At 45.1% G+C, this 72,089-nt stretch overlaps 2 protein-coding genes and 2 long non-coding RNA genes across 6 annotated transcripts in view; 1 reads left to right on the top strand and 3 right to left on the bottom strand.

The window, feature by feature from the left end:
- LOC123135154 (disease resistance protein RGA5) overlaps nt 1–1,589 on the bottom strand; it is a 5,659-nt gene extending 4,070 nt beyond the window's left edge. For both annotated transcript variants that reach the window (XM_044554250.1, XM_044554249.1), the window contains exon 1: nt 706–1,589. In XM_044554250.1, coding sequence (XP_044410185.1) covers nt 706–1,541 — 836 coding nt within the window. In that variant the 5' untranslated portion in view covers nt 1,542–1,589. The remainder of the gene's footprint in view (nt 1–705) is intronic.
- A 27,005-nt stretch (nt 1,590–28,594) lies between these two features.
- LOC123135155 (uncharacterized) lies at nt 28,595–31,880 on the top strand. 2 transcript variants are annotated; one of them, XR_006465833.1, is made up of 7 exons: nt 28,595–29,797; nt 29,883–30,263; nt 30,345–30,518; nt 30,587–30,948; nt 31,032–31,256; nt 31,342–31,468; nt 31,701–31,880. It is a non-coding gene; the product is annotated as an uncharacterized lncRNA (long non-coding RNA). The 2 variants fall into 2 exon arrangements; XR_006465832.1 differs by having other exon boundaries at nt 28,596–29,797; nt 31,352–31,468.
- A 13,053-nt stretch (nt 31,881–44,933) lies between these two features.
- Nucleotides 44,934–52,746, bottom strand: LOC123139966 (disease resistance protein RGA5-like). Its single transcript, XM_044559689.1, has 2 exons — nt 51,761–52,746; nt 44,934–47,006 (listed from the first exon to the last, which is right to left on the bottom strand). Exons 1-2 carry the CDS (start codon nt 52,336–52,338, stop codon nt 45,035–45,037), a joined length of 2,550 nt encoding a protein of 849 aa, XP_044415624.1. The 5' UTR covers nt 52,339–52,746; the 3' UTR covers nt 44,934–45,034.
- A 3,331-nt stretch (nt 52,747–56,077) lies between these two features.
- Nucleotides 56,078–57,656, bottom strand: LOC123139967 (uncharacterized). Its single transcript, XR_006469711.1, has 2 exons — nt 57,063–57,656; nt 56,078–56,605 (listed from the first exon to the last, which is right to left on the bottom strand). It is a non-coding gene; the product is annotated as an uncharacterized lncRNA (long non-coding RNA).
- Nucleotides 57,657–72,089: the final 14,433 nt, after the last annotated feature.

Raw genomic sequence — 72,089 nt, forward strand, 5'->3', positions numbered from 1 at the left:
ATACCATAAAATTTAAAAAATTGTGAAAATGAGATATTAAACCTTGGTGCCCATTGTACACCCATGTTCATTTTCGTGGGGAATGGGTGGTTGTGGTATTGTTGGTAAAAAATTCAAAAAATTCCTATGTACAGAAGAAACTATTTAGATGGATCGTATGTCGAACCGTATTTTTTACATTACGGATATCACGGGCACCCATTTCCCACGAAACTGAACACGCGTGTACAATGGACACATGGGTTTGATTCCCAAAAAAAATAGATTTTCTAAAATTTCCTGGTATTTTTAATGCTATGTTCATATAGGGGTGTGTGGCATCCGAGAGGTCCATGCATTCCCCGACTATAAGCCCCCTATTATTTAGTTACTCTAAAGCTATGTAATATGCTCGATGATGGGAGTAGTTATGCCTTAACTATCTTTTAATACCATAGGTGAACAAAAGGACATAAATCACGGACGGGGCTGGTAAGATTTGTAGTTTTGGGTCCTCTCTCCATTTTTATTTACTTGGGATCAACATGCACTTGAGTACAAACATTAGATCATTACTTTTTGTACCAAACGATAAATAGAATGGACATAGAACCATACGGAGGTAAATTTTATTATTCAAAAATACAAGATGTTTTTGATGTGAAATATCTCAATAACTTTATTAACTACATACTTGAGGATGAGAAGTCAAAATAGAAATTGTACCTTTTGTCTTCCAAGAAATCGGCGATCTTGCTAATGAGTTGTTGTATACTCCCTGATTCAGTGTTAGCATAATCTTTCCCACTAACTTCACTAAAAATAGTTCTCATAATATTCATCATGTCCGGATTTCTCGACACGGATAAGAAGGCCCGACATTTGAACTCTCCTTTGAGGTCTTTATACACTTGATATGCAAGAGTTGTTTTGCCCATCCCACCGGATCCTACGATAGAGACCAGCTTCGGTTGCTCTTGTGTTGACCCACCGTTAGTCAACAGTTTAATTACCTCAGCCTTGGGTTTATCAATTCCGACAAGCTCGGAGGCATGCTGAAAGATAACAAGAGCTCTAGGATCAATGGTTGAATTCTTGGCCTGGTACCTTTCATTCCTAGAGCCTTGTACCTTTCCGTCACGGGCCTTGTACCTTTCATTCCTCTCCGCCACCTCTACGATCTGTTTCTTCAAATCTTGGATCTCATTGCCGATCCGGTGACGAGCCTTCATCTTCCCCAACGAGCTCTTCATCTTTTCCAAGAAACCATCTGGCTTTGAATCTTCGCTGCCCACACTTTGCATGAAGTCATCGATGGAGTCCTCCATGTCATAGGAGAGCTCCCGGACCTCATTCATCCATACCTTATCCTGAACGTCAGGATCTTCCTCCTCTGACATCTTGAGAAGAAACGCCTCCATGGCAGCGAGTTCGCTGCTGAGCGATTTGATTTCGCCACGCACGCCTTTGAAATGCTTGTACTTGTCACCCAAAAGGGTGGCCAGCTTCCGGAGGACAGGCTTCAAGGCACCCGTCGCCGCACTCACCAGAGCCGCCTCCATGGTTCAGCGTGGTGCTAACTCAGATGTTCACTCGGTTAGTTTCTTGTGTGTAAGGATGTGAAAGCGGCGTAGGCTGAATGATGCTACCCTCAGCCTTATAGCGCTAGCTAGCTTACTTGCTTGATTGCATCGGCCAACCATTATTAAAAAAATTAGTTTTCTGTCAAGTCGCTCTAATAAAACACGTAATCGACCCACTTGCATAGCTAAAGACTCTCTTTCCCAAAAGTCTTATCTTAGTTACTCCTTCCGTTTCTAAATAGTTTTTCTAGAGATTTTAATATGGACTACATACGGATGTACATAGACATAGTTTAGAGTGTAGATTCATCTATTTGCTCCCTTTGCAATCCATATTGGAATATCTAAAAAGACATATACTGTACTGTATTTAGGAATGGAGGGAGTATTATTAAGCCAAGATGCTAAATTTCTGCCGTTTCACACTGATGGATGCTCTAATTTGCGTCAAGTATACTCTCCGCGTTTGTTCGCCTACGTGTTGGCGCACAATTTTTTTCTGAATGACGAAAAACGCTTATTTTTGGTAAAAAAAATTGTTTTGTTTTTGTTTTGATAGTTAGTGGTGCACTAGTCAGTGCGCCAGTGACTCAAAAGACACGAGCGCTTTTTTCACTCTGTCTGACCGGAGCAACGCGGCGCTTAACTTTTGTAATCAGTAGTGCTCCCTCCGGTGGACATGATGACTGATGAGGCCTGCCACTGAGGCTAATTTGGATTTGTTAATGACGCGTTAAATGTACGCGGGTGTGCGCGTGAGTGAGAGCGGGCGTGATATGCTTAAATAAATGAAAGTTAGATCGAGCACTATCTTGAGTTTTTGACAATCAAACAAATGATTAAGTTCGTCTTCCATTAATACAAAACGGGATATTAATCCTGTTCGTAAGGGCTTTCAGTTCTGGTTGGGCAACCGGGACTAACGGCCCCCCTTTTTAGTTTACGAACCGGAATTAAAGGGGCTTCACGTGGCCGCTGTAGAGTGCTTAGGCAGGAGGACCATTAGTCCCGGTGGACTAAAGGCCGCCACGTGTCAGGCGCTGCCAAGCGCTGGGGTTTAGGGTTTTGGAGGGGTCGTGCTTCATTTTGTGTTTCCGTTTTCTTTTTGTGTTACCATTCAATTCTTTTTATTTAGGTTTTTATTTTTATTTTATGTTTTCCATTCAACTCAACGCTACTACATACACTAATGAACGAACCATTACACAACACAGTCAAATGTCGTGTACATCCAAAAAAATATGATGTCCATTCTTGGGCATGCAACTGATATGCCACTGTGTTTGTTATTAACTCTTGAACCAACCAAGCAACACATTTAGCATTCTATCCTAACAAAAAAATTGTATGACTTGATGAAGAAAAAAAATGAATTGCTCATTCCTGCAATTGGCTACAAATCTATCTCTAATGAAATGCAATTTAACACATTTTCTAAATTAGGAAAATTATTTTGCTCAGACAACCACAACCGAGCAGAACAACCCCAACCCCCATCCAGATCCCCATCCACATCTGTCGCATAATGTAATTAGGAGCCCTACATGTTTCCAAATATTTTTTGATGGGACAAGTGGACATCGCACATAATCTCATGCCAATGATATATTCAGCTAAGCCGTTCTACCGAAACGTAATACTTACACTTCAAGTAACCTATCGCTGATGCTAGTTAATGGCTTGTGTGTTGCAATCAGGGCTTATATATTTTAGTAATTCAACATTAATTGAATCTCGCATACATATTCAAAATCTTCTTGCACACTAGGCTGCCTTGGCCACTTCTTTTTTCCCGGTAAATCACTTTCCTTCTATTCCTTCATTTTTTTCTCTCAACGAAAAATGCTAGTGATATGTGAATGGATATACGGACAACCATAATAAAATTTCAAGTGTTAAACACTATTTATCAAGGAATTTAAGAATGTATTCATAATGCATTTCACATTGATTCCTTTCCATAAATGTGCCTTTGTCTTATCAAACATTGATTTTTTTTCATAGATTTGGTCTTTAATTATTGATTAGGGATTACCGTGATTGATCCCTTTTCATAATGACATTACTAAATTTGGCATATAAAAACCGGATTAAATATATCAGTGGGCTAAAGACCAGTTTAAATAAATTTGCGGGATGGCAAAATCAGTGAGGCAAGTTTAACCGGAGTGGTGGCGACGCGACCAAGCAGAAACCAACCTATTGGTCACAGAAAAATGAAATTTAAAAAAGAAACCAAAAACCGAAACATAAAAACAAACAAAAATAATCACAGGCACATGCGTCAAATGGGCCGGCCAACTTTGATTATAGTTGATGCTTTGGTAAGATTTGTGTAGTGGAATGCAAGAAAAGTTTGGATTAGTTAAATATTTTCTTAAAATTTAAGTTTGGATTCAATAGATATTTTCTTAGATTTAATTTGAACGAGTTAATGCGTGAAGTTGTCTTGGAAAAGTACCAATTTGATTGGTAGCGGTTGAGCGAAAGGTTGTCTATAAGACGCACACAAGTGTAATATAGGGTTTGCCAAGGGGTTGGTGGGAGTGATGCGAGACACGGTTTTGATTTCGCGATGTGCCTCTCGTGGCCGTGTCTCTCAGAAACAGAAAAAAATAACACTTTTTTTCTTCCACAAGAGGCAAGGTTTTGATTCCGTGAGAGGCACGGATTTGGTTTCGCAACGGCTTTCGGAAAAGAAAAAATACGTGCTCTTGGTTTGATTTTTTGTCTGGTTTCTTTCGTGAAAAAATTCGTCAAAACAAATCAACATGCGATCTAGTTTTGAAGATCTCAACGCGAGAAATCCAACGGTGAAAACAATTCGAGATTTGAATGCAAGGTTTAAGAGATAAAACATTTTAACTAAACGAATCTATGAAAAAAGGAAAAACACACAGGTTTCGACAAATGACGCACATGATATACGCCACTTGTGGTAACCTAGGAAGATGAGAGTGATCTTTGAAAGACGTACTCCTTAATTAGTGTTTTCGACCTAAAAGGTTTTCAAAATCATAAATCGATCAAACTTTTAATGCGGCGGCCCATCCCAAACGATCGTCGATCTCTCATCTCTCCGTCCGTCGCCCTGACAACTTGTTGTAACGAGTGGCAAATAGGGATTCCCTGACGTCTTGGACTCCAGTAGAAATTGAATTAAGAGAGCAACTAGTTGACAAGCACTTTTTTGGGAGTCCCACAACGATCAGTACCACCTGGCGCGCTCTTAGCCGCCCGCCACATGTCCCGCTCTGAGCGCTTCATCCAAATTTTGTTATTTTATTTTTCCGCATGCGTTTGTGGCTTCTTGACGGTTTTCTTTTTGCCCGCCCAAAAAACACGTTTTCTTTTTTTATTCTTCCGTGAGAGGCACGGTTTTGCGAGAGGCACGACTGTGCCTCTCGAAAACGGAAAAAACGTGTTTTCTGTTGTTTTTTCTTCCATGAGAGGCGCGGTTTTGCTTTCGAGAGAGGCACGGTTTTGCTTTCGCGATCATGCCTCTCGGAAGGTAAGGTTTTGCTTCCGTTTTCTATTTTTTTTCTTCCGTCAAAGGTAAGGTTTTGCTTCCGTGAGAGGCACGGTTTTGCTTTTGCGAGAGGCATATGCCTCTCGGAAACGAAAAAAACAGGTTCTCAGTTTTTTTCTTCCGCGAGAGGCATGGTTGTGCTGTGGCGAGAGGCACGGCCGTGCCTTCTTGAAAACGGAAAAACATGTTTTTTGTTTTTTCATTCTGCGAGAGGCATGGATTTGCTTCCGCGAGAGGCACGGTTGTGATTCCACAAGAGGCACGGTTGTGATTTCGCGAGAGGCACGGATTTGCCTCTTTCAGAAAAGGAAAAAAACCTGTTCTTCTGATTTGGTTTTTTAATTCGGTTTTTTAATGAAAAAAAAGTTCATCAAAACCTATTAACATGGGATCTAGTTTTGAACATCTCGACGCGAGGAATCCAACGGTGTGAAAATATTTTGAGATTTAGACACACAGTTTAAGAGATAAAACATTTTAAGTAAACGGATGTATGAAAAAAAGGAAAAACTATCAGGTTGCGACAAGTGACGCACATACAGTGCGCCACTTATCATAACATGAGAAGATGAGAGTGATTTTTGCAAGGACTCATGAGTTATTTTTTTCTAACCAAGGTGATGCGTCCTGGTGTGTAGGCTCCAACATCTCTCTTCTTTTTTTTTTCTTGAGGTTTTTTTTGCATGGTAATACATGTCTCATTCATATCATATAGAACAAAGTACAAGTCACGTAAGAACTGACATGACAAAACTGAAAAGATAGCAGAACATCTCTGAGCTTGACACTAACGCCCGTCACCTGCCTCCGGCACCACCACAGCAGCCATCGAAGAAAAGAATGACGGATCACCTCCTCACCCGAGCTCGACGCGGCTCCATCGCTGATATGCAGCTTTGCGGACCTCCAAGGTGGCTCACCGAAAATGAAGCCATTGATGTTGAACGAATCAGACCGGGAAAACACTCCGGACACGTCATCGAACTCCAGATCTGGCACCCCATCACGACTAAGACGCCGAAGGAGGAAACCATACCTTCCATCCACGAACCACGAACCCAGCACACATTCCGTCTTCCAGATGTCGTCGATGCAGACCACAATCTGCATTCCGCTCTTGGACTACCTCACAAGCTCCACGCCGACGCTGGAGCAAACATCGTCGCAACGACGGAGCCCGAGGACACAGCTCCACCACGAGGATGCCGCCGCCGCCACGCCATCCTTACTTGAACAGACTGATTTTCAGATCCATCCCCAACCATAGGACCGATGGCCTCGTCAGGAAAGTATTCGAAGAATATTTATTCAGCGTCCTCATTGTCTCCGCCGAAGCAAAGACGATAAACAACCTAAAAACCTAGACTACGAATAAGTAAAAACGATCCACACGCGTGGATCCGGCGACCTCCTCACCACCGAAGACTGAGGTCGCCGGCGGAGGGGATGCGCCGGAGAACGGCGTTGGAAGATCGGCCTCTGGCGGCGGCCAGGGTTGCAGCGCCAGCAGGGCCGGCCCTGAGGGGGGCAGGGGGGGCGGCCGCCCCGGGCCCCCCAAGTCCAGGGGCCCCGCGCCAGTTATTTTGTGTGCTACGTAGGTAGCCCATGTGTCCTCGCCTAAAAAAGGTACTCCGTCCTTTCCAAAATATAAGGCACGGTTTGACTTTTATGGTCTTCGTTGCACAACTTTGACTATATTTTTTATGTATTATATGTCTATAAAATTATTATACATACATATGAAATAAAATTGCTTTGCAAGACAAATACAGCGATGTCATTTATACATGTTCAATCCATATACTTGGATATATATTAGTGGTCAAAGTTGTGCATTAAAGACCGTAAAAAGTCAATCGCGCCTTATATTTTGGGAAGGAGGGAGTATGTAACCCAGCCACGCAAAAGCAGCTAACCCACACAGGCAATCAGCGGTTTCTTTCTTTCCTTAATCAGCAGTTTCTTTCTTTGAATCGTGCGTCTCTGGTTCTTTCCTGCGACCTGTAGTTCAGGGCCCCGATTGTGAGTTGCCGTCGGGCAGGCGCTGGACGATCTAACTCCATGGCCCTCATTGCGGCAATATGCCGATGAACTCCGCCAGTCTGTCCATAGGCTCTGAACACACATGCACATCATACTGTCCCGCCAGATTCAAGTCCACACGGCGCCATTGCCGCGCCGAGCCGCCGAGCACTCGACAAGCGTTCGCCTACATTTTCTTTTTTTGCAGGAAAAGTGTTCGCCTACATGGCAACACCGATCTGTATGATTCAAGGTATGCCATACAATCAATCCCTATTTAATATACGTATATTGCTAATTTACGTAGTTTACATGATGCATAGCATGCATCGTTCAACCTTCGATGCATTTTTTTCCCTAAGACTGTGTGTTATGGAGTATATTACAGTCGTTTACAATGTATGTTATCTAGTACCCCTCCGTAAATAAATATAAGACGTTTTACATATTTCAATATAGACTACATACAAATTGAAATGAGTGAACAAATGCATTAAAATGTGTCTATATACTTCCTAATAAGAAAAGAGTTAGAACATCTTATATTTGTTTATGGAGGGAGTAGATAGGAAAAAAGGAAAATAAAATAATGAGTTGGGGATACTTGTTGTGGAGGAAAAGAAACCAACTAAGGAAATTTATGAATTTGAACCAGAGGAAAATATTGGCATCAACATCAGCGACAAAAATGTAAGAGGCCCTAAGAACATAGTTAATTCGTTAATGACAATGACGTTATTGGTAGCATCTCGTACACACATTGATACTGATTTATCATGATGTTTGTACTAAGGGCCCCAAAGTTGTAGACTCGCCCCGGGCCCCTGAAATCTCAGGACCGGCCCTCACCGCCAGGTACGAGAGGAAAGCAGCGTGCCGCCGGTTATGTATATGAAGCGGACTCTTTTTTCTTGAGGGCTGCTCAACATGAGCCTGGGCCTCGCTCTGGTTTTTCAATACGCATGGGCCTTCAGAATTAAGATTATATATACCATATAGTGTACCCGTTTTGAAATTTTGAATCTCATGACCAGGAAGCAACCTGAACTATTGATAGGGTCCATCCAATGGTTGGAAATGCTCGGATTCGCTGCTACAGTTCTAGCTACAGTACCAGCGAAGCTACTGTTGTTCTACGGAACCATCGATAGATAGTTAGTACTAGCCAAGCTACTGTTGTTCTCTAGAACCATTCACAAATGTCAATGCTGGAAAAATCGACATGCTTGTTGCTGTTGTCGTCCATCCGTGCACGTAGCTGGCTGTCTCAGCCGCCTTTGACAGCTGGTCCATAAGCATCGGTAGCGCGCGTAATTGCGCCATCGCAGAGGCATTTGGGACGGAGTTTTGAGCTGGCTGTTGTGCAATGCACCAATCGGATGAGGGAAGTCAATGCGTGCATTTGCACGTACATGTATACTACTCCGTCCGTTTTTAAATAATTATCTTTCTAGAGATTTCAACAAGTAACTACATACGGAGCAAAATGAGTGATTCTACACTTTAAAATATGTCTACATACATCCGTATATTGTAGTTCATTTAAGATGGCTGGAAAGACAATTATTTGAAAACGGAGGGAGTAATAGTTAAGAGTAGTGCATGTACGTGTCTGGGAGGGGCCCCTTCGTTTCGGGGGGCCCGGAGCGGGCAGTGTGTGAAGTGTGAAATCTGCCAAAGTGTGGCGAGAGCCGACAATTCGTGAAGTCTAAACCTGCCTGCCTGCGAACTTCTCTGAAAGCCCTAAAAAGAATGGAACATCTCTGAATAACAGAAACCAGAGTGACATTGTTAAGAAACATTTCTTGACATTTTTTCAAACCTAAGTACCGTTTACTTGCACAGCTACATCACATCCCACAAACCGAAACAGAACAAGCGCCACAACATTATGTATGTGCATCACACATTCACACTAAAAAAATACTAGCAGTACAGCTCCCAGATATAAGAGCAACTCCAACGCAACGACCCAAATCATCCGCCTGCGTCGGTTTGAATCGGCACGGACAAAAGTGACGACCCAACGCCCTGACCCAAATTCAAATCACGTCTGCTTCGCTTCCGCGCCGACGCATTCGCGGCCCAAATTTGTGGCCGAAATGCGTCAGCGCCTTCTCGATGTCCGCCGCGTCCTCATCTTGTGGCCGTTCAACTACCCGCAGTCAGTTTGGTCAGTTTAATTTATGACCTCAGGCCCACACACGTCAATGATGGCGGTCGGCCTTCTTTAAGCCGAGAGTGCGGGGGGGGGGGGGGGGGGGGGGGGGGGGCTTTCTCATCCGCTTTCAAAAAGCCCCCGCCCCATCTCGCCACCCTCTGCTCCCCCGTCGGCGGCAACCCTAGCCACCGCACGATGGGGTTATTCCCCGGCAACGGCAAAGCGAAGGGCAAGCCCCCTCCCCCTCCCCCGCCACTCCTCTCTCCCGCCTTCGCTGGCGCCTTCTCACTGGCCGAGGCAGTGCGTGCACGTGACATTGCATCAGGCGGAGTGGCACTGGCAGCACCGCGTCCCTCTCCCCTACCCCGACGTCACCCTACCGCACGACTGGCATTTGGATCCGGAGAGGATCCCAGTGCCGGCGGCGCGATCGGCAAAGGCGCATGCGAAGGAGGTGCGGCGCCGGCAGGCGATGCTGATGCCGGAGCAGTGCAGCGACTCCGCGTATGACGCCGACTCGCTCTATTGGGCGTGTTGGTTCGCCTTCGAGCATGAGGAGGCCAGGCGGCGCGGCGTCCGAGAAGTCGCTCGTAGCTCGCCGCTGCCGCCATATCGTCGTTCACGACGAGGACCAGGAGGCGGGTCCTTCGGGAGAGCGAGGAGGACGAGCAACGCAGGGCGGCGTACGAGGAGGAGGAGGAGATGGCGTACCAGGCGGCCATGACGGAGGCCATGGCGCTGTCCGTGGCCGGCGAGTGTGTCATGCCGTCGGTGGCCCCCACTCCCCACTTACGGCCGAGCCAGAGCTGATCCCCGTCAAATGCTACTCCTGGACCGAAGTAGTGCGCGAGTGGGTGAGCCCCGCCGATCTGGTACCGGGTGACGGAGGTGCAGGAGGCGGCGTACCTCGAGGAATGGCGCCAGTGACGGCTGGCCGAGGAGCGCCGCAATGGCGAGTACCTCGAGCAGCTCAAGCGCAACGCCGAGGAGGTGCAACGCGAGGCCGAGGAGGAGAGGCGCACCAGGCCCAGTCCGCTGCGGCACAGCCCGCGGCCGCATAGTCCGCGGCTGACACTGCCGTCGTCTGGAACTCGGTGTTCCCTGGGTCGGCTCTGTGCCGACGCTCATCGACCTCACTGGCCCCGACGTCGACGACAAGGACGCCTAGGGCATCGCGTCGCCTCGTAGTTTACTTTTTTTAATGTTAATTAATGTAAATGTGGACGCGTGAACTCTCGCCGGGCTTCGTGACCGGCTTTAATGTTTAATTAATGTTTATTTAAATTTTTTTCACGCGCCATCAAAATGGGTCGGGTCAGCGTTGGGCACATGTGTCGACCCAAACGCGGAAGCGGATATGGGTGTCCACCGGACCGACCCAAACGGATAAAAAGCGGGCAAAATCGCCGTCCGTTTGAATCGGCGCGTTGGAGTTGCTTTAATCACCTTATATTATTAACTCGAACAACCTGAAGGTGATGGTTTCAATGAGTTACTACCTCTGTGATGGTCCGCCGGCCGCCGTTGCAGACAGCAGCTCTGTGAGAGACCGGACCGTGTCCACCCTTGAGTTCGAGATGGCTTCTTCGTTCGAGATGTTCAATCCCAACACCTCACCTGATCCGCCAAATTATTATTTTTATCCAATTCCACCTTGTTTTGTCTGTTTGATGTGGTAGCTCGGTTCAAGGATAAATAGCAGTGTTACTAGTGTTATATGCTCTCTCGCTAGTGTGATGTCACCTGATTGTATGCATCTAAAGAATATAGCGGCTGGCTTCGTGCTAGCTGAAAACAAGGCCAACCCACTGAACAGATACTAAGTGTTCCGTCAACACCCAGAAATTGTGATCCTGCAAAGTCCGTGGTCCACGGGACACCGCACGCGTACAACGACCGTGCTGAGTCATGCTTGTTGGAGCTTTCCGTTCTGTGCTGTCAATCAAGGATACGTTTTTCTTTCTCGATGGAGCTTTCCTCTCTTGCTGTGTGTATATAAGTCAATAATATTTCTACTCGCAGAAACGTGCTGGTGCTGCAATCAACCTGCAACACTAGATGCTACTACTAGTTTCTACTCACAAAGTCATGGTGTAGTGCCACTTTGACAGCGAAGCAAGTTCCATCCTCCTCCACACATATATTGTCTCTGTCCACTCCGAGTCATAAATCCGTCCACGCAACAATAGCATGTATAGTGGACCGTAGCTTTCCTTGCTGGAAACTGCATTTTTTGGACTGCCTGAGAGAATGCCAGCATAAAACTTTGAATTAGTATGACCTAAAAAAAAAGTATGACATTAGACAAATCCGTCACTACACTATCCTGCACCTCTTATTTCTATTTTGCTTTGCTTTGCTTCTCTCTCTCTCTCTCTCTCTCTCTCTCTCTCTCTCTCTCTCTCTCTCTCTCTCTCTCTCTCTCTCTCTCTCTCTCTCTCTCTCTCTCTCCGTATAACCTGGCAAAGCTCCTGCCTGTTATCTGAAAGAGAAAGGAACCTAGGCCAATGGCTTCGATTGATTGGGTGTTACTACTCTTTCTTGCAGTGCTTCCCGCAGTAGCCAGCTCCGGCGCCCATGGTGACGATAACCTCACTCTCCGATGCCTTCCTGACCAGGCTGTTAGTCTCCTCCAACTGAAAAAAACCTTCTCATTCTTCCGTTACCCCAGTCCCCTTGAATCATGGCAGGATGGCACCGACTGTTGTCTTTGGGAAGGTGTTGGCTGCAGCAACTCCTCTGGCCATGTCACTGCTTTGGAACTCGGTGGGCGTGGCTTGTATAGTCCAGGTCTTGACCCTGCAATCTTCAAGCTCACTTCGCTCCAGTTACTCGACCTTAGCATGAATAGTTTTGGCGCCTACAGCCTCCCGGCAACTGGGTTTGAGAGCCTCTCCTTGCTCACCCACCTCAACCTCTCTAGCTCGGGCTTGTGCCCAGATTCCTATCGGCATCGGCAGACTTGCCAACCTTATCTCTTTGGATCTTTCTACTCATTATGATGCCACTTACAGAGAATCTGTTTATGGTATTATATCTGTTAGAATAATTGGCTTTAGGCTAATCAATTTTAGGACTTAATCTCGGACTAGAACATCAGCATTATGCGGAAGCGTACAAACTTACATTGATTGGCGAAATCCCATGGCTGCTCGATGCAGCCCCTTGTGCAGCCCATGGCTGCACCTTGGGGTCTCCGGCAATGAAGATATGGCCGTGAGAAAAGCAGCACGTAGATGGTGTGGACGTGCATCAGGAGCGCCGCTGTAGGAGATGGCCACCGGCACTGACCTTGCGGTGGCCGGCGGTGGTAGTCTGTCTTCCAGCCCATCAGCTCCCTCTTTTTAGGATCGGTTGTTAGCACTCAGGAGTTTAACCCGTTTGTGTTTTTCTTTTCTTATCTGAACATACACGTGACCTCTTCCTTTTATATGGAAACTGATGGACCGGGGACCGAAACCAAAACGTTGGGTTTGGGTGCCCCCGATCAAAGCACCAACGTGGGATTGGACTCCCCTTCTTTTTATCTCGGTCTATTACAACCTGAGATCAATTTCAACATTCTCCCCCTTGATCGTAAGGTTAACAAACATCATAAGCCCATTCTTAATAGAAATAACATACCAAAGTAATGTGTTACAATGACCAATGAGATATCACTGAACCTCAGTACCCATAGTACATCATTCTATCTCGAGATGGAAACATAATACTTTATGGGAGTTTGTTTATATGATGGTCCTAATTTCCAGGATCAAAAGGCTTTATGAACCCATGCCGGCAAGATGTCATCATAAAATGGGTGGTAAGCCTTTAGTAAGCGGTACTGCAAAACTTTATAAATCAAACACCATAGGTTTGATCCTGGACTCTATCTTTCACAACGGAGACATTATGTCAATGGTTTTGGCAATAACAATTGACTTGTTGTTACTCGCATAGAGAACTGCGTGCTCATAATCGCAGTAAGTGGCTTAGAGATGTTGTCTACCACTCTTAACTCGGGAATAAAACTTCTTGACATACAACCTGCCCAATAGCCTCTTGGCATGCCACATAAGTAAGTGCATTATTTCTAATGCCATCAGTGTCATTATAGAGCTTTTCCACGATATAGCTCCATGTGCGAGAGTGAGGATGTAACATAGCGTGGAAACTTTAAGATCCACACATCTCGCAGAAACAATGTTTGAATATCCTCGGATATCGTAGTTATTAGACTTCTTATTAGTGAGCATGTAAACTTTATTCTCTTGCATATCTGCAAGACATTTCTCGGCTTTTCCAGTGGTCCATTTCTGGACTTACTTGTATATTTGCCAATTATCCCGATCACAAAACAAGGGCATGTCCATACTTGAATACACATATTGCTTCTGACAACTGAAGCATAAGGAACCGACATTATCTGATCAGTTCATAAATGGTTCCTTGGACACTAAAATGTCCATCTTTATTGCCCTTGACTTTAGTAGCAGGTGCATAAGAGTACTACCACATAATATTTTCTTTCATACTCTATCGATGTATGTCGTCATGATAAAACTTATACCCCTTTTGGACCTACATCTTGGCGAAACTTGACACAAACAAAGTATAGGGCATGACCAAGATTCTTTATGTCATAAATAGAAGGTAGAAAATTCTTGGCCCGCCAAAAATATTCCATCTTCTCAAGGTAGTATATGAGTGTCCCGACGCTCTTCTTATTTCATAATTGAATTTCTTGGGGCAACATACCTTGTGTGTTAACTTCACCTATTTGACGAAACCTTACGGTTAAGTCATACATACATTCTTAACTTAGTCAACACAAGAGTATGTTATAATAATAACACAAGCGTCAAAACAACTCACTGAGGAAACTCTGAGTTTCATACATCATTAGAGCTCATTATCACACAAGCCTCTAAGATGATCATTCACACACATTATGAATCACATGGAAATTGTTAAGTCTCAAGATTGAGTATTGCAATATGCATTTCTTCTCAACTTACCTGATGCGTATGAACAAAGATCTACTGGAGTTATCCTTAAGATTCATGTTCATACGCTCCAGTTCCCTGATGATCACTTTATTTGAAAAATGGAAAACATATCCAATATCTTGATAATAATCATTTAAGTTCTAAACCACAACACCGTTGGGCTGAAGATGGAAAAGAACCTAGTGAATTGTGACAAATGATTATAAATGATGATAGTCAAAAATATAACCATGAGCGAAGCGATACTGACAAGCTTGCCATTTGAGTGAAGTGCGACATATGATTATAAATGACGTTGGTCATATATATAATCAACATGTTACATCATTATGGTCATTAGACTAGCAAGCTTCACTTTAGCATTCATGTGTGCTTCATAATGCTCATAAGGGATTAAGTACACATTAACGTAATAAATGAGTAATTTTTATCCATTCTTCTAAATAAGACTTGTTGCATCTTAATTAGATAATTGACATTAGTATATCATTTTCATATATTCTCCAACCAAGACTTCTAGTTGGTTCTATCTTTAATTGGAGAATTAACATACATATTTTGATCTAAGTAGGAGAAGTAAACGTGATATCTCATATTAAACGAGACTTCCATTCTCCCCCTCGAAATGTGGTCTAAAACCACAATTTTGATGAGGTCTCATTATTTACACTTCTCGTACATCTTTAATTGTAACATAACACATAATCTTTACAAATGATCCATTCAGACGAAAAACATAACTTGTCTCACCCTAGGGCGAAACTAATGTTACATAATTGGGGTTGACTTAATAACACAGAAAATCATGTCATCTGTTCGAGAAACTAGAAATAAGTTTCTCCAGTAACTGGGAGCAAGAACAAACATCATCAATTAGATGAAGAATTAAGTATCTCAGAATCCTAGTGGAATAAATCCAATAGTTTTCACTTTAAACCCCATTGCATTAGTAATGTGCATGATAGCACATGCATTTTGAGACCTCTCCCAATGTCCGCCTTAACATCATGATTAAGACTGTAAACCTTAGTGGCAGAGAAACATTGCGAGATTCCTTACATGAGAAAATGATCTCCACTCTTCACACAGAAAAGTTATTTACATAAGGGTTGTCTATGCCAAAATGGAAGTTGGCATCATTATTAATGTTCATTGCTATGAAAACAGAAGACATCGTTATGAACATCACAACAAAACATCAAGCATGAATTAACCATGCAATGAGATGAATAAAAAAATGATTAATTTATTCTAATCTGTATTATCATTGGGCAAATAATGGGAAAAAAACTTATTCATTCATAAATGACACATAAAAATAATCAACGTTGGCCAGAATATCATCAATCGCCATTACAAATTTGGCTCACTAAATCTCTAATCAAAACTTCTCGTTGGTTCCATTTTGATTAGAGAAACATAAAATCACATAAAGACCAGCAAGAATATTAACTAAATTATTAACCATCATTAACATAAAGCAACATTAAAGTGTAATCCATTATGTCATAGGACACAAGGATTCATAACCTGTTGTAGTCATCTTGAACTTAAATTTTTGACACTTAATGAACATTGAAAATAACATTAAAAATAAGTGTCAAAATTATCATTAAAATTCTGAACGACATACAATGAAGGTGACATTGGAATTAACATATAAATATAAATGTTATTGCGAGAGAGTAGACTCCAAAGTTACAGTCAGTCCAAAAAGACATTAATATTATCGTCTGGATATCATAACATTTTCCAGGTAATAACTTTGGATACAAATTTTCATAAGGATTCACAAAATAACAATATTTGGCAGCAACAAGTACTTTGGAAAACGAATCCCCTAAACAAAATTCCTTTCTTTAGGGGATTGATCATAACCCCATGGACATTATTTTTGAGTCTTTATGCATATTTCAATAATGCATATCATAATAAAATGACATGAAATGCACCAAATAAAAACTTCAGTTTTGCCACAATATTATTATGATGCGGAAAATTGAACCATGTGACCATCATATTCTCCTTGAGGTGGCCTCGGCCCATTCGAAATGAACACATCATTAAGAAATGTCATTAGGATGGCATCACCACAAACATCACACTCAAATAAAGTTTCCAAATAGAATATTAATGTTTAGAAACTTAAATGAGTGACTGAAAAAATGCTCAATATTTTAACATTAAGATTTCTTCATTGAAATAATACTTGAAAAGTGATGACCATAAAAGGTGCCTTTAAATGACATCAAGATTCACGTCATATTAAAACTTTACAAAATAAAATTTCCCGCTGGTTCCATTTTATTCAGAAGATTTAAACATAATTATAGGCACTTTAAAACTCATCAGTGCAAAAAGATTATTTGAAACTTAATGAATGCACTAAAACTGCACAAAATGCCTAAAGAGCATAATTTGACCTATAATCATCCATGGATTTTTATTAATAAATCTTCATCATCATTTAGGGCTTGCCATGAAAATTACATAAACATTAACTGTGCTTTAATTTTCTAAGCAAAACTTCTCGTTGGTTCCATTGTACTAAGAAAATTAAAACACAATTTAGAACTTAATTTTTCTGACATTTTTCTATCTATAACAGTGCAAAACACTTTCTTAGAATAATCTTAATTATAGAATATCATTGAATAAAAGAAAATACGCGCAGAACATAAATGTGTTGGCCCAATACAGCCCACGGCTACCCTTGATTCATTCGGCCCAGCTCAAAGACAATAACATTTAAAAAAAAACGTTTCCTGCCAGGATAAGACACGCTGGGCCGCAACCCAGCTGCAGAAGCGGCCTTTTAAGTTCCCCAAGGCCCGTTCGGAGCTGCGCGTCGGCCTCAGCCGTTGGATCAAGCCGACGGCTACGATCCTCCCGGGGCGGAGCAAAACAACACCTGGTCAAACCCTAGAAGCATTTCCTTTCCTCTCCCCCGATTTTCACGGCTCGTGCAGGAGAGGCGACAACCGCGGCGGCGACCCGAGGCACGCCGGCCATGGTGGTGCGGCAGTCCCGTTCGTCGGAGCAGCGTGCCTCGCTCAAGGCCGCGCGCTCCTCCGCCGAACGGCGCTCGCCGTGTTGAGCTCATGGCGAGACCGGGAGGACGGTAGTCCTAGCTACGCGTGAGGCATCTCGCCGGCGGCTGCCGGTGCAAACTTTTGGCGGCGACAACGACGGCGACGTACGGGGTGAGGAACCCACTGCACGCGCGCGTCCATTAGCACCTCAGCGGCGGCTGAGACTTTCCGCACGTCGTCCCGAGACGGCGGCGTCGCCGGTGGAGGGATCCCGAAGGAGCATAGGCGCGGTGTCATCAGGTGTGCCTCAAATACTCTTCTTTTTGTCGATTACAACATTTTTCGGCGTTGATTTGGGGAATTCCAAGTTCTAGGGTTTCAAAAATTGGGGATTTTTTAGAATTTGCAATTCCCCTCCTTCTGATTGCTTAAACAGGTAATTAGCACTAACCCGCATCAGTAATACCTTGACTGAAAATAATTACCCATAAACAAGGCTCACTAACCTAATAAAGTTTAATGAAACCTTAAGTTGGTGATTATCTGGAACGGAGAACATCAGGATTTAAACATGATGTTAACAGAAAAGAAACATCACTAGAAACATGATTAGAGTTCTAACCGAGATTAACCAGCTCATGATACCATTGTTAGAATAATTGGCATTAGGCTAATCAGTTTTAGGACTTAATCTTGAACTAGAACATCAGTATTATGCGGAAGCGTACAAACTTACATTGATTGGCGAAATCCCATGGCTGCTCGATGCAGCCCCTTGTGCAGCCCATGGCTGCACCTTGGGGTCTCCGGCAATGAAGATATGGCCGTGAGAAAAGCAACACGTAGATGGTGTGGACGTGCATCAGGAGCGCCGCTGTAGGAGATGGCCACCGGCACTGACTTTGCGGTGGCCGGCGGTGGTAGTCAGCCTTCCAGCCCATCAGCTCCCTCTTTTTTAGGATCGGTTGTTAGCACTCAGGAGTTTAACCCGTTTGTGTTTTTCTTTTCTTATCTGAACAGGCACGTGACCTCTTCCTTTTATATGGGAACTGATGGACCGGGGACCGAAACCAAAACGTTAGGTTTGGGTGCCCCCGATCAAAGCACCAACGTAGGATTGGACTCCCCTTCTTTTTATCTTGGTCTATTACAACGTGAGATCAATTCCAACAATATCAGCACCAAACTCACTACTAATAGCCTCTGGCTGGATCAACGCAACTTCCAGATCCTAGTGACCAACCTCAGCAGTCTGAGAGAGCTCTACCTTAATAGAGTGTATATGTCTTTTTTTTTTTTGAGGGGAATAGAGTGTATATGTCTGGCAGCAGAGGTTGGTGCCGTGCTCTTGCTAAATATCTTCCGAAACTCCGATTTCGTAGCTTGAGTTTTTGTAATCTCGTCGGTCCTATTTGTCCATCCCTTTCAAACCTCCATTCCCTAACTGAGATCAATCTCCTGTTGAAACCGCAGCATTTTAGCTATCTCTCCTCTTACTCGAACGGAGGTGAAAGAAGAAGAACCGTGGACACAAGATTTTCCGGCCGGTGCACGAACGCCGCCATGGACGCACGAAAGCCCTAATCCTTTTCTTCCTTACAGTGACTACATGGCTACACTCGGCTCATACCCGGCGCCTCCGGTTGTTCAGTACATGGGGTATTTATACATGGGCACACACACAGGACCCTCCCACCCCACCGGCCACTAACTCCACGCACACACACGCACTGAGCTAGCTACATGCACGGCAACAACCACCATGTACTCACCTCACGTAACAACCTGGACGCACTAATCACTGACCTTATCTTCTACTGGAAACTCTCTAACAGCCACACACGACTTGACCAAGCTACTAACCAACAATCAGGCATGGCCCGGCTAACAAATTTATGCATGTCAAGATTATGTCTAACAGTCTCCCCCTAATCTTGATTTGCCGTCGCCGGAATTGTTGCAGCTCCTGTCATTGTCGTCGTCACGGCCATGACTCAGCCCGTGGACCCGATCCGACGCATCGACGCCGGTCGTACCGCCACGGACCCGACCTGGCGCACTGACGCCGGTCGCACCGTGCTCCATCACGACCCCGGCGGCATACGCCGAGTTCCTTCTCCGCCGGCGACACACGCCTGACGTCCCTCTGCGCCCCGCATGTCCCGCGCGCACCCGACGCGCCCGACCGCACCAGTGCATCCCGCACGTCCCGCGCGCACCCGACGCGTTCGACGAGCCCGACCACACCAGACGCTCACCGCGCGCCGCCTCCGCGTCCGCCATGGCAGCCGCCAGTGACAAACGTCGGAAGGATGTAGCCGAACTCGAGCACGGACTCGAGCACAACGGCGACATACGCCTCCTCCCAACGCCAACCGCACGCTCGTACGCGCGCCCGCGGTCCCGACGCGTCCAGTGCGCACCCATAACACGCACCGGTCGCGCCCGGCTCGCCGCCACGGCTTATTGCCCTGCACCTCTGCGGTCTCAACCGCAGCGCAGCACCTCCATGCCGCCATGCTGCTATGTGTCCTTGGAGCCGCCACCACGCAGGTCCTCCGTGGCCTCCTCATCGTGCCGCCGCAGCCACTGCGGCCTCCTCGCCGCGCCACGCACCTCCATAGACCGACACACGGCCCGGAGCTTCACCGTGCAGCCGGCGGCGAACGCCGCCACCGCCGGCACGCCTTCGGCGTAAGTGCAGAGAGAGTCGAAGCTATTCAGCGGGAAAAAGTGAGTGACAAATAGTTCGGACTGGAGCCCAGTGATCTGATGGAAGTGTGAAACTCGTCATTGGTCGGCGATGATCGTTGGTACTCCGCAGTGGGGGTTGAGTGGTGTGGGTTCGCGACCCTTGACTTGACTGGGACAGCGGGGGCTCGATGCGGTAATAGGGGCGAGGCATGCGACGTGCACGGGACATGGAGACGGGCCAGGACTCTGGTGGTCATACATGTGGTGAGACAGCTGCGAATTTGACTCGGGATGACTACAAGCAACGTTGAAATTCCTACAAGTTTCAGACCGGCGGTCAAGAAAGGAGCGGTGATGTTGAGTTTAGGTAACTCTTATGTGTGACACCCAATATGTGAGTTGTTCACTTTCACGCAGGTCAGTGGTCAGTATGTGATGACGTTGGACTGATACTCTAGAAGTTGGGAGCACAAACTAGAGTAACAAAGAACTTAATTTTGCTCGAGTGTTGACTATGATCAAGAAAAGAAGGGACTACAAGTTGCAGGTCGAGTCACGTGGAGTCTTTGAACTAGCTCGGTACTCATGAGATAAGCTCAAGTCCAATGTACATAAAAGTTTGACGTATGGACAAATTCAGGGTGGTGGAGAATAGTCGCCAAGGTGGAGTTTGTTGGAGTTGTGTCGAATATAATGTACAAGGTAGGTTACAGTTGAACTCTAAGTACTATTGTGTTTAGATAGGATACGAAGTTGTGTCCTAGTAGGACACTTGTATCCTTCGTCTCTCATATATAGCGAGGGTAAACACACGATGTAACATATGCCAACGTAATAGCACAGGAACGCAGGAGAAGCCGATGGCATGTGCTGGCGTTCAGGGCGACCGGGTGCGGTATTGTAGCAGTGTCATGGGGAGGAGCGCCCATAGTCAGGCCTCGGGGATGTAGCCATATCGGTGAACCTCGTTAACAAATCTCGGTGGCGTGCTCGTGTGATTGCTTGGTCTTCGGATGATCGACGGTATGTCTCGGATTTATTTTAATACAAGGGATGTTATGAACTTTTGCTTTTCTTGGTAATCATAAAATTTTGCATTTATTTATTTTTGCACCTCATTTCAGAAGGTTAATGTCGACTTTGCAGCGCTTAATGATCAGGGAACGTTAACGACGATAAAACATGATGTTGATTACTCGTAGAGAGGTGCAACTCTGATGGTTGAATTAGTTCAGTTAACATATATAAGCGGGGCAATGTGTGGTATGCTGATCGTTCTTCACCATCACTCACTTGAACTCATGAACCCATTCATGCAGACACATCAAACGATTTTACTACTCCTAGTAATTCTCAGGGTTCTGAAATCTTGACACAAGTGTTGACATTCGACACTCAGAATCTATGCTCTACTGCGGTAGGTAAAGCTCCCAAGAACATCACCAAGAAAAAAAACATTAATCCGGAACACGATAGAGGAGGGATGGATGGATGGATCGAGAGAAACTGGCGAGCTTGGGTATCATGTCACGCGCCGTCGAAGTACTACTCCGCCTCCTCGTTGTGGTCGCCGGCGTCATCCACGTAGGCACAGTTGTGGAAGTGTTGAACATCATGTATTAAAAATAGTTTAACATCTATTAAAAAAATGCTTATCGTGTATTTAGAAAATATTAATATTTTTTAAAGAAGATCATTGCATATTTAAAAAAGCTTTGTATATTTTAAAACATGTCCATCAATTATCTAAACAAATGTTTCATTGTGTATTTTTGAATTTTCATTTTGTAGCAAATGTACATTGAATATTTTTAATGTAACTATTCACGGTGTATTTGAAAATCTCATCATGCATTTAAAGATACACAGCATGTGTTATAAAAACTACGATTGTTCATCTTATACGAGAAATTGTTGATAATGTATAAAAAATTGTTTATCATGTATTCGTGAAATATTTATCATATGTTTTAAGAATATTCATCATTTTTTGCTGGAAAATAGTGGGTATTTTTAACTCAAAAATAGCGTTACTTCACACTGTCGGTACTTGGTGCAATCAACAGGTGGTGCTACCTCCAGATCTTCCTACATTAGCAAGACTAAAAGCAACCCTATTTTGATTATGAATAATTTTCAGCAAAATAAACCCACGAAGCTCCAGAAGCTTCTTGCTCTCTGTCATCAAGTATTCAACTGTCCATAGGCTGAACCACAAAAATGCTACCTTGATTTTAGCTAACTGCCGTCCGTGTGAGCCCGTACCTAAACATTACATATTATCTTTACATAAGAATATCATCGCTCACAGAACATTCAACCAAATCATCCGTGAGGGTAGCAAAAACAGCTGGATTCTCAGACTGGATTATATTCATCATGTAACAAAAATAGTCATTGTCTAATAAAAACAATTACATCAGGAATAATAAACAAATTACTGGTGTAAAAATGTTCATCATCTATTAAAAAATGGTCATTATATTAAAACATATCCATCATGTATATAAAAATGGTTAATGTGTATTATATGATCAATCATATATTAAATATTGGTCTTGTATTAAAATGTTTACATTTTCCCAAGAAGGAAACAGGAAAATTAAAATATTAAAATATTTCATGATGTAATAAAGATAATAAAGTGTCGAGATTGAGATGTCAATGCAAAGTAGTATGGCATTGTATATCAACATAAATATATTTCTAATATTTTTTTCATGTGCAAAAAAGAACATAAATATTTTTTGCAGCATATATATACTCCCTGCATTTCCTTTTAGTCTGTATATTAAATTTGATCAAAGTCAAGCGATGCAAAGTTTGATCAAATTTATATCAGAAGTTATCATCTACAATACTAAAGCTATATGCTATGAAAATTAATATCATGACCACTGTTCAAGAATTCATCTGATTAATCAGTTAACTTGCCATTTAATCGCTATTCATCGGGTGACCGAATCAAATAACACCTATTCATCATGTTAACTTGCAAGGCCGATTAAATAGTCTGTGAGACCGATTAAATGGTCAGTTAGACCGATTAATCGGCTGTCAGGCCGATTAATTGTTGGCACATTATGTCGTGGGCGAACAAAGCCCGATTATTTGGCCCATAACCCCTCCCAACCCCACCTGCTCCTAAAGAGGGTTTACTCCTCCACCCGCCCCTCCCACTCTGCTCATGCCCTCCTGACCTAGATAGCGGCTGGCCAGGTCCTCGTCGGCGTGCTGCTGCTTCCCCTCTCCCCCTGTGTGTCGCCACTTTCTCTTCTCCCTATGCGCGCCGCTACTTCACCTCCTCCTTCTTGACCTGCCACCTCAGGCAACCGACCCATTCAGACGCCTTGTGAGGCTGTCATCACCTTCCCTTTGTTTATCGCTGTTGCGTGGCCGCCATCTCTCAGAGTTGCACTCGAGGCGGAAATCAGCAAAAAAAGTTTTGTTGTATACATCTTTGTTGATGATTTTACACCCACATGGATTATTGTTGTTGTATACATTTTTATGATCTATTGAGAAAAGAAAATTGTGCCATATTTGCAATGTAGATTTTTTTTTCTCCAAAGAAAATTTGCTTCTGTTGAGTTTAAAATTGCACCGATTAATGGTTAGCCGATTCATCCAGCTAATAGGCCGATTCAGCGATTAATTGCTACTCCCAAGCGATCAAGCAGCTACCGTTAATGATTTCCTTAACATTGATCATTACACATCTAGTAATATTGATTTCATATTTTAAATATTGATATTTTGTTCTACAAAGTTAGCCAAAGTTTACAAAGTTTGGCTTTAACCAAATTTTATATGTAGACCAAAAAGAAACAAACGGAATATGTTCTACTCCAGGCTCGTTAGACTTTTTTCTTTTCTTTTGGAGGGACACGGGCTCGTTAGATTAGAAACCATAGCCGGCCGCGTGTGAGTCTTATTTTTCAAACCGAGCTGTAGATCCAACGAGAAATCTGCCTGGAATTGATTGATATCCAAACATGTATCGACGAGCTTTGCTAGAGTTACGGGAAGAAACTTACAGATTATAGTTATTGGGTCACGTTGGGCCCCCACCGGAAATAAGGGAGGGAGAGTTTAGCTGGGGGAGGACACGTATGTCCGTACGACGAGTCCGTAGCGAGTAGTCCGTAAGTGTAGGATTTTTGATGTGTCGACGGCCAGCATCTGCGCGTGCATGCAGCCATTAGAAGAGAAACCCTAGCAGCCGCACGCCGATCGACCTTTCTTTCTCACGGACAATAACCAAGCCGATCGAGCTACGTACTCCACTCCACCCAAACATGCCCGCGCCGCCGCGACGGTGGGCGGAGCTCCCGTCCGAGCTGCTCGCCGTCTTCTCCGGCCGCCTGCACGATCCCACCGACTTTGTCCGCTTCCACGCTGTGTGCACCTCGTGGCGGGAGTCGCTGCCCCAGACGGCATCGCTCCGCCCTGTCCTCTTCCCCTGGCTCGTTGCCCCGCCCTCCAGTCGCGGTTTCTCAGTCGTCAGGCTCCACTGCGTCTTCTCCAAGACAAGCTACCATGCAGAGGTGTCCTCGAGCTTCTACAAGCTCGGGTTGGTGACGCGAGACGATGGCACGGCTTACTGGTTCTTCAGCACACGGGACGGGCCTAAGCTCATCCACCCTCTCACCGGAGATACCACCCCTCTGCCGCCTTTCCCATTCGGTGATAAGCGGAAGATGGTTGACAAGTCCCGTGGCATCGTCTATGGCGATGACACCGTCTTCCTCTACAACTTCTCCAAATCTGACAACAACCACACCAACCTCCGAGCGGCTATTCTTAGTCCCGGCGATACCACATGGACAGTCGTCGAGAGAGGGTTCAGGCTGGGGAGGAACAACATAGTGTTCGAAAACAATCATTGCTTCGCCGCGTACCATGATGGCAAGATCTTAGCGTGCGTGGACGGGGACCGTTGCAATGACATCTGGCACCTCCTAGCACCCTCGGCAGGTGGCGTCCACACCAGTGTCGTTGAGAGTGAGGACATGTGGGGTCTCGACTCTAGCCACGTCCTTGAGTCCCATGGCGCAAGCTGCTGCGAGTGTCCATCCTGAAGCACGGGGTTGTGGTTTTGGTGCATGCGTTGGAAGAAGAGGTGGGCACACACAATAGACGAATGGTGCGGTGGGCAAGGAGGGACGGCCTGAGTTTCGCCGACTGTGTCATGTTTCTAGGGTTCCCAAGTAGCTTCACGGTAGATGCCGCGAGGTTCCATGGCGTGGACGACGACATGATCGGGGCGTTTGTTTACTTCTTCCAACGGTGTTCCGGCCAGGCGACGCTCGGCATGTTCAGGCACAACCTTTTCGACGGCAAAACCAAGTTCATTGAGTACCTGCCGTCCAAATGGAGCGATCGTAAAAACGAAGCGGGTATATGGCTTGTGCCCCGGCCTTCTATTGCTCCAGTCCAGGTATATATGACACGAGCTCATCATTGTTTGATTTGAAGCCTCCACCATTGTTGTGCGACCGCGTCACTGTTATTGGGTTGATCACTGACCACATGCAAGTCATATAACACAATACCTGGAAATTAATAATTTGAAACTCACGCTTGCTATGCAGCAGAGGAGACAGAGACGACTTGGCCGGCAAGGCCTAGCTAGGAGCTTGCCAATGGGGACGATGCCCGCTGCTCGTGATGTCACTGGTGTAAGCATGCATGAAAGTTAGCGGGTTCGCAACCGGGGGAGGGAGGCTTTATTCATGTTAGTGCTGAGGCAGTAGTCGTCAGGAAAGAGATCCCTGCGGCTGCTGTTGGGTTTCGCCCGCAGTATCGATCACATAAAATCTCATGAGCACACTTGCACAAAAACTTTGTCCAAGGGTACTTCTTGTACCCACTACGGGAAAATCACGTTTTGCCGTGTGAACAACTATAAGCCGAGTGCTTTTTTTCGGGTACTCGGCTTTTGCGTGTATAAGCCGAGCCTTCAAGAGAAAACACCCGGCAACTAGAAAGGACTCGGCTTCTAGCTGTTTGTAAGCCGAGTCGTACAAAAAAGCTCTCGGCTTACATGTACCACACGGTATATGCTGAAAAAAGCACTCGGCTTATAGGTCGACCTCGGCAAAAACATCTGCCACGTGGCTATAGCGGATGTAAGTAACGGCGCCGTCACGGAGCAGCCTATAAACCGTGTACTATAAAGCAGTACTCGGCTTACATGGCATATAGGCCGTGTGCCCCGGAGAACACACGGCTTATATGGCATATAAGCCGTGTGCCCATTGTGAAACCACTCGGCTTACATTTTTGAAGATTTTTTACTACCCATAAGATTTATGCAAAAATGATTTCCATTGCATTTATGTTTAGTACTACAAAATTATTTCTTTCTCACCCCCAGTGGAAGGGCCCACCCATACTTCTACTGCAATTTCCTGAGTTGAAACCCTACAACGCAAATAATATCTCAAATATTCCAGGCAAGCCCGTAAAATGCCAGGGTCTGGCACGCGTCATGCGATGGCCTCTTTTAAGAGCACAAGAAGTTTCAAGGCCAACAACGCAACAAGCCCCACACTTCCTTCATAAACCGGACACGTTTCATCTCGATAGCTAGGTACTACCTCGGAGACGGTGCATTTTACAAGCAGCCTCCGGGCAGGCTTATGCGGAATACGCTGAGATTTTTACCACACACTGCAGGGCCATATCAAAACACCATGCCATGTGCCGAGGAATTTCGTCATCATATGATTTTTCATGGATTAATTAGAAAGGGTGCATCCTCCACTGAGGTACGTTCGCACCCTCGGTGGCGGGGCCCACCCCTCCTTCTGCTGCAAAAGGCCTACACATGTCGTGCCAGGTCCCGAGGTTTTTCAGCATCATATGATTTTTGAGGATTTATACAATTGGTTCAGGCATGTTGCCGAGGTAATTTCGTCCCTCGGTGGCTGGGCCTGCCCTTCCCTTGTTTGCACAAGGCCTACGCATGTCGCAAAGACATCACATAGTATTTTCCATGCTGCTTCTGGGCATGATTTCATGTGGCACTTTGGAGATCTGCAATTTCCGGCGCTGAAACCCTAGCAGTGCAATAAATGTCTCAAATATTGCAGGCGGGTCTGAAAAATGCAGGGGCCTGGCATGTGTCATTCGTTGGCCTCCTTTGAGAGAACGAAAAGTTTCAAGACCATTGGAGCAACAGGACCCACACTTCCTTCACAAACCCGACATGTTCCCTCTCGGTACCCAGAGACTACCTCGGAGATGATGTAGTTTACAAGCGGCCTCAGGTGAGGCCTATTAGAAACATGCCCAAAATTTTACCACACCCTACAGGGGCCATGTGATGACACCATGGCAGCTCCCGAGGATTTCCGGAATCGTACGATTTTTTGAGGATTTGAACGGTTAGAACAGGCATGCCGCCGAGGTAATTTCGCCCCCCGATGGCTGGGCCTGCCCCTCCCTCATCTGCACAAGGCCAACGCATGTCGCAAAGACATCACATAGGATTTTTCATGCCGCTTCTGGGCATGATTTCATATAGCGCCTTTCAGATCTGCAATTTCCGGCGTTGAAACCCTATCAGTGCAATAAATGTCTCAAATATTGCAGGCGGGTTCGAAAAATGCAGGGGCCTGGCACGTGTCATTCGATGGCCTCCTTTGATGGCACGAGAAGTTTCGATGCCAACGGAGCAACAGGACCCGCACTTCTTTCACAAACCCAACACGTTCTCTCTCGGTACCCGTAGACTACCTCGAAGATGGTCTAGTTTACAAGCGGCCTAAGGTGAGGCCTATTCGAAATGCACCTAAACTTTTACCACACCTTACAGGGGCCATGTGATGACGCTGTGTCAGCTCCCGAGGATTTTCAGCATCGTACGATTTTTCGAGGATTTAAACAGTGTGAGAGAGGGTAGGAAGACCGCTCGCACCTGCGTGCGGCCCAATGTTGGTTCGACATGTAACAATGACCTAATATATGTATGAAATAATCAATGTTGAGGATATCACTTATCGGGAACTTATCGGTCGACCCGAGATAATGCGTAAATTGGTCAGTTTATCGACATATCAACCGATTTATCGCCATATCGGCCAGTTTATCTTATTGGCTAGACACCGAAGCGATAAATCGACCGGTTTATCGGAATATCGGCCGATATCTTGAACAGTGGAAATAATGAAATAAGGGGAGAGGTTTCATTTATGAAAACAATGAAATAAAAATACAATAATAAGAAAATACAATAAGAAGAAAATAACTTAAGTATAATAAAAATACAATAAAATAAAATACAGAAATTATTAAAAGTAAAACTTATAATCTTTTTTGTATTGAAATAAAAGAAGAAAAAATTATAAACCGTGTATCTAGCTATGACACTCGGCTTACCCAGCGTGGGACTTAGCAAAAATACACGCGTGCAGAGCTCATTTTTGGCCCAAATCGACCGCGCGCATAGCTCAGTTTTGGCCCCAAACCGCGCCGCCCCACTGTCTCTCCCCCTGCGTCGTCCCTCTCCTCGCGCCGCCGCCCACCCTCCACCCACCGGCCGCCTCGCCGTCACCCCCCCCCCCCCCCCCCCCCCCCCCCCCCCCGGCGCCGCCCTCTCCTCGGCACATAGATCTCCCCCGCCCCCTCCCCGAGCACGAGGAGCCCCGAGCTGGCCCGAGCCGGCCCTCCCATCGGCGCCGCCGCCCCTCCCCGTCCGCTAGGGTTTAGGTCGCCCGACCATCTTCGCTGCGCCACCTCCGCCGGCAGGTACCCCCCTCTCTCTCTCTCTCTCTCTGACTCTGACTGGCCTATTTCTCTGTTGTCCAGGGCGGGCTCCTCCGGCGGCAAGGTGCTCCGGCAGTCCGGCGTGAAGGTGCTCCGGCGTGCCCCTGCTGATCTCCTCCTCGTGCAAAAACAACATCAGCAACCAGGTATTGGTTCCCCTCCCTCCCCCAATTGCATCTTCATGAACAAATGCATGTTCTGTTACATATTTGGTTCAGTTTGCATCTGTCCATTACTTTGTAATTTTATTTGAATCAATTGTGATGGACACAGCAGCAAGTGTATGAGATATGATCATGGATTTGGTTGGAAATAAGGCTGACGTACATAAAAAACTGCATTTTGGAAAATGGGGACCCCCTGGTTTGGTTCTGTAACCTAGAGTTGGTACTTGACCCCCTGGTTGGAAATAAGGCCGCCCCATTTTTGCTCTGTTCTCAAATTATGTAGGTTTGTGTTGTCGGGAGGGAACTTGACCCCCTGATTTGGTTCTGTAACCTTGAGTTGGTACTTGTTGACACTGCTTTTGTTTCTGTTTTCGCTTCAAAAATAAATAAATGCATTTTGTCTACCCGGGTGTTCATGTGCTGCAAGAATACCAAACTAATGAAATAGCACGCTGGCTAAATACAAGTGTTCATGAGCTGCAAGAGTTCCCTATCTGCTAGATGTTTACTGAAAATGGTCACTTGGTTTTACTTCTGATGCAAATCCTTGATTCCACCGAGAGGGCCATGGAGCATATATGAATTTCCTCTTTGTGCTCTCTGCCAACATCTCTTTAGAAGAAATTATTTGCCCCCCTTACAAGTTAAAGGCACAAGCAAACATTACAAATGCTAGAATTCATACATATATTGTAATCTAGTGAATAAGTCATTGTCAATTATATGTTAAGCTTGTGGAAATACAAGTGTTGTCACTTTAAATACAAAAGGAGTGGCCAGAGCACGTATCTGGTTGCGTGTGGTGTCCACGCTCCCTTCGCGACCATATCCACATAAGGGTCTCATTGTCAAACCAGTCGGTGTGAGGTAAGTGCTTATGTGGACTCTTACTTGCGTCTTTACATTCAAGAATTTTTGCAGATACTAACTTACTTGCCTTTTCATTGTGCAGGGCCTTGGTGGTTCTTGGAGAAGACATAAAGGTGCCACGCCAGCCAAGCAGCATCATTGGATGTCTTTGCAGGCATTATTACCCTGGCCTGGTCCCCATAGGAGACGGCGAGGAGGAGCTTGCTTGGTCTTGGGAGCATTGGAAACGCGCTCCGGATACCGAAGACAAGTGGGGCAGGGTATACAGCAGTGCTGCTGAGCGGGTGGTCAACAATTTTTGGGTAAAATTCTTTGTCAATTTTCATAGTTATTCTTTGTCCAAGGTATGCCCTACAAGGCGCGCGTCCATGCCGTGGTGAAGTATTTCGCGCACGAACGCAAAATGCTTCTCAATAAGCCTCTAGCCCGGAGAGTGCATCTCACCTGTTCAATGTACATGAAGGTAGTTTCCATTTACTTATGGTTGCCTGGATCAAAACATCTTACTTTAATTCCTATGTTGGATGTATTTGTCATACTTCAGGCGGTTCCCTCGTGGTGCAACAACAAGATTACTTGCTACCAGCAAATCATATCCAGGTGGATAGACCCGGAGTGGTGGGCTGAGCATAGAATGGCTAAGGACCGGCATGCCTTGATGGGTGGTATGGTACACCTTCAAGGCAACCTCAACCTCCACGCTTACGTGCAGAAGAAGGTAATAATTTCATCCGGCTCTGTACTTCTGAACTTGTGCCCTTATGGATATTATTGCTTCTATTGCAGAATAGGGAGAGAGGTGAGGGCGAAGAGCCGCCCAATACATTCACGGGATTATGTCTCTCTCGCAAGTCAAAGAAACCAGAAGGGGGTGGGTCAACCGAGGTGCTGGCTTGAGGATTGATGCATACAGTAGGAAGTTCAAGGAGCACAACGGGCCCGACTCTGATCCGGCCTCAAGGTATATTGATGCTACGATTTCCGTCCAGTCAGGACAAGGCAAGAAGTGTGGCCGGTTATACGTTGGCGATGGTGCCATCCGTAAGGACATTCCAAAACTCTCCCACCTCCGTGCTACCACGTCGAGCTCAGGTCCTGCTATAGAGTGTCGCCCACAACCTGGGTTGCACATGCTCTATCAATTCGAGGTATGTTTTGCTTCATTGACCTTCCTTGTGATCTCTTCTTTGTATTGCAACGACGGTGAACTTGTTGCGATGGCATATTGTAGGCCCGCCTAGAGAAAGAAACCAGGTTGAGGGAGGAGGCTCAGGCGAATGCCCTGCTTAAATAGGAGCAAGCCATGAAAATGCAGCAACCCCTGTTTTAACAGCAGCAATTCATGGCTGCACAGCAGGCAGCCCTGCAGGAGGCGTTTGCTCAGTTCAGAGCTAATATGCAGGGTTCCACTTTGTCGGATCTTCCTCCACTTCCACCTCTTCCTACTTTCAACTTTGTAAGTCTTCCAACTTTTCAATCATGCATCTTACCATCCTGCTTAAAGATCTTGCATCTTATCATCTCACTGTTTCGGGCTTGAGGTGCTCTTAGTCGGGACAAGGCTCCAATAACTGTGTGGTAGGTGGACCTACACCTGGCCAAGCAAGCCCAGTGACACCCACTACGGCTCATGTCGCTTCGATCTCCCCGCAACAATGATCACTCGAGGTAGTTGTCTATGTTTGTGCATTGTTGATGCTTGCGTCTTGTCGTTGCTTGTGCTTCTCAACTTACAACTTGTGCATTGTTGATGGTAGAGCCCACAAGTGTTGATACTTATATTGTTCATACTTCTTAGCTTCAATTTGAACCTTATATGTTGATGCTTGTTGACTCTTGTGCCTTATCGATCTTTGCAACTTAACTTTAGAAACTCATGCATGTGATAATGGACTTGTAGGGTTGCATCGTGGATGCCGTTGACGGTGGACATACATGCTCCGGTGGAGCTCATTGCATCTTTTAGGTTCATGCTTGGTGCGAACTTGGAACTCATGGTCCTTTCATTTGTGAACTTCTGGTTATATGTATGTTGTTGTGAACCTTCCTTGGATATGTATGCATGTGTGGACTTGGAACTCACGGTCCTTTCGTTTATGAACTCTTGTTGCATATGTATGCATGTGTGGACTTTGAACTAATGGTCCTTTCATTTGTTATGGTTGTCAACTTGTAATATATTGTTGTTGTGAACCTTCATTGAATATATATTGCTTGCTTGTTGGATATATACATTGCTGGATATATATTTGTTGGATACATACATTGCAGGATATACATTGTTGCTGCTCTGAAGCAACTAAAGAAAATGCCATATGGCCTTTAAGCCATGTACCCCAGCAAATAGCACCCGGCTTATAGGCCATATAAGCCACGGGCAGGCTATAAGCCGTGTATCCCAGCAACCTGGCACCCGGCTTATAGGATAAATAAGCCACCGGAGGGCTATATAAGCTGTGTGCCTCAGCTATCTGGCACCCGGCTTACCCGACTTATCTATAAACCGTGCAATGTACAGGGCACTCAGCGTATGTGTAAACCGTGCAACACACACCGGCACTCGGCTTATACAGATGGTGACACGTGGCTGTTAACAGCCGTCTGCCGTCATGTTACTTTATTAAGCCGAGTGCCTCATATAAACAGTCGGCTTATGTATAAACCGAGTATTTTTGCCATGGCACCCGGCTTATACCTGATAAGCCGGTCCACTGTAAGCCGTGTACTATAAGCCGGGAGTTTTACTCGGCTTATACATAAACCGAGTTCAAATCGGCATAAGCCGAGTGTATTAGGTACACGGCTTACAATTTTTTTTCCTGTAGTGACCCTAGATTTCTCTTTAATTCTTCTCTATTTTCATGGTTACAATCTCAAACCCTAGGCTGTGCTTATATACACGCACGGGCCTTTCACACAAATAAACTCAAACATAAAAAAAACTGCAAATCCTACCCAAACTCGACCATGTTAATTTCCTAATCTACTTACCCAGCAATGTCGATCAATGTACCACATAAACTAGTAGTTTCCGGACATGGCTACAACATGTTGCCGACAAAGGACTTTTCAAAGCTAACACATGAAGAACTCCTACCAAACTTATAACCTGCACGTAGATGACCTGCTAACAAGAATATCCGGATTATTTTCCGACAGCTTCCTGCGAAGGTGGAGTGTGCATGGAGGAGGACGACGGCTAGAAGGGGGGGGGGGGGGGGGGGGGGGGGGGGGGGGGGGAGCCATTGGATTCAAATCAAATGGTTTAGACCAAACCAACTGACTTTAAAAATAGTTCAAGCTGCAACTAGAGTGCTAATTCTACAGTGCACGAGATTATATGAGGAATATTGACACGCTGTGCAGATTTTGAAGGTTGATGTGCTTTGCCATCATAAGGTAGTGGCTCTATATATTTGCCACATCAGTTCAAGGGTTTTATCCCCTATTGAAGGTCTCGCTGCAGAAGAAGTCAACTTAGTTTTCGGTGTTAATTTGACACCTTGTAATAGATATGTTGTAGTTGTTTATATTTTGTACTCTATTTATTGGTGGTTTAGTCTCGATGTCTCAATTATATTGATTTTAACAAAGATGATTCTGTGCATCAAGGCGACGTAGAGGGGTTTTTAACCTCCTTTAGAAAAAAAATTAGTCCGTGTATATTTGTTCTCCTTTTGAGAAATATATTATTCTATTTTCAGCAGCAACTACAAGACCATTTCTTATACTCCCACCGTTGTTGAAAGAGTGTACTTCCAGCTATTTTTATATTTCACCGTATTTATAAAATAATACGCCAACATTTATACCATCAAATTAGTAGCATTAGATTCACGATAAAATATATTTTCATCATATACCTATTTGGTTTCACAAACATTGATATATTTTTGCACAAACTTGGTCAAACTTTAAGATTGTTTGATCCTCCAAAAAAGTTGAAAGTACACTCTAGTCTCTCCCTAATAATAAAGCACACCGTCGCGCACTTTTTACAAAAGAGACCCCGTAGTTTCTGATATTAAACCCGCACTCCTTTCAGAGTGTGTACAAGTTGTCCCGGGTGTGTAGACAATGTAGTGCGTGGTTGCTTGTGTATGTGTTCGCATATATCTTAATTGTTGGCTGGTACTACAGGTTGCGAATGGCGACAACAGTAGGAGGCAAATGTATTACGGCGAGCAGTGAGACAGGGGCATGAAGCAGGTGAGCGGGTGTGCGGGGCGACTTGCTGTTGCACTAATTGCCTTGACGAAGCACTGGTTGTGCATGATGGAGATGAACCTGCGTCGGCGCCCCTGTAGCCTGGATAGAGCTATGCCATGGCGATGAACCTGTTGTCTCTGTGCTGGTGATTTCACTCTCCATCAACTTTCTCCACCGACTATCAGAGAGTAGAGATCATATCGTGTATTTCTTTTTCTTCAGAGATCTGTTCCCGTCATTGTTGGCTATCGAATTTGTGATGCATTCTATCCGTACGTTTGTGTCTTCAGTCTTCACCACTTTGTTCTCCTGCACAATCAGCAGAACAGAGCAGCTGCCGCGATTTGGCCATTCATCTCTTCGAGTGATTCAAACCTAGGAAGCCTGCTACTTGTGCAAGCAACATGGTAAGAAGTTTCTGTTTTCTCACTAATGCACCTTAATTGGTAAGGATGGAAGAATGCCAGTTTTCTTTATGTTGGTTTTCTAATTTCTACATATTCCTTTCTTACAGACTTTGCCTTCAAGGAATCTAATTATCTAGGTATATGGAAAGGGGGTAAATTATGTAACTATATATTTGGGTGTACTCATGCTCTGCTATGCAGATTGAGGAGAAAGAGTTATTTTATTGTGATGATGATTAATTTTTTTATCTTGTGATCTCCTTTGCTCCACTTGTGCTAATATTATTTTTGCACGTTAGTGGGACTGAAATGTTCCTATTACCAGGAGGGTTTTTTAGTTCTGTCCGAGCATCTTGATTTTGGAAAATGCGGTGTACTAATGGCTCATGAGGATAATTTCCACTAAGTACTCCAGGTCAGCCTATATATGTTCTTCTAAGCACAAATGTATATTTTAGTCATCAGGAAATGAATTGATCCAAAATGCACAGTGCACCTTTTTGGCAAGTAGTGCCCTATTAGGTTGTCAGGTTCAGTTAAAGAACTTTCAAGGAGGGAGGATGCAATCTTCTACTTTTGTTTTGCGAATCAATCTTGTACTTAATTCAGGAACTCTCCCTTTTCATTGTTAAGATCGTCATCACTTCCTATATATTATGCAGCTACAAATTAGAAACGTGTGAGTGGGTATTTATCCTTTTATTCAAGACAAGCATGCAACATGATACTTATAATTATAAACAGAGAACACCACGCGTGCTTTAATTTTCAGGATATTCTATAGTATTTTCAGAGATGTGATGAATGTGAGTTGCTTTCATACAGAAAACTGTTGGATATGTGAGTTCAGTCCTTTTTAGTTTTAGGTTCTGGTACTTGATAATGAACTACAAAAATGGAAGTACTTAGTTTGTCTTTGGACCCCCACGAGAATGTTAATCTATGTTAACTTAGAGTGGCTGTACTTTATATATACATCAGTTAGCTCTTTGAATAATGCACATACGACATGATTTGTCCTAGCATGCGACTATGTAAATCTTGCAGGGTTACAGTTTAGTAAATCGTCCCACCATTCTGTCCCTCACCTTGTTCCGTGTGAGTTCCAAACAAAATGCATCTTTATGTCTTAAATGGAACGGGCATTCATATTTGACAAAGTTACCTGCACTAAGTTATCTAATAAAACATGCACAAAGTGTCTCTGCTTTGGGTGTGTATGCAGGGCAAGCAATTTTAACAAGTGCCTCAGCTACGGCTGTTTGTTGGGCGAGCGAGAATGCCAGAGGGAGAAGTGAAGACCATTAACAGCGACGACCATATTGTGTTGATGACTACCTTGAAATAATGCCATGTATGTTAATTGTGTGTAGCAAATTCTTATTTTCTTTGGCGTGGGAAGTGTTGTAACATTCCTGAATGTCCTATGACGCTCCACCTTCTGCCTTCCTGTTTGCTTTGCCAGTTTTGCTACAGTGCTCTGTCACATGCATCTTTCTACTGAGTTGTGTTCTACTGAACTGTGAACGGAAATAGATAAATTATTATTTTTTAAAGAAAGAAGGTCAAGCTCGTAAGAGGATAAAAAAGCCACATGATAGGTTGTTCTTTGATGATTCTTGAATTACAAGTTTCACACCATTTGGAAGGTTTAGAGAGCCCATGTGGCAGTCGGTATATTTAAATGGCTAGTTTCATTTATTATATTACACCTTTGAATTTGTAAAGATTAAAACTTAAAATGGTTGTGTGCAATGATATTTTTCTGCTGGTTGCTGATTCGGTCTTTTATTTTTTTATAGAAGGAAATAAAAGGAGTTTTTTTTCTCTATTTGAGATTGCTTTTACCACACTTGCCGGGTGGTTAGAAGGAGAGTGATTAAACATAAGAAGGTCTAGAATACCTGCTTGATATGCATGAGGATCTTAAATTTGTTCCTTCGTTCTGACATACGTGAGTCACCCTGTGGACTTGTTGATCTCTACACTCCATGTTCAGGACAATGACATTTTAGATGTGCTAACGGCCGCAAATAACAACTAGACTTATCAAAATTATCTATGGTCTAAAAGTAAAATAAAAAACAACCCATAGGGCATGTTATATTTTTTATTCTCCCGTTGCAACGCACGGGCATGTCTCCTAGTACTTCATAAATGATGATCGTGCATGCATGCATGTGTGTTTGGCACCATATGCATGCATGTGTCTGTGCCGTCACGTGTGTTTGGCATCGTAACCATCATGGTCCCTAACCTATCTTGTTTTTTATAAAGGTAATTAAAACAAGGCTGGAGGATCCAAAGACATATCATCCGAAAGGATAGATGACCAGAATGGTCCAAACAACCCTTCTTCAGTTTGGTCGTGCAAAACCTGCATCCGGGTGTTGATAGCTCTTTGATGCGCCGCTTCTTCAGCAAGCATGGCAAAGTTGTGACTGCCGAGGTGACCTCCCTTGGGACAACATGTATTACCATAGCATTCGTGGCTCTATGGGTTGGTACTGAATGGGTACACTCTCACGGTAAGTAATGGTAGTTATCAGTGTCCAAGTTGCGGGTGGCTTTGTAAACTTTGGTGAATGGTTGAAGTGTTCCAACCTCCATAGAGGTTTGTGTGGTTCTTTGTTAAGAGCGAGCACTAGTCTCGACTAGCTTGCATGGTTTGAGTTGTTTACATGTTCGATCAACAAGCCTTTGGCCTTATTGGAATACAATTTGGTTTCATCTCTTGCTCGTAACCATTGTGTATACCCGTATTGGATTTCACTCAAAATATATTCCTCGGGGTTGTTTTGATGAGGTGAGGGAGGGACGTGATTGATTTTGAGATACTAAGATTTTTTTTTTTTTTTGCAAATTGGAGCAGAGAAGTGGGGTCTTGTTGCAATAATGCCACATCTTACCCCCACAGTCCTTAGATGCAAATCTCATGGTCAGAAATGACGGATGACAGACACACCATCATCACCAACTGACACTTTTATAGGAGTAGAGATATGGTAAGGCTTTCCTGAAGCCATTTGCAATAGAAGGGATGAACCCAATGTCCAGAAGGTTCTTACCAATGGCCTTTCTCTCAGAAAGTCATTGTCAATGCCAATATACTTGGTGTGAGCATAGAACACAAGATTTGTATGTAAAACTGTTAATGTGTTACCATGTTCATGTGTTGATACATGGTTGAATTACGTTGTGTCACCCTGGTGTATGCAGCTTGCTGGAGGTGCCATTGCTTTTGCCAGGATTTAGTGAATTTGTATGTGAGTCCATTGTGTAGATGGCAGCTAGCATTCAGTGAATTTCTATGTTAGTTCACTGGGTAAGACAGCCATAGTCGAGTTGGTCTTCACCATGTAATAAGAGGGTTGTGTGTGTAGCCAGTACTCAGTTGGAAAAAGAGAAAAAAGAAAGGCATAGGTTGCCTGAAACATGTGTGTGCTCCTCTGTTTGTACTGAACCGTCGCTCTGTTTTCTCCCCTGACCGAGCAGCTTATGCGCGCGCGCGCGCGCGCGCGCGCGCGTGTCCCCACCGGAGAGCGAGTGATTCAGGGGGACAACAGCAACAAGTCTTTTTTTCTCACTAGTACAGAAGGATCCATCTCGCATGCTTGAAAGTGAAGAGCGCACGAAGTATTGTCAATGAGGATGGTTTATTCTAGTGTTTCAGATGCTACCGTGTCCTTTGATTTTGATTTCAGATGTGGGATTCTGAGAGGAGATCGATCGTTCCTTTTTAGCATGGCTGCACCGCAGTGCACAGCTCGTGTTCATTGATTGCTCTTAGTTCGTGTATCAGGAGGTCAGATGTGTCGTGTTTAGTTCGTCTGAAATGAATAATCGAGTCCATGTCCACCCTCCCATCATCCCATGTTTATCTTACTGTTGTTGTTTTTGACGAACGCAGCAGGTGCTCTGTTTCTCATTAAGAAGGGAGGAGTTGCAAAAAAAAAAAAAAACAGGATAATCTGGATGAAAACTGTTCAATTGGGGAATTCGCGTATAAAATGTCTAAATAGTGGAAGAAACAGGAATTCACTGTCCCAAATATAATTCATTTGTGATCGAAGCTTATGACCAATGTTGAAAATCAATAAAGCAAGAGCATGCACGTCTTCTAGCTAGAGCTACTCCACAATATCACCGTGGTTATTCAGTGTAAGACAATAAGTTTTGGGAACCAGCACAACCCTTTAGGGGTGGCTTATCTCATTATATATAATGGTTGTGTTACAATACGTACATAGGTACAGAAGTTATACATAGTCTAACACCCTCCCTCAATCTTAGCCACTTTCTAAAGAACTGAGAAGGGTAAGATTGCGCCTACAAGCTTCAAACTGTGGCAGTGGTAAAGGCTTAGTGAAGATATCTGCAAGTTGATCCTTAGACGAGATAAACTTGATCTGAAGTTGCTTCTGTGATACACGTTCCCGTACAAAGTGATAGTCAACTTCAATGTGTTTCGTTCGGGCATGAAATACTGGATTTGCAGAAAGGTATGTAGCACCGATGTTATCACACCAAAGAATAGGAGGCTGTGGTTGAGACAAACCCAACTCCTGAAGCAAAGACTGCACCCAAATAATCTCTGCAGTAGCATTAGCCACAGCCTTGTACTCAGTTTCAGTACTGCTACGTGACACAGTAGCCTGTTTCCGAGCACTCCAGGCGATCAAATTAGAGCCAAAGAATACTGCATAACCCCCCGTGGATCGCCTGTCATCTGGGCTACCAGCCCAATCTGCATCAGAGAAGGCCGAAAGGACCCGAGAGGAAGTCGGCCGAATATGCATACCAAAAGTCAGGGTGAACTGAACATAACGAAGAATGCGTTTAACAGCAGCCCAATGAGTATCTCTGGGAGCCTGAAGATACTGACAAACCCTGTTAACAGCATAAGAGATATCTGGTCTCGTGATCGTCAAGTACTGAAGTCCACCAACAATGCTTCTGTACTCTGTGGCATCCGCAGGAGACAAAAGCTCACCATCAACAGCTGTTATCTTGTCGGTAGACGACATGGGTGTGGTGGTCGGTTTGCACTTCAGCATGCCGGCTTTTTGTAACAACTCCAAGGAGTACTTCTTCTGCGTAAGGACAAGACCAGTAGCACGAGAAGTGACCTCAACTCCAAGAAAGTAGTGAAGCTTCCCAAGATCTTTGACCGCAAAATCAGCACCAAGAGAGCAGACAAGAGCATCAGCAGCATATTGAGAAGAGCTGACAAGGATAATATCATCGACATATACCAAAAGATACATAGTGACTTCTGGCTTCTGTAGAAGAAATAATGAAGTGTCAGCAGTGGACGGCACAAACCCATGAGCACGAAGGGCAGAGGCAAGGCGGGCATGCCAGGCACGAGGAGCTTGCTTCAAACCATATAGTGCTTTGGAAAGACGACAGATATAGTCAGGACGATCAGGATCAGAGAAACCAGGCGGCTGTTTCATATAAACCTCTTCCACCAAAAATCCATGTAGAAAAGCATTCTGCACATCAAGTTGACGAAGTGACCAACCACGAGAAACAGCAATGGAGAGAAGAAGCCGAATAGTGGTAGGCTTGACGACAGGACTGAAGGTGTCCTCATAGTCAAGACCATGACGCTGCCGAAAACCGCGAGCAACAAGTCGCGCTTTGTAACGCTCAATAGATCCATCCGAATGCTTCTTCACTTTGAATACCCATTTTGAGTCAATAACATTTACCCGTGGTGGTGGAGGAACGAGAGTCCATGTCTTGTTACGAAGAAGAGCATGAAACTCCTGCTCCATAGCCTCTCGCCAATGTGGAATGCGCAGGGCAGCCTGATATGAGCGAGGCTCAGAAGATGGATCCGCAACAGCAGCAGCCAAACAAGCAGCCAACCAAGCAACCGTACCATCCGTACGTTCCTTAGGTTTGAAAATGCCACTGCGACTGCGTGTATGTGGTCGAGACACAGGAACCACCGAGGTCGACGGAGCAGCCTGCAACGGGCTGGAGGACGGCGACGTTGACGAGTCAGCCGGTGACGAGGAGCCAGGCACGGTAGCCTCGGACTCAGTCGGCGAAGAAGGCCGGCCCACCGGCGAAACCGGCAGAGCAGACGAAGCAGCTGGCGACTCCGGCATCCCAGACCGGGCCGATGGCGAGCTCGGCATAGTGGGCCGTGGCGCGGCCGGTGTCGCGGGCCGATCTGCAGATGAAGGCGACGTGAGGACCCGAGCCGCGGGCGAAGACGGCGTGACGGGCCGAGTCACGGGCGACTCGGCGACCGCTGGCGAAAAAGGCCGAGCCGCTGGAGACTCGGCGATCACTGGCGTAGCAGACTGAGCAGTGGAGATGCTCGGCGCGACGGGCTCGTCGGGTGACCATGCATGGGCACGCGAATCGATGCCATGCAACAGAGGGCGATCGACATGCCCACCAGAAGACGACGATGATGATGGTGAATCCTCCAACAGCTCCAAACGAGCTCCACGTCCGGTTCCTGCACCATGGTTAGGTAACAGCAAAGGAGAGTATGCAACATCATCAAATTGGTCAGAAGCAACAGAGGATGAATGCAGGGATGGTGGTTCGACAATGGACACAGGAAGGTTGGCAAAGGGAAAAACATGCTCATCAAACACGACGTCCCGAGATATATAGACACGATTAGTGGGAACATGAAGACATTTGTAACCTTTATGAAGAGAGCTATAGCCAAGGAAAACACACTTCTTAGAACGAAACTCAAGCTTGCGCTTGTTATATGGACGAAGATGCGGCCAGCAAGCACACCCAAATACCTTGAGAAAGGTATAATCAGGTTGTTCATTAAGGAGAACCTCAATGGGAGTCTTCATGTTTAAAACACGAGTAGGAGTACGATTGATGAGAAAGCATGCAGTGGTGAAAGCATCACTCCAAAACCGAAACGGAACAGATGCATGGGCCAAAAGAGTAAGACCAGCTTCAACAATATGACGATGCTTACGTTCGACTGAACCATTCTGCTGATGTGTATGTGGACATGCTAAACGATGAGCTATCCCAAGCGACTGAAAGAAGAAGTTGAGGTTGCGATACTCGCCCCCCCCCCCAGTCCGACTGGACATGAACAATTTTGTGCTTGAGAAGACGTTCAACATGTTTTTGAAACTGAACAAAAATATCAAACACATCAGATTTGCGTTTAATAAGGTAAAGCCAGGTAAAGCGACTATAAGCATCAACAAAACTGATATAGTAATTATGACCACTGACAGAAGTCTGAGCAGGACCCCATACATCTGAAAACACAAGTTCTAACGGATGTTTCACCTCACGACTGGACTCCGAAAAAGGAAGTTGATGACTCTTCCCCTGCTGACAAGCATCACACACTGCTACATCTTTATTACTAGACAAACTAGGAAGCTCATGACGACGCAAAATATGACGGACAATAGGTGTGGCCGGGTGACCAAGACGAGCATGCCACTGTGACGGAGAGACCCGAACTCCACTAAAAACGCGAGCGACGCCAGGATGCTCCAGACGGTAGAGGCCCTGGCACAACCGCCCACTAAGAAGAATGTCCCTCGTGCCCCGATCCTTAATAAAAAGATCAAAAGGGTGAAATTCACAAAGCACATTATTATCACGTGTGAGTTTAGGAACTGAAAGAAGATTGCGGGTCACAGATGGAACGCGAAGAACATTGCGAAGCTGAAGACTCCTATTGGCATGTCTAGTGAGAAGAGATGCTTGACCAATATGAGAGATGTGCATACCTGCTCCATTGGCGGTGTGGATCTTGTCGGAGCCATGATAGGGTTCACGAGTGTGAAGCTTCCCCATCTCGCTGGTCAGATGCTCTGTCGCCCCAGAGTCCATGTACCAGTGTGGATCGATGGAGTAGGACTGAGTGTGTCCCTGGTGCTTCTGCGGTGCGGGACGATCAGCCATGGCGACCTGACGGGCATTGTTGCGTGTATCTTTGCCGTCATTGCCAAGACCAAGGAAGCTTCGCTGGAAGCGCTTATGACACTTGGAGGCCCAGTGCCCATCGCGGCCACAAAGCTGACACACACGTGGACCGCCAGCCCCCGGTAAGGTCGCAGTAGGTGGGGGGGCCGAGGCGGGCGACGGTGGCAGCCCCAAGGGAGACCGGGGTGATGAAGAAGAGCGGCCACCCTTGGTGGCGACGTTGGCCGAGAGAGAGCCAGTGCCCCTGGTGCGGCAAGTCTCGACCCGTTGCTCAGTGAGAAGAAGCCGAGAGAAAAACTCGTGTGCCAACATGGGTGTCGAGTTACCCCGCTCGTTGATGATCTCGACTAAGGCATCATACTCCTCATCAAGACCATTGACAATAAACGAGTTGAACTCGGAGTCGGTGAGGGGCTGTCCAATGAAGGCCAATGTGTCGGCAAGGCCCTTGACCTTGTTGTAGAACTCAGTGGCCGTGGAGTCAAGCTTCTGACACTCTCCAAGCTGACGACGGAGTGCAGAGACACGAGCCTGGGACTGCGCTGCAAAGGTGCGCACAAGGATGGTCCAGGCCTCATGAGACGTCTTCGCGAAGACAACAAGGCCGGCAACTGCCGGCGAGAGCGACCCCTGGATGGAGGAGAGGTTCGCCTGGTCCTGCCCCGTCCAGACGCGATGGGCCGGATTGTAGACCGGACCGTGCACGCTGTCTACCAGCGCGGGTGGGCAGGGAAGCGATCCGTCGACGTAGCCTAGCAGGTAGTGACTCCCCAAGAGCGGGAGAACCTGCGCACGCCAGAAGATGTAGTTGTCTGCGGAGAGCTTGATGGTGATGAGATGACCGAAGTGAAACGGCGGCGGCGAAGACGATCCCATCAAGGAGGCTGCCTGGGGTGCAAACACCATGGAGGCAGCCGGAGGCACCGAAGCCGATGCGGGAGGAGGCGGGACCGCAGCCAGGGCGGGCGCCGCAAAGCTCGCGGCCGGTGCGGACGCCGCAAGGCCCGCGGCCGGGGCGGACGCCGCCAACCCCGCCAACGGGGCGGTGTGATCCGCTCGCGGCAGGAGCGGCGGGACGACGCCTGCGGAATCCGCAGCGGACGGCGGCGCCGCGGTGTGGACCACGAGGTCACGCCCGAGCGAGGCCGCCGGCGGCGTGGAGAAGACGGAGCCGATGCTCCTTGTCCCGATCGGAGCCGGAACGGAGACGGCATCGAGCGGGAGGTTGAGCAGAGCCGCAAGAGAGGCCGGGAGGAAGCCCGCAGCAGTGGAACCGGTGGTGGCGGCGCTCGACTTGGCGGCGGCGCGATCGGTGGCGCGGCGGCGGCGGTGAAGGCGGCGGCGGCTGCGGCGGCGGTGCGGGTATTAGGGTTTAGAAGCGGAAGCGATCGTAACCTAGCATGATACCATGTAAGACAATAAGTTTTGGGAACCAGCACAACCCTCTAGGGGTGGCTTATCTCATTATATATAATGGTTGTGTTACAATACGTACATAGGTACAGAAGTTATACATAGTCTAACATTCAGGTCATAATCTATGTGGGTGCTCGCTGCTCAGCCGAAGCATTTTTTTTCCGTGGCCACGGTCCCTTTGGACCTGTGCTTCGCAGCCGTCTCCCGGAACCTGATCATGTCCTCCTGCCTTCTTGCCTCCATGGAAGGCCTCTCCTATTCTGCCTCCTTCTGTTTGTCGTTGCGTCTCGGTTCCGCATCTTCTTCGCCTACTCCACCTTTTACACCGGTTTCTCATGTAATCTGTATGAAGATCAGTACACAAAAGTTAATGAGCATGGTGCCAAATTATATATGTCTGTTTTAATGTTTGTGTGCACAAGTTCCATGTTTTACCATGATTATGTCGCACAAGAGGTGAGCATGAGCACATCCTGACGCGATACTGTGAATCTGAATTTTCTGAGGTCGGCCAGGAAGGCAACTAGGCAAGGTTCAGATTCAGAGTCGAGACCTGTTGTGTACTGAGCTTCACGTCAAGGGCCGCCTTGTGCTTGGTGTTCTCCCACGACACGACAGCATTGGAGACATCTTCTGCTCGGCCCTGAAGAATGGCATTTTTCCTGTTAAGAGTTTGGACTGGCCAAACACACATGCATAGAGGAGGATTTATTTATGCAAAGTTGAGTTGAGTTGAGTTTGGGCCATCTTTACTTTCCGCAAACGCATGAAATTAATTCAGGAACAAAACAAATGTGGGTACACTTGTACAGCACAGTTACTTGCCTATCATCTTTATCACATTAGCACATTATCACAGTAACATGCATGTCATCTTTCTCAAAATTATCACGAAACAGAAGGCCCATATATAACCCAATGGAGCGCATTAGATTAGAAAACTGCAGGCACCTCACATATGCTGTATTTGCTAATATAGTATCTCTATCTGAAGGGTGCAGAACGCAGTTCTCTAGGTAGGGATGCTGGGAGTATAGTATACACGACAACGAGAATAAATTAAGATATACAGTAGGTTTGACTAAGTACGTACCAACAGGGAGGCAGATCCATCCTCACAGAGAATGATGAACCTTTGGCGTTGCAGCCTAATTGCTGAAAAGGACAGACGAACGATCATGTGAGGGAATGAGAGATATACATAAATCTTGTGAATAAAACAGCCGGTACAAGTTAGTACCTCTATTCCGGCAACCCATTACCAGAGCAAGGATAGAGTAGGGCGGTTGGGATGTGCGTTGGCTGCTTCCAAAATGGCAGCCTTTGCAGCCTTGCCTCTGCTGCCATCGCTCCAGTTTCCGTGTACTATACATCTGATTTTTACGAGGCTGGGAAGATTTTCTATTCTGAGATCAAAATCACCGCTAGTACCGAGAGACTCAGTATTTTCTGGGTGAAATGCTATCGAGAGGTCATCTACCATGGGCATGGCCCCAGCCGCAAACGTCAAATTCATCACAACATATCGACTATAATAATTAAATACCCTCAAGCATGGGAATCCAACTTCACCACAGACTATGACCCTTGTTAATGAGGTATTTCTAATTTCCCTTCCATCAATTCTCAGAATCAGACAACGCAGAACAGGTAAGCCTCCAAGGATATATAAGTCTTCCTGCTCAGCTCTGACCAGATCAAGGCGTAACTCCTGCAGGTTGACAAGGGAGCCCACCCAATTTGGAACATGGAGAATACTAGAACGCAAGACTTTCAGCTTCTGGAGGCTAAGTGGAATAGGGCACAAAGACTCCCTTACAAATTCAGGGACATCCCAAACAGTTAGAGAGAGAAGGTTCCCTAGGTTTGTAAGGGAAGCCACAATAATAGTTTTCTTGCACTCATTTTCAGCGTTCTCTCGGTCAGCAGAATTATAATCCTCAAAATCAAGGGCCAATACCTTCAGATACTGCTGCTGCTCAAATTGTTGCAGGAAGTTAAATGACTGGCTATAGACACCGACAAGCTTCAATTTCTCCAGTGCTTGCAACTTGGAAATTCCACAAGGAAGTGTAACATCCGGGTTTAACAATAGGTGCACCAGTCTCTTGAGATTGACAATAGATGCTGGTAACTCGCAAACAGAGGTACCTCTCAAATTTAGTACCTCTAAGCACCATAGGCGTCCGATTTGTTCTGGAAGCTTGCTCACTTTCCTCGCCCATCGGAGGCTCAGGTACCTCAGCTGAAACAATTTATCTATATTTTCAAGATGATGGTTCTCTAGTTGTTTGCAATCTTCAAAGTCCAGAAAACGCAAATGGCTGAACTTATCCATAGAAGGAATTTTCACAGATTCCCCAAACACATCAAGTGATCGGACATGAGACAAAACCAAGCCTCTTGGTACTATCAGTTCTTTTTGCTTGCCGGCTTGCAGGGAGAGCCGACAAACTTTGCTTTGTGTCCCAACAGTTAAACTAGGAACACCTACCAAAGTAACAAAGTTTTCTTCGATGGATTTGGATATGATGAAATCAAGAATTGTGTCATGAAGTCGACAACTTTTAACCATACCATATCTGTTTGTATCCCCAGGTTGGATTAAACTCCTATTGATGAGCTCATTAAAACACCTTTCTCCAAACTCATATGTTTTACTATATCCGGCTTCTGTATGAATTATTCTTTCAGCAATCCATCTATTTATCAAAACTTTCTTCTGAACAACAGAATCTTCAGGGAATATACTCAAACATAAAAGACAAGATTTCAGATGAGCAGGCAGATCAAAGTAACTAAGTGATAATATCTTCATCATTCCTTCAATGCTGGGATTTCTTTCAAGTGCTCGACCAATCGAATCTTCAACTTGTTTCCATTGACCCTCTATACTTTTAGTATTAGCCAACAAACCAGATATAGCAATGATTGCCAAAGGCAGCCCAGCACATTTTTCCAAAATATTCTCAGAAACCTTTTTAAGGTATGAGGGGCAATTTTCTTCGGAGTTGAATAGTCTCGTGTAAAATAACTGCCTAGAGTGCACCATATTAAGAGCCCTTATGGAATAAATATGTCCATTGAATGGTTTTGAATGGCATGATTCAGCGACATCATTTTTACGGGTAGTGGTGATTATGATACTCCCGGATCTAGTCAAGGGAAATGCAAGCTTAATAATATCCCATGTATCCACGTCCCATATATCGTCAAGAACAACAAAATACCTGCACGATGATACATGGTTGATATCAATGTGGCAATAATATAAATAGTCTACAACAAGATAGACAAATACATAAAACTATAAACATGTTCACAATGGTAGCATAAAAATATATTCATGAGTAAGAAAGCTGACACAAGTGTTGAACTACATGCTAATTACCTTGGCAGACTATGGATAGTTGGGTGCTACCCAACAAGTTAAACATAAGTCATTAGCACGGAAAAGATCAAGGGTGACTTACCAAGAGATTGAACACAACATTATGATGTATGTAAGTTGTAACCATTGTTCTTAAAGCGTCCCTAAAGTGTCGCTTAAGCGTAAAAGCGCCCTCCGGGCTCAAGGCGTCCAACTCGCCTTAGACATTAGAGCGTCTGAAGCGCCTGCTTAGGTGTCTTGGTTGGCACTTTAGTGCAGAGCAGACGCTTTAGACTAGCCAGGCAGGGGCACAGAAATTCCAGGCGGGAAAACTGGACTGGGTGGGAACACACAAGGGCGGGAAAATTGGGTCACATGTGAAAGATTTACGGGTGGGGAAAGAAAAAAAGAGAATCAATAGCATAGAGCGTGCCCAGGCTTTCTGCTCTCCTCTCTCTCTCCTCTCTCCTCTGGTAGCAGCTTCCTCCTCTGATCTGCGGCAGCTTCCTCCTCTCCGGCCACAACTTCTCCCCCTCCTCTGGTGCAACCCTCTTCCACCAGACCAGCAGCACAAGGTATGGATTCTTCCCTCTGCATTCTCTTTGGGGAGAAGAGCAAGTGCAAAGAGGGTCGGATGGATGGATGTTATGTGGGCTCTACAACCAGCAACATATGGTATATATGTCTCACTAAATGGTTCTCTAATCTACTGCCCATTAGGTTCAGATCAGTCTAAAGGATCGCTTCGCTTTACACTTTAGCGCTTAAGCGGTGAGGAACCCCCCCCCCCCCCCCCCCTAGCGCCTCGTTTCGCTTTACCGATTTAAAAATATTGTATTTGACCTAACTTAACTCGTCTAGAAGAAATGTTGAGCAGGTGATCTTGATTATCATTTTTTCCATACATTCCCTATAACTAATTTATGGGACCACTTAACTCTAAATTGTTTTTTTGTTTGAATTACTAGATTGTTGGTGATGCACACGGTCGCATGAGGTCAAGGAAACGACTGATGCCTTGGGGATCTCATCACAATTGGGAGATGAGAGAAGATGGAGGAAGGAGAACAAAAGTCTGTATGGATGCAAGGTGGATCTGGCACCAGGGGCCTTCCTTGGTATTCAGATGAATACCAAAGATTTGTTTATGTGTGTGTATACCGTAGCTATATTTTTTGCATATTGCTGGTATTCAAGGCAAAAAAGAATCAATGAATACCAAGGACTTGATTCCTGCCAAAGCTACTGTCTGGTACGTCTAAAGATTGATAGCACAAAAGGAGGGGAAGATAAAGAAGGTGAAAAGCATGCAATGGCCCGACTGAACTGGCCGTAGGATAAAGTACTCAGAAAATGGTTTAGGATATCACAGAAGCCCAAAATGCTTAAAAAGAGAAGTGAGACAAGTTGATAATTAATACACTAATGAAAATGAACTTTTCTAACATTATAAAATAATATGAGTGGTGTTATTATTAGCAATGAGCTGAGACTAGCTACATGATCTAATCCCTAAGAGCATGGCTAATAAAGCAAGTATACTAAGCATGATGCAGGAATTTCCACATCGTATTTGCGTTGAGTTGAAGGAGAGAGGGGAGAAAACGGCTGTAGTTCATAATCAACTTGAAGAAATATTTTTCAGGAGAGAGCTACGCCGGGTGAACAAACCCTAGCCGCCAATCCTTTTGCTCCCCTTCTCTCCTCCGCTAGGGTGCGCCATCGGGCAAAGCCCATACGATGTTGGTGGCGGAGGGGAGGCTGCAGTTTGTGGGGATATCCTAAGGAAAATTCAGTGGACTACCATGGGTTGGCGACGACAATCTGTGGATAAGTTGTGGTCTCCGGCAGGAAATGCTCGATGGCTTGGCTTGGCTAGGCCACCGGAGAAGAGGGTGGTGGTGCATGGTCCTGGCGACGGAAATCTCAACATCAATCTCGGACCTGGCGTGTAGCGACATGGATGATTATTTTCTTTGTTTCCTTAGGGATTCATCATATTTTGTTTGGGGCAACAAAGTAGCAGCATTACCCTAGTGTAGGATACCCCAATGTAGGAATAATGTTCTCTTTGCCCCTTCCCCACTCAGTTTATGTGCTTATTACTGGCAGAGGGCATGTGGAGATATTTCGGGATCTGGTCGGTTTGGGTTTCTGGTGGATCCATATGGATTCGGCCGGTTTTCATTGTCCTTAGAGTTTCTACAAGACGTTTCGGCATTCCCTTCTTCGACGTGGCGATTTGATACACATATCACAGCCGTCGGCATCTCATGGTCTACACCGATGACTTTCCGGTAACTGCTTCTACAAGCTCATGGTTTAAAAAAATCTGCGCTAAGGTGGAGGCCCAGAAACATCATCGGGCTTTGCTCACGTTACTTCTTTGGTGGATGCATGAGGAAGAAGACTTGGGCACCCCTAAGAATTTCAATTTAATTTAATTTTTTGTATGGGTGTGCTTGTAAGGATGTATGATACTTGATTTATGACCTTGAGCCCCTTTCAAAGAAAAAAATATGGAACACGGGCTCGAAGAAACCTTTTGAGTGAGGCGAGACAATATGACTGGAGTAGTATATTTCTTTTGCTAACTGTTATGTGGTGGGCCATTATGATAATCACATCTGACATGACAATGATATATCACTAGAAGTTGGCTCTATTATTATCCTCGTGCGTAGCACAACCAGCCAATGGATACATGCTAGTGTCATGTCATCTAAAGCCATCATTTTATAATCACTCTTATGATGATGAATGGCTATTAGATATTATATTTACCGTGGAGCACGTGTAGACGTAGGATCATTCGGGAGAGTCCACACTCGTCCATTTAGACAATGCTGCCATGTAAGCAAACTATAAGCCCCCTATTTGTAGCTACTCTAAGGCTACGCCACATGCTCATTGATAGGAATACAATGTCTTGAAGATGCTATTTATACCAAAGGTAAATAAAAAGGACATAAACCATGGACAGATATTTGTAAGATATGTGGTCTTTGTTACTCTCTCTATGTTTTTATTTACTTGGCATTACACTAGTAGAAAAGAGGGCTTTGGTCCAGGCCGGCTTAGCCCATTAGTTCCGGTTTAGTCCAGAACCAAGACTAATGGGGGCATTAGTCCCAGTTCGTGCGTCCAGGGGCCACGTGGGTCATTTGTTCCGGTTCGTCTGGAGCTTTTAGTCTCGGTTGGTGCCACGAACCGGGACTAAAGGGTGCGATGCCCATTAGTACCGGTTCGTGGCACCAACCGGTACTAAAGGTTAAAAGTTAGACCTTTAATCCCGGTTAGAGCCACCAACCGGTATCAATGGGGTTTGAGGCATTAGTACCGGTTCATGGCACGAACCGGTACTAAAGGTCCCATTTTCAAACTCTACCCCCCCTCCCCCATGGATCGCCTTTTCAATTTTAAAAAAATAAAAGAAAATGATGAAAATGTCAAAAAAAATAAAAGAAAATAAGTTTCCCATGCGATATGTGGTCTAGTTGTTAGGAAAATTTGCAAATGTGAATTTCGACTTTATTTGCAAAATCTCTCTAGAATTTAGTAAAATGGGCATAACTTTTGCATACTAACTCGGATGAAAAAGTTTTTTATATGAAAAAGCATCTACTCGGAAAGTTACATCCAATTTTAATGGGGGGAATCCCGTTAAACATTTTCAAAATTCTCAAAAACCTAACAGAAAAAAAGTTACGGGGCTTTTAAGATCTAGAGTGGAAAAATCGAAAAAATTTCAAACTGTGGTCAAACAATGGTCAAACTAATTATTCTAGAATATTAGTGTTACTAAATAATTATTTCAGTTATTTTGAATTTTGGTCAAATCTGGTCAAACTATGGTCAAACTATGATCAAACAATGGTCAAACAATGGTCAAACTAATTATTCAAGAAATATTAGTGTTACTAAATAATTGTTGTTTTTTAAAACAATAGTTTCAAACTTAAATAGTGAAATGTGTCACTTCATTCTCAAGCAAAATTCCTGAGGGTTAATAGGATTGACATCTTACTATTGTCAGGAAAACAACAAGTGCAGACTTGGAAATGATGGAGAATAGAACCCGGAAGTTAAGCGTGCTCAGGCTGGGGGAGTGGGAGGATGGGTGACCGTTCGGGAAGTTAGATGATTTGGAACGATGAGGGGTGGTGATTAGAGATTAGAGGTTAAAATAATTCAGAAATTTGAAAATAAAAAAAATTCAATTTTTTTCTTTCAAAAAAGCATAAAATTTCCTTTAGTCCCGGTTGGTGTAAAGGTGGAGCTCCACGTGGCCGCGGCCTTTAGTTCGTGTAAGAACCGGGACTAAAGGGAAGAGGCATTAGTAACGACCCTTTAGTCCCGGTTCAAAAACCAGGACTAAAGGCCCTTACCAACCGGGACAAAAGCCCCTTTTTCTACTAGTGTTAACATGAACTTCAGTACAAACATTGACCATTATTTCTTGTACAAATTGATGGAAAAAAATGGACATAAAACTACATGGAACTATTTTTATTATACAAAAGTACAAGAGAGTTTTGATATGAAATATTTGAGTAACTTTAGTAAATATCTACTTGATGATGAGAACTTGAGAAGTCAGAATAGAAACTGTACCTTTTGTCTACTAGGAAATCAGTGATCTTGATGATGACTTGTTGTATACTTCCTGCTTCGGTGTCAGTGTAACGTTGACTACTAACTTCACTAAGAATAGTCCTTAGGATATTCATCATGTCTGGATTTCTTGAAACGGATACGAAGACCCGACATTGAAATTTTCCTTTGAGATATTGATACACTTGGTTTGCAAGAGTTGTCTTTCCCATTCCTCCAGATCCAACAATGGATACCAAGTTCATTTTCTCTTGTGTTGACGCACCTTGTGTCAACAATTTAATTATCTCAGCCTTGGGTTCATCAATTCCGACAAACTCGGAGGCATGCTGAAAGATAGCAAGAGCTCTAGGGTCAACGGTTGTATTCTTGGCCTTGGAGAAGACCTCACGAGCCTTGTACCTTTCATTCCTCTCCGCCACCTCTGTGATCTGTTTCTTCAGATCATGGATCTCATTTCCGATGCGACGACGAGCCTTCATCTTCCCCAACGAGTTCTTCATCTTTTCCAAGAAACCATCTGGCTTTGAATCTTGGCTGCCCACACTCTGCATGAAGTCATCGATGGAGTCCTCCATGTCATAAGAGAGCTTGTTGGAGTTAAACCCGACGTAGTCGCCGTATCCGGATCGTATACGGAACAATCGCCTAGATGTACACGTGCATGTATGTGAGCCCGAGTAGGACTAGTGTTAGATACCGATTCGGTTTGCTAGTACTAGCTAGGCTGATATATATATGTACGTATACCCCCTGTAAACTTGTACCGAGTTGAAGCAATAAAGAAACGCACGATACGTGCGTCTGGCCATCAGATCGATTCTTTGTATTGTGCTGGTTACGTGAGATAGCTAGATCGATTGGAACGCTTCCGGCTAGAAGTGCTCATACGTACTAGTACTAGTAGATCAGACAAAGGATTGATTACTAGCTGAAGGCTAGCTTTGCTACGGTGCGCCTCAGCGTAAAAGCAACTCGTCGAGCTCGTCAGTGAGCTTTGTCTGTCGTCGTCGTTGCCTGTCGCTGGAAGTACTCGGCGTCGGGACTGGGCCAACAATTGGTATCAGAGCAAGGTTGATCTTCTAGTAACGGAAGATCATGTCGGACGACGAGAAGGACAAGACCAAGCAGCTGGTGGAGTACTCCGGTGCAGCTAAAGTAATTGCTGCTCCGGCGAGTTCGTCGTATCCACGGTTTGATCGTGAGAACTTCGGGGTCTGGAAGGCCCTCATGGAGTGTGGTCTCCGCGCCAACGAGCTATGGGACGCGGTGGATCCCGGAGGCGACGCGTTCAAGAAGGAGGGAGCCGAGCACCGGAAGGATCGGCAGGCGGCGTCAGCGATTTACTCGGTGATGCCGATGGATGTCCTCCAGCACCTAATCGCCAAAGCAACGGCGAAGGAGGTGTGGGATACGTTGAAACTCATGTTCGAGGGACACACCCGTGTCAAGCAAGCCAATCTTCAAACTCTCCTAAGGAACTACGAGACTTTGGTCATGGGCGATGATGAGTCCGTGGATGTGTTTGCTTCACGGGTGGCTACTCTCGTCAATCGGATTCGAGCGCTTGGAGAGAACCTCACGGAGGCCTCGGTTGTCCGGCGGTTCTTGCGCGCGGCCCCTCCCCGGTACCTGCAAATTGTCACGGCGATCGAGCAGTGCGTCGATCTCGCGACTCTCTCCATCGACGATCTTGTCGGACGGTACAAGGCTCACGATGAGCGTATGCGGTACAGTCTTGGGGACGGGAAGAACGACGAGCTTGTGATGCTCACAAAGGCGCAGTGGATCGCCCTGGAAAAGCGAGGCAGATCCATAAGCAGTAGCAAGAAGAAGGGGAAGCAGCGTTCGACGAGAAAGAACTTCGCCGACTCGGACGACGACTCAGATGATGAGGCTGCACCTGCACCACCAAGGAGAAAGTTTGACATCAGGAAAGTGAGGTGTTATAACTGTGGCCTCCTTGGTCACTTCAAGGCTGACTGCGAGGAAGCACCGAAGCAGAAGGCGCTCATTGCCCAGCAAGGAGATGATGGTGACATGATGTTGATGTGTAAACTGGTGGACGAGGAGGATCCAGACTCTCAAGCATTGACTAAAAATTTTGTCGAGCTTGCGGAAGAAAAATTTTGTCATCATGATCGTGGGTGGAAACCTGTGTCGAAGCTACAGATGCGGGGAGTGATTCCGAAACTTATGTCAGTGCTATAGACGTAAGTGCTATCTTTGCTGGAGCGAAAGAAGCGATAGCTGCGTGTGCTCGGCCATGGAGAAGCAGTCTTCATGCATTGCACCCAGAGAAAACAAAGGCGTACGTGGCGCCCGAAGTCCATGATGAAACAACATACGTAAGTGCAACTGATGTTGATGCTGATGCAAAGACGGACACGGATGCAACTCAGGCGTACGTGGCATCAAAAGTTCACGAAGGGAGGCGTACTGGAGTTGTGTCGCTGAGCAGAACAGGCAAGCTAGGTGGTGGCGCAGCTTGTTCTGGTGAAGTGAGTGCTGCGAGCGCTCGACCAGGACGTTCTGGATGCAGCTGCTACACCGTCGCAGCAGACGGGCCGAAAGGAGACGGCCTACCCAGCCAACCGAGCAACTCAGAAGTGGACACACGGCCTAGTGGCCAGGCCGGCTCACAAGTAGTGTGTGAGTCATGGAAAGAGGCAACAGCAACTGGTGGACGCTGCCCATGTGCTGGTGATGCGTATGCATCAGGAGCCCAGCCGGCTGCATGCTTGTACGCATGGGAGGATGCCCTGTTGGCACCTGCATCACCTCCGAAAGCACTGGAGGAAAGGACAACGTCACCTACATCGATAAATCCACAGCCGGTGTTACACCCATATCCGAAGAATACTCTTCGGACGATTGACCCGGTAAAGGTGAAAAGAAGTGGGCGACGGTGTCTAGCAAGCGCCGAGGAACTGGCGAAATTTGAGGACGCAAATACAGATGAGTGTTGGCGTCATGCTATGAAAGAAGAGTTGGGGTCGATCCACGACAATAATGCATGGGTGCTTGTGGATCTTCCCAACAATGAAAAAGTCATGGATCTCAAGTGGGAATTTACGATCAAGAGAGATGCCGATGGGTCCGTGAAGCACAAAGCGAGGCTAGTAGCCAAAGAGTACGTGCAAGAGGAAGGTGCGGACTTCGAAGAAGTGTTCGTTCCCGTTGCAAAGGTGAAATCGGTGGAATTACTCATCGCTCTCGCGGTTCAGGAATCATGGAAGATACATCACATGGATGTAAAACCCGCGTTTTTGAATGGCGAATTAGAAGGAGATGTGTATGTGAATCAGCCACCGGGATTCATCAAAGAGGGAGAGGAACACAAGGTACTGAAGCTACACAAAGTCTTGTACGGGCTACGACAAGGCTCTCGGACGTGGAACATCAAACTTGATCAGACATTAATTTCTCTTGGATTTGAGAAAGCCCCACTAGAGCATGCGATGTACAAGAGAGGTGAAGGAAGGGATCGTCTACTAGTTGGCATCTACGTCGACGACCTATTGATAACGGGAGCAGATGAAGAGGTGATTGCAAAGTTCAAGCTACAGATGAAAGAGCTTTTCAAGATGGATGATCTAGGTCTTTTGAGCTACTACCCCGGGATAGAGGTACATCAAAAGACGGAGGGGATCACATTATGCCAGGAGGCATATGCAAGGAAGGTACTTGAAAGCCGTGGCATGAAAGATTGCAATCGCATTGTCGCTCCAATGGAACCTCGTCTTGAGCTGAGCAAGAAGAGCAAAGTATCCGTAGTTGATGCAATAGAGTATATTGCAGCGGCCGCTGCGGCGTGTCAATGTGTGTGGCTAGGGAAGCTACACGGTGATCTCATGGATCGAGATCCGGAACCAGCGGTGCTCAATGTTGACGGCGAGTCTATAACTTTTCTACGCGAGGATCCAGTGCGGCATGAAAGGAGCAAGCACATTGATACGGTATATCACTACATAAAGAACTGCGTGGAAGAAGGTAAGATGAAGGTCAACTACGTTTGCACCGATGATCAACGAGCGGATATGCTAACCAAGACTTTGGACCGGCAGAAGTTCTTGGAGATGCGAAGAAGAATCGGCGTCGGAGCTGTGACGTGACGACGTCGTGTTTAGGGGGTGATTGTTGGAGTTAAACCCGACGTAGTCGCCGTATCCGGATCGTATACGGAACAATCGCCTAGATGTACACGTGCATGTATGTGAGCCCGAGTAGGACTAGTGTTAGATACCGATTCGGTTTGCTAGTACTAGCTAGGCTGATATATATATGTACGTATACCCCCTGTAAACTTGTACCGAGTTGAAGCAATAAAGAAACGCACGATACGTGCGTCTGGCCATCAGATCGATTCTTTGTATTGTGCTGGTTACGTGAGATAGCTAGATCGATTGGAACGCTTCCGGCTAGAAGTGCTCATACGTACTAGTACTAGTAGATCAGACAAAGGATTGATTACTAGCTGAAGGCTAGCTTTGCTACGGTGCGCCTCAGCGTAAAAGCAACTCGTCGAGCTCGTCAGTGAGCTTTGTCTGTCGTCGTCGTTGCCTGTCGCTGGAAGTACTCGGCGTCGGGACTGGGCCAACAGAGCTCACGCACCTCATTCATCCACACCTTGTCTTGCACATCAGGATCCTCCTCCTCTGACATCTTGAGAAGAAATGCATCCATGGCAGTGAGTTCACGAGTGAGCGACTTGATATCATCACGCACACCCTTAAACCGCTTGTACTCATCGCCTGCGAGAGCGCCCAGCTTTGCCAGAACGGGTTTCAAGGCTCCCGTCGCTGCACTCACCAGAGCCGCCTCCATGGTTGCCAGTGGTGCTACCTGAGACACGTACGTTTTTCTCAGTCAGTTTTGTGTATATGAAGGCGAAAACAGAGTAGCTAGACTGGATGATGGTACTCTGTCTCCGCTTATAGCTTAGCGAAGCTAGGATAGCATAGTTACATACATCGCCGGCCGTAATTTAAGAATTGATTTTGTTGTCAGCCGCTCTACTTGCGTAGCTAAAGACAAGATGAAGAAGATGCTTGTTGGTTGTTGCTAGTTACTTGTGTGAATTAATTTTGTTCCTCTTAACCCGAAACTGGTAATTAAGCTATGATGCTCGTTGCTGCTAGCCAGATCTGCTCACCACAAGCTCTCTTCATCGGAGAAGAGGAGGTAAAAAATGGAACAACCTCTATGATAAACGCTTAATCGTGGTGCCGCGTCACGAGATGGTAACTCAAGCTAGCTAGGTAGGTAGCAAGATCTGGCAGGCTTGAAGCCTGGAACTAACCTGGAGATGCCCTCCCTTGTGAAGCTGGATGACCAGCTTGCTCTCTTATATCTGCTCACAGGAAGGATTCCGAAGATCCGATCCAGCTTTCAGCAGCTGGTTGGTTGTTCCTTTGAGAGAGAGAGAGGGGCTTGACTCTGGTCTCCTCTTTCTTGTAGTAAGATTTTTTCTTCTTCTGAGAGAGAAGGTGGCCTCTTGGAATGCATCTTCGGCCAATTTAATAGGCTATTTGGAGGACAATAATTGAATAACACTGTAGTATACAAGATGAGTCGGCATCTTAGCCCAACTTGATAACGAGACGACAGCTTTAAAGGTGACGGGACCGGCCAGCGACGCGGAACAGCACCGCTGCAGTCTCTCCTGTCTCCTCTCCTCTCGTAGATGAGGGATGAAGAGAGAAGAGGGAGGCGTAGCCACGGCTTGGATGGACCAGGCGCAGGGGATCCGCGGCCATGCCAGGCCGGACTGAGCAGAGCCTCGACTAGTAGCATACCATACGCCAAGTGCATCGACCGATCGCCCACCGGGAGAGAGCAGCAGCGGCCCTGGGGCCAACTTGTGAGAGCCTCGGTTTTCACCCCGTGTGCAGCCGATCACTGGACTGACTGTTTTACTCGTTACTTTTACGTAAAACCTCTTTTTACCGGTGGAGGGAGGTATCCATCAAGCATCCATCGTTGGTGTAGTTTAAGATTCGTGGCGTTTGGTGGCCCACATCATTGTATCTTTGTGTATTTCAATTTTTCATGTCTGTATCCACCATTAGTCAAATCATGCATAGGTCCCATCTATGCATGCATGCAAGAGACATCCACTCCGTGTTGCAAATGCATAAAAGCGACCTATCTGTCTAATCTCCCATCCAGTAATTTTTGTGGCTTTTATTTTCTCTTTGACATTTTCAATGGTTTATATCTTTTAAACAGTGATTTCGTTTCTGAAATATTTTATATATTTAAACTCGTGACACTAAGATCTTTAGAACAAGATCAATATTGGACAGATTTCAAACACATTTAAATTTTACGTCTAGTTTCACACATATACCGGGCGAAATCAGTTATTTGAAATGAGTGAAAATATGTGAAACGTGTTCTTTCAAACATGTGAATTTGATTGTTTCAATGCATGAAATTGAATATTTCAAATATATGAAATGATATTTTTTTAACTTATGAAACATATTTCAAACTGATTTGAATTTCAGGGAAATCATTTTTTGGAACACAGTGAAATTGGAATTTTTTGCTATTATAACGTAACTTTTCATTGAAATTAGTGAAATCTGTTTTTGAAATGAGTGAAATCATTTGAAATAAGTAAATTTGGTTGTTTCGAAAGAGTGAAATATGGTTAAAATTTAAGTGAAATATGTTTTTTTCAAATGAGTGAAATCCATTTTCTAAAATGAGTGGAACGGAGTGTGAAAATATGTTATTGCGGTGTGTGAAATGATGTCAAACTGTTGTTTACAAAATGTGAAACTTACATTTGTCGACATGTGAAAGTTATTCCATTGAACTTATTAAATTTTTAGGGAATTATTTTTTGGAACTAAGTGAAATTGGATTTTGAATGTAACGGAAATGTGAAATCAGTTTTTTCGAAAATGAGTGAAATATAGTATTTCAATTGAGTGAGTGTAATGTGTTTTGAAAAATGTATGAAACCTATCTTTTGTAAATAATATAAGTGAAATCGTTTATTGAAATGCGTGAAATATATATTTTCAAAATGAGTGAAACTAGTTCTCTTGTTCAAGCTAGGTGAAATAGTTTTTTTAGTTGAGTGAAATATGTTATTTGGAATCTGTGAAATAAAATTAGTCGAAATGTATCCAATTTTGATCTTGTTTTAAAGGTATTGCCTCGAGCAATTCAAATATATAAAAATATCAGCAATTAGATTTATAGTTTAAAATATAGCAATCTCCAAAATTTTGGCTATCAAATTTAATACTAGTCTTTCCTTGGGAGAGAGACTTGTGAATATTTAATCGCCGTACTACTACCCACAAGTAGATTCCTGACAAAAACTGCATGGCATGTATAGGGGTCCACAGCAGGTTTGTATTCTCACGTATTGAAGTGTGAAAGGGATTGGCTTTAGTTATACGTGAACAGTTGCCGCGAATCTCAAAGCAATCATGTGTGGTGAAATCTTCGCCCGTAGCTCCCTGCTCCGGTAAAAAAAACTTAGTCGGTTACTTTTACCCCCGTGGCCGAGGACCTGGACGTGCGGTAAGAAGGAAGAAAAGGCAAAGTGAGAACGGTAAGATCATCTACAATCTGATTTGGCAAATCCGGCCTCTAAAATCCGCGGACAGTGACCGGTCAGATCTTAAAATATGCATTCCACATCTGGATATCTAAAATTAGAAATCTCAAATCCATATTATTACATGCAACGCATCGATCTTTGAACGATGCTTCGTCCGGTTTCGCTTCCCACCAGCCGCGCCCCTCAGAGTGCTGGTCCAGTCGCCAGCAGGGTAGAGTAGGGCATATGTCACACAAGCCGCCTCACGGGGCTCAAGGCGCCTCCGTATTCCATGCCCTACACTTCCTGGTCGGAGCCCGGAACACGTTGTCTGCCGGTGGATGTCAGATCATTGACGGATCCGTCATGGGACGAGCCGCCGACGTCCTCCATGATCTGGTTGCGGCGCCCGGACTGATGTTCCATACTAGGCGCCAGAGAATGCGACTCCGCCTCACCGACGTCCGCCACCAGCTTCCGCGCCCGGTGCCTGGCACTGCGGGCACGCCGTGCCATGTTCTCATCTAACGAGACCCGGCGCGTTCGGACGCCAGACTGACTCCTCTCGGGCACGGCGGAGCGCAGGCCTGACGGACATCTCCTCCTCTGGGCCGCGTGGGATGAGCTCAGGGTCGACGGATCTGAAGGTGAAGGACTCGGATCCGCTGCCCGCCATGGCAGAGACGACCGGAAGGCGCACAAGACGAGCTTGGGTGGCGGAGGGGAGTGGAGTGAAGTGGTTAGGGTTTGGTCCGACGAGCGGATGGGGAGAAATATATGTGGGGTCAGGTGGGCCAGCGTGGGTCGGGTCTGATGTGGCGGGCATGCCCGAGCGCCCCCATATCCGCCCCATATTTGGGATGGATATGAGAGGTGCCGGTCATCCCGGGCGTTTGAGGGCCGTTTGAGGGGGCCGTCTGGGTGAAAATTTTGTAACTGGTCAGTGGCCAGGCGGCCCGCCCGGGCATATGAGGCGGGTTTGAGGCGCTCGGCTGTAGATGTTCTAAAAGCATCTACAGTCCGACTTGACAAATCCGTCCCCTTAAACATCTGTGGACGTGCTCGAACACGTCCGAGGACACTGACCGACACTCCTTATAGTTGGTGTTATACATCCCAATACCTTATATTTCATCCCCTAGGTCCATACAAACCATGCAAAAGAAATCATGCGTACTACGCACATCAAGTAGATGGTTGCATAGGAGGGCTGCAGCTCCTCCTCCTCACCCATATACACAAGCATCTCGTCGAAGTCTGCATCATGCTCCATCTCAACCTCCTACGGACAACGGCGATTGCCCTTCGATTCTGACCGAAGAGAATCAAGTATTGCCCGTTGCTCCGTCTGCAGATCTGCTTCCCCATCGTCCCTCGCGACCTCGTGCTCCATGTCATCCCCATCCTCCTCCATCTCCTCCTCCAAGTCCTTCGGATCCATCGTGTCTAGAGGTAGCCCCACGTGTCGGTGCTAAAACCGACAAATCTCGGGTAGGGGTCCCGAGCTGGTGATCTTGACATGATGGTAACAGGAGGAAAAAAGGGACACACTATTTACCTAGGTTCGGGCCCTCTCTAAGAGGTAAAACCCTAATCCTACTCTTGTTTATATTATGGGGATGGAGTACAGAGTACATATTGATCTACCACGAGATCTTATGATTGAGTTCTAACCTCTAGTCCTTGAAATCGTGTCTCTATGGACTAAACCCTGGACTAATATAGGCGCCGGGGGTATCTATGGTTTACAGATATGTCGGCTACAACTAGGATTGACATGCCGATCATTTGAATTATGCCTTGAAGTGTACGCGAAGTATTAGGAGGATTCCATCTTGATTACACCGAGGGCCAGGGTATGCGTGGCCCAATCTCTAGTAGTTGGCGGGTCCTTGGCCCGGCCCATAAATGACGGACCGACGTGGTGTGCACTCCCTAATCTAGGACACCGTCAGTTGCCCCTGAACTGGTCTTTCAAACCGAGAACTCTATGTTTGGAACAACTTCATTGGTGCGGTCTTCGGCTTCGTAGGTGAGTTCTATCATCCACGTCGGCTTCCAGATCCGAGGGCTCATCAGTTGAAGTCTTCTTAGGTCGGTTCGCAAGCCTTTCCTTGGACTTCATCCAGACAGAGGTATGCACAGTGATTTACTCCGGCAATTATAGGAGCATTATTAACAAAAGTCCTCCTCTATGAAAATTATTTTTATTGAGTCTGAAGACTCTTTAAACTTAATGGCGAAAGCTTGCCACATAGGTGAGGTAGGCGTAGTGGAGTAATGCTACACATACAAAGAGTTACAAGGTTTTACAAAAAAGTTAATTTGATTAGTCAATAAGTGGGGAGGCGGCACACCCCCCTGAAAATCAGGGGGGCAAGTTTGTGATTGGTTAGTAGATGGAAAAAATCCTAATCAACGTGTAATTGCGTGTAACTCTTTATATGTTTAGTATTATTTAGGCGTAGGGGGTTTAGCATTATTGCCCTCACGACTTTTCGCCCAGAATCGAACTGTCACCGCTTATCTTGGAGCCAAATTGTCTTGTCAATAGTGATTACTACGTATGTAGTGGCCCGAGGCCCTTTCTACGGGTATGTCCCATCAATAAAGGGATTGTGCCCTGCATTTTTAGCGATATCTTCAACAAAAAATGCCTTAATCCTCGCGCGTATATACTGCATGATGTTTCAGGACCCGGTGATTTTACTGTGAGGTGGGGTTGATCTGATGACCCATAAGTATAGAAGATTGCAATAGTCTTTGAGAGTAGTATTTCACTCTATATATTGATTCGACATAAAGGGAGCCAAAAAATATTTATAAGCCTTAGAAGTTGAGTTGTCAATTCAACCACACCTGAAAAGTTGTTTCTCTGCAACAAAGTATTGAGTAGCACCATAGTTTGATAGCTTTGATAGTACCTGTAACGCTAGTAGTAATAACAGGAATAATAACAGTAGTAGTTTTGTAGTGATTGTAACAGTAGCGTAGGTATTGGATCAGTGATGGATATTTGTATGGATGATACTCATCATGCAACAGTCACAACCTAGAGCGATACATAGTAGCTCAAATTCATCAATTCAATGTAGGCATGCATTCTGTATATAGTCATGCGTGCTTATAATAAGAACTTGTATTACATCTTTTGTCCTACCCTCCTGTGGCAGCGGGGTCCTTAAGAAATCTAAGGGTAATTAAGGGCTCCTTTTAATAGAGAATCGGATCAAAGCATTAAACATGGTGAATACAAGAACTACTTGAATTGCAGTCATCCTCAGAGAGTATCCCAATTATTGTCACACTGAGGTCTATGGTTCAGAACAATAACAAGTGCATATAACTAGCAGATAGGTCAATAACTCAAATATATTCATGGAAATATAAAAGGTTCAGATCCGAAATCATGTCACTCGGATCCTATAGTGACAAGCATTAAGCATAGTAAAGTCATAGCAAAATCAATCTCAGAACATAGTGGATACTAGGGATTAAATCTTAACAAATTGACTCGATTACATGACAAATCTCATCCATCTCCATCACGTCCAGCAAGCCTACGAAGAAATTACTCACTACCGGTGCACTACTAGGGAAAACCTTATACACAGAACTTTAGCAGTAGCGTGGGTCAAAGAAGCACGCTGGTGCTAATTAGCAGCAGCGCGGCTTTGCAAACCGCGCTGCAGATAACTTCGTAGCAGTAGCGCGTCTTGCTGTATACACGTTACTAATAAAATTCTCACGGCTTAGCCGATATGGTACACATAGTAGTAGCGATCTATATAGAACCGCGCTACTGCTACTTTCTTTGTAGCAGCGCGTTTTGCTCTAAACTCGCTACTACTAAAGGATATAAAATTAAATGAAAAGCAAATAGAAAGGTAATTGAAAATGAAAGAAATAGAAGAAGGTGAAAGGAAAAAAATAAAATATGAAGAAAAATAAATGAAAAAGGGGGGAAAAGGAGAAAGGGGTAGCAGTAGCGCGTATCCCAGAACGCACTGTAGCTAACGTAGCAGTAGCGCTCTTTCCGGAACGCGCTGCTGCTACTTCTGACTTAACCACCGCGTTCGTCCTTCCCCACGGCCACTTCCCCCTAAATCGAACTCCTCCGCTCTCGCCGCCGCCGTCGCCCGTCGGTCGCCGTGCGCTCTCCGCACACCCTAGGCCGCCCCCGCCCCCGACCTCAACGCCGCCCCCGGCCCCGACCTCGACGCCGGCCTCCGTCGTGCGCCCGAGCCCCGAGCCGGACCTCGACGCCGCCTGCCCCTCTCTCGCCGCAGGCACCCGAGGTGAGCACGCCTGCTCCACCCCCTCCCCTACCTCTGCCTAGATATGGTTCTTCAAATTTTAGTTGCATCAAATTAGATAGGGTTCATCTATGGGTGGAAATGAATTGGATACAGATACGGCTGGGATTTTTTCTTAGGTGATGTTTTCTTAGATGATGAATAAACACTAGTGTAATGCATAATAAAACGAGTAAAATTTGACCTTCTTCTATTTAGTTAGTAAGAACTAGGTACTAATTAGGTACTAGAATATTTGTATTTATAGTAAGTTTATTTTTAGTAAGAACTAGTTGAATTAATAGAACTAGTTAGTAAGAACTTGTTTCTACTTTTTAGTTAAAGCAATTTTTCCCGCCTCTACGTGGACGATGCCTATCCCGCATCCTCGTCGTCGAATCGGCGGAGGACGACACCTGCTTGACCAGATCGGCCATGTCCGGGACTAGGCTCCGTCGGGGTGGTACTGGGAGGCGCTACCTACCGGGGGGCGCAGGTTGGTGAGGAGTCAGCCTGTCGTTGACCCGAACCTTCTTTGGTGGCGGTCGCGTGGGCCAGTGATGATCCAGAGGCTCGAGGACAACGCGGAGGTGGTGCGTCACCGTGTCAGTGAGGAGGACGCGCACGTCCGTCGCTACTTGTTTGCGTTGGAGCACAGGCCGTTCTCCAATACCTGGCAAGTTCTCCGGGGATCTCACTGGAGCTATGATCCCGTGATGGTTCCTTCTCTGTGGGTGTCCACCGCCCGCGCCGATACCCGTCGTGTGCTAAGGTTTTAGTTGTATTAGTGATGTTATATGTATGACACTATTCGTGATGTATTAGTGATAATATTCGACGATGTACAGACGCATGAGATGATTTACTTTTGCTTATTGAATGCATGCTATTGAGTCCTATAAGATATTTTGAAATGTATATCTTGTGTTGCTCAATATCCAAGTGGCCGGTCATGTTTGCAGATTACAGCTCCGAGTGGCCTATGTTTTGCCGGAGTGTTGATTCATTTCCGTTCCAGCAAATTTCAGGCGCTCGATATGTCCTATTTTAGCAAAGGTCATGCCGCATTTTTCCGTGAATTTTCGCATGACTTGTGCCAGAATATGTAGAAAATATCGAGTGCCCCGGATTTGTGTGTTGAGTATCTTGGTAGTTATCTTTGATCGATTTTCAATTAATGTTTTAACTATGAACATAGGAAATGTTTGACGACGAAAAGGATTTCGGTATTTGCAAATACTGCGAAGACGAGCGCGGCCTGTGCGACGGAATCTTCCTAGATGATGATAGGCGCTTCAGCATCAAGCTGGACGATAACTTCGAAGTGGATACAGTAAGTTACAATGACATGTCTTTTTTCGTAATTATGCATGACATCTGCTTTATTTGCTTCAACTTATTTTTTACTATTCTACTAACGTATCCCCTGCCATGCAAGAGTTTTTGTATTGGATAAGATTGGTTTCAGTCATAGTACGGAGGAAAAGAAAGTTACTTGAAGACCGAGCATGGTTATATTTTCCATGCAAAATTATACAATTCAAACGACTACACCTATTTTGGATGCAAAACATGGCGAACACTATGCAAGACTTATGCATTTGAGCCTGATATGGTTATCACCTTTGATATTTGTTCGGAAGATGATATTGAAGGTAATACCGACATCTGGGTCGATGTGCAGACGCCTCCAGTTATACCATTATGTAAGTTTCTCAACCATATTTATGTCTTTGATATTGTTTATTCAAAAATAGTTGACAACTAATTTATATTGTCAGCTTATTTCGGTGCAAGCAAACATGTCCAACGCTTGGTAGATAGGACCGTATACTGTCCTGGGGCTGAACTCAACTGCGAGGAGCTCAGTCATTATGTTTCATGGCTTGAGGATCTTGATACTGTCAAGACAAATTTTCTTCCTGCATTTAGAAATGTTAGTACTGAAAATGTGCGACCAATAGTGTTCGTAATGAACTACGGTCACATCTATTTAGGAAGGATGGTAATATTTTTACTATTTGCCATCAATGCATCTTTTTCATATATTATTTTTGAAGCTAAACTTCATAGCTAAGTATGTTACCGTACGATGTTCTTCAACAGGGACTCCCGAGGAATGTTGTGCCTTTTGGGATCGAGACTAAAGGTACCATGAGTATTATCAGCTTACAGCCAAGATATCCTACAGATTACTTTAGTGCATTCAAGATTAGCGACGGATGCTTAATAGTGCAAGACTGGACCAAATATGTGATGGGCGAGCGCAGAGAAGTACTAGGGGGCAGCAAACAGATGCGCTACCCACGATTAGGAGACAGGTTCATCTGCATGCTCCAGTTTGATCAAGGAGGAGAGCTATACATGTTTTATGTTATTTTACCTAAGAGAGAGCAGCAGGAGTGATTAGCTAGCTAGAAATGAGTTTGAGGATGATGATGTGCTACACTATTACTATGATGATAAAATAGCTAGTGTTGGTGGTAATGACTATGATGATTATTATTAGCTAGTGTTAGTGGTGATTAAATAAATATTGTTGGTGGTAATAACTATGATGATGATTAAATAGCTTGTGCTGGCGGATTAGATTCAAGTGGAGGCAACATGTGGTGCACATCGAAAGTACTACTAGTCCAAACTAGATCAAGTTTGGATTAGTAGTATACTTTTGACATGCACCACATATTTCCTCCACTTAAACCTAATCCACCTTCATTTGACACACTGTTATGGACATAATGATGTAAACCTCATAACTGGTATTGTACCAATATTTGTACGATGGCATAAATACACTGAAAAAAATAAAAATAAAATACTAGTAGCGATGGACAGAAAACACGCTGCAAGTAGTTACCTTAGCAGTAGCGTGGTACTGAACAAACGCTGCAGCTATTTGTCCTAGCAGTAGCGCGTGCGGGCACGCGTTACTGCTAAGCAATAGCTGTAGCGCCTTATTAGTAGCGTGGCCTCCCGCGCTACTAGTGGACACAAAACCCGCGCTACTGCTAGGGTTTTCCCTAGTAGTGGTGGTGAGCATCATGAAATTGTTGATTGAGAAAGGTTGTTGATGACAATGACGACGAATCCCCTTCTTCGGAGTCCCGAATGGACTCCAGATCAGCCCTCCCAATGAAGAACAGGAGGTGGCGGCGGCTCCGTATCGTAAAACACGATCATTCTTTCTCTCTGGATTTTTCTCCACGGGGTGGCACTTATAGGACGAGAGGTAGGGCAAACGGAGGCTCGAGGGGCGCGCCACCTGAGCTTGTGGACCTGTGTTGCCCCAGTAGATCTTTTTGCCTATATTTTCTATTAATTCCAAAATAATTATTCGTAAATTTTCAGCCCATTTCGAGATTTTTTTCTGCACAAAAATTACGCCAAAGTAGTCATCGAAAATAATCCTAATTATTGTCACCTTGGGGTATGCGGATCATAACACATAATAGATGCATACAACTTGCAAGGTAGGATCAAGAAAATATAAAGGGTTCAGATGTGATATCATGGCACTCGGGCCTTGGTGACAAGCATTAAGCATAGCAAAGTCATAGCAATATCAATCTTAGAACATAGTGGATACTAGGGATCAAGCCCTAACAAAACTGACTTGTTTACATGATAAATCTCATCCAACCTATCACTGTTCAGTAAGCCTACGAAGGAATTATTGACTCTTAGTGGTGAACATCATGAAATTGATGATGGAGGATGGTTGATGATGACGACGGTGTCGAATTCCCTCTCTGTAGCCCCAAACGGACTCCAGATCAGCCCTCTCGATGAAGAAAAGGAAGTGGCGGCGTCTCTGTATTGTAAAACATGGTGATTCCTTCTCTCTGTTTTTTCTGGACGAATATGTACTTATGGAGTTGGAGTTAGGGTTGTCGAAGCTGCTAGGGGGCCATAAGCCTGCCATCGCGCCCCCTGGGCTTCTGGCGCCCTGGTGGCTCCCCTTTCGTATTTCTCTTCGACAATATTTTTACATATTTTGAAAATATTCTCCGTAAAGTCCCAGCCCAATCCGGGAACTTTTATTTCTGCACAAAAACAACAACATGACAATTCTGCTAAAAATAGCGTCAGTCCAGGTTAGTTCAATTCAAATCATGCAAATTAGACTCCGAAACAAGAGCTAAAGTGTTTGGAAAAATAGATGCGTTTGGGACATATCAGGGCGTCCAGTGAAAGTCAAAGGGGGTAGCTTACTCTGGGGTCGTCGGAGGATAGCATTGCCACCAAAACTTGCATTGGGTCCTCATACATGTCTAAAAGTGTGGTGGGAGGTTGAAACACCCTGCAGACAACTCCGGAGTGTGACTCGCTTCACGGACGGCACTATTGCCAGTAGTTAGAGCCGAAATCTGCCACAGATAGTAACTCGGATGGAATCTTGTGATATGTTGGGCTCAAACTTTATTTTAAAAGGTTCCTATGGGCTAGCCTAACACCAGGTAGAAAAGTCCATTGGTCAAAGGCCGTCGGCGGCTCTAGAGACACCGTAGGCACTCCTCCTTTGGCCCAATAGCTTTATTCTTTTATGATAGTTGACTATCACATTAGGTAACGTGATTACATCATAATTTCTTGAGATTCCTTCCATAGGAATTTATTTGGTCCAGAAGGCGTTAGTTGAGGAATAATGACAAAAAGAAGTGCGTGAACGTGCTAAAATTCCACAAAGCCTATCATGTAGGCACAACATTATTAACATAATCATCACATAAATTGGACTCATCACCGTCCATCCCTGTTTCTCTTAGCGACCCTTTATTATATATTCACTCGAGAACACCCCTCGTATTTATCTATGATTTTTGCCGAGGCAGAGGTGCCACCACCATTGTTCATCTTACTAGAGGATGCTTGGCCAAACCTCCGGAGAAGGGGAAACTTCACCCGTCGACTTCATCAACCCCTTCTCGAACATCACCATCATGCTCTCCCCAACCATCTGTGCGTAATCCGGTATAGGCACATGAGATGTATAAGAATTGGATGAGATCCATTACGTAATTAATTGACATTAGTTTGATGGGGGGAATGACCCCAAGATCATGATTGTTCGAGAATCGTTGTTGCTTTGACTTTGTTGTGCCCAATGCTTATACTAGGGCTCAATAAGATGATTCGAGATCAAAATCTTCGTGATACTTATCAAAATCTTCATGATACTTATCAAAATCTTCGTGATACTTCTGTTCATGGCTGTACTAGCAAGTCATGTCCACTTAGTGTAGTTTTGAACTAGAGAACCCCGGTTGTGACAGTCTGGATATCAACAGGAATAACTGCAGTTTGTCACATGTATTTTCTCATAGATCATAATGTGTTATTACAATTGACCTGAGAGGTCACCTTAACTATCCTTAGTTTTAGAAGATCACAATGCAAGGGATGCTTGAACTATAGATGAGAGGCAGTGAGATAACGACGAATGCGACAGCGGGAAATGATGGTTCTCCTGATCTTCCTTTCTGTAGTATCTTCTAATGCATCCCTGATATGTCTCTTTTTGGTTCTTAAATTTATCTTGCTATGAATAGTTCATCTCCTAAATATATCTTAATTATGTTTGTATCTAGGAGCGCGACATCGTAACCCAGACTAGTTCTTTCCAGATTTAGATATTTAGCTCAACATTAAAATCGCAACTTCGTGAGATTCTAAACCTGAAGGGAGAGCACTATGTAGCGTTCCTATTTGATATGTAGCTATATGTGAGCCTCCCATTAATTTTTTGACAGTTGCTTAGTTAGGTACACTCATCATTCATGGTTTTTTATTACAGTTTCTTAGCATACATGATATGCTTACCAACAAGTTCTTGTACTACTGCCTTCGAACATTTCAAAGCTTAAGGCATGGCAAACTGATGAGTTGGACAACTTTATGATGCTATCACCAATTCATTTTAAGCATACATATATAGCAGTTCTTAATTCTTGGTGATCAAAATGCGCATGATTTAAGGTACTAAGTGATGTTCTAACATATTTTGCACTTACCTATGTTGTTTTTCATATGCCCATTATTTTCTATTCATGTTCATATAACAAAATATCATCGAAATATTGGCAAGCAATTCCCGCAGCAACGCGCGGAGTATCATCTAGTAACAGTAGATAGTGTATTTTGTTAACTAGAGAAGTGCTACTGCTGACAAGTTATATAATAGGTCCATGTACTAAAACCCAGTGTATATATAATAGGCATTTCCCGCTGACAAGTTATTTTCTTTGTGATTACAAGGTTCCAAACCTGTTGTTTGATGTTGCTGGTATTATGTTTGGTCAATGGTATACCTTCTGGGAATTCTTCTTTGCAACTTTGATTGGGAAGACCAGCATCAAGACTCGTAATCAGGTCTGTTCTATACATTTTTTATCAATTAATCCTTATTTTAGTTGTTTTTTAAGGTACTCTGGCCATAGACTATTGTAGTACAAGGTTCAGAGGTCCAACTTGTTTAATTTCATATGCACACTTGATACTGTTATAGTTGCTTTTAGCCATGAAGATTGTGATAACTATAGTCTTCAGATCTAAATTGTAGTTCTATGACGAAGTTATTGTGTAGCTGTCAATTCATTGTGGTTTGGAGACGTTATAGAGAAAGTTAGAAGCCATGAATGCCAACAATACATATCGTCTTTATCTAGTTCTATTTGCTGGAAATGACCTTATTTCACCACACTTATTCATCTGTGTACTGTAGAATGTGCACTGTAGAATGTGCATGTTCATCTCTTTTTTGTTTTCTGTATATCACAGTTATTCCTTTGGCAGTTTTTAGTTGAAATCTGTTTCAACATTGGAAGTACTTAATACTTACAATTTTTTCCTTTTAGGTGGATGGATCTTCCCAAGCCTAAGAGCATGCTGGTACTCTGTTTGACAGCTTCTTCCCATGCTGAGAAGACCATGGTGCTACTCCGGCCAAGGAGAATCATTTAGGAATGTATTTTCTGACTGTTCAGCTTCGTTTGTCTTTTGGAGGGGCTAAATGGAGCAGCTCTTGTTCTTTTTAAGTTTTTGGGAACCATGAGTTGGAATATCATTTTGTGAACAATTCAAGATATTGCAATGAATGTGATCTTATTTACTCAGATGTGCATATTGCTGTGCAGAAATATGAATGGAATCAATTTGTATTTTTTCTGAATTTTGAATGATTTAATGTAATACCTACCGAATTTGCTGTTCTGGACTTCTGTACAGTAGCATGGTCACCAGGAGAAGTTCAATCCTGAAGGTGTATTCCTGACGGGGATACCATCAGGAAAGACAAAACTCAGGGCAAAATGTCGTCCGTCAGGAAACGCCGTCAGGAATGTATTTCCTAACGGTTACCTTCAGGAATGAACGTCGTTCCTGATATGCTATTGCTGACGGGGGATTCCTGACGGTATAGGCATGTTCTTGACAGGAATGGCTTATTCCTGATGGTTTTCGGCCGTCAGGAAAAACTCAATTTGGGGTAGTGACGGTCTCGTTAGATTAGAAACCCTAGCCGGCCGAGCGTGAGTCTTATTTTTTAAACGGAGCTGTAGATCCGATGAGAAATCTGCGTGGAATCGATCAATATCCAAACATGTATCAATGGCCAGCATCCGTGCGTGCATGCAGCCATTAGTAGAAGAGAAGCCCTAGCTAGCAGCCGCGCGCCGATCGATCTTTCTTTCTCACAGACAACAACCAAACCGATCGAGCTACGTACTCCACCCCACCCAAACATGCCCGCACCGCAGCGACGATGGGAGGAGCTCCTGTCCGAGCTGGTCGCCGTCGTCTCCGGCCGCCTGCACGATCCCACCGACTTTGTCCGCTTCCACGCCGTCTGCACCTCATGGCGCGCCGTCCTTGGGGAGATCATCTCGCTTCTCCCCACCAAGGATTGCTGCTGCACCCAAGTCCTCTCAATTCGGTGGCGCCCTCTATGGCGCGCCGTGCCCCTTAATCTCGGCTGTCGTCGGCTATCTCTCTTTAATGATTTTGAAATCCCCAGAGCCATCATCTCCTCCCACCAGGGCTCCGTTCAAAGCCTCTGCATCCCGTCATGCTACCTGAGCAAGCATACCATGCCCTGCACGGTGGACGCCTAGCTGAAATCCCCTGAATTCACAAAACTACAGCTGCTTGAGTTCTACTATTGCCCTGGAAATCACATACCACATACCGAACGCCATGAACTTGTGCCCTCGGCATCGATGTCCATCTCGCGGTTTTCCTCCTCTCTCCACACCGCCACCTTTGCGCTGTGCTACCTACCAGAAAATCTAGTACTAAACCTTCGACTCCCATTTCTCAAGAAACTTTCACTTGTGCGTGTTCGTATATCGGAGGCCTCATTGCACAGCATCATCCACTCCAGTTGCCCTGCGCTGGAGTGCTTGGTGCTTGTTTTCACAGTTAGAATCGGTTGTCTCTAGATAAAGTCGCCTAACCTTGTAAGAATTGGAAT

This window comes from Triticum aestivum, chromosome 6B (assembly GCF_018294505.1).
Source record: "Triticum aestivum cultivar Chinese Spring chromosome 6B, IWGSC CS RefSeq v2.1, whole genome shotgun sequence".
Taxonomy (NCBI): domain Eukaryota; kingdom Viridiplantae; phylum Streptophyta; class Magnoliopsida; order Poales; family Poaceae; genus Triticum; species Triticum aestivum.

Bases quoted from the DNA above. Each gene is read 5' to 3' on its own strand.
- LOC123139966 (XM_044559689.1), bottom strand. From the start codon at position 52,338: ATGGAGGACTCCATCGATGACTTCATGCAGAGTGTGGGCAGCCAAGAT. The intron at 47,007-51,760 runs GTACAGTTTCTA...ATCATCGTGCAG, and splicing joins GATTTCCTAGTAGACAAAAG to GTATTTTGTTGTTCTTGACG.